Source organism: Leptonychotes weddellii, chromosome 9, assembly GCF_054177405.1.
Source record: "Leptonychotes weddellii isolate Sample4059 chromosome 9, ASM5417740v2, whole genome shotgun sequence".
NCBI classification, from domain to species: domain Eukaryota; kingdom Metazoa; phylum Chordata; class Mammalia; order Carnivora; family Phocidae; genus Leptonychotes; species Leptonychotes weddellii.
In genome coordinates this window covers 110,446,857-110,517,384 of record NC_138377.1, presented here as the reverse complement: position 1 = coordinate 110,517,384, position 70,528 = coordinate 110,446,857, and the positions used below count along the sequence as shown (strand labels likewise).

At 50.3% G+C, this 70,528-nt stretch overlaps 1 protein-coding gene across 3 annotated transcripts; it reads left to right on the top strand.

The window, feature by feature from the left end:
• The first annotated feature begins 26,568 nt into the window (after nt 1-26,568).
• ALDH1A3 (aldehyde dehydrogenase 1 family member A3) lies at nt 26,569-64,087 on the top strand. 3 transcript variants are annotated; one of them, XM_081831549.1, is made up of 13 exons: nt 26,570-26,760; nt 32,373-32,477; nt 34,699-34,839; nt 39,265-39,394; nt 39,720-39,781; nt 42,426-42,554; nt 44,145-44,258; nt 46,522-46,624; nt 49,013-49,197; nt 54,141-54,305; nt 55,478-55,635; nt 56,470-56,544; nt 62,210-64,087. In XM_081831549.1, exons 1-13 carry the CDS (start codon nt 26,662-26,664, stop codon nt 62,280-62,282), a joined length of 1,539 nt encoding a protein of 512 aa, XP_081687675.1. In that variant the 5' UTR covers nt 26,570-26,661; the 3' UTR covers nt 62,283-64,087. The 3 variants fall into 3 exon arrangements, with proteins under 3 accessions (XP_081687676.1, XP_081687675.1, XP_081687677.1); XM_081831550.1 differs by lacking the exon at nt 42,426-42,554 and having other exon boundaries at nt 26,569-26,760; XM_081831551.1 differs by lacking the exons at nt 26,570-26,760; nt 32,373-32,477 and adding an exon at nt 34,140-34,382.
• The last annotated feature ends 6,441 nt before the right edge of the window (nt 64,088-70,528 follow it).

The window sequence follows — 70,528 nt, the reverse complement described above, 5'->3', positions numbered from 1 at the left end:
TACTGTATTGTGTCATGCAGAAGAATGCACTTATTTCTAGGAAATGCATGCTGAGGTCTTTAGGCGTAAAGCATCATGAGGTCTGCAACTTAGTTTTTTTTTTTTTTTTTAAGATTTTATTTATTTATTTGAGAGAGAGAATGAGAGAGAGAGAGCACATGAGAGGGGGGAGGGTCAGAGGGAGAAGCAGACTCCCTGCCGAGCAGGGAGCCCGATGCGGGACTCGATCCCGGGACTCCAGGATCATGACCTGAACCGAAGGCAGTCGCTTAACCGACTGAGCCACCCAGGCGCCCTGCAACTTAGTTTCAAATGGTTTACAAGGACACATGGACACAGAGACAAGGCAGATAAGGCAAACATTAATAACCGTGGGATCCAGGTGGTGAGTACACAGTTACTCATCGTACTGCTCTATCACCCTGTCCGCGTATTTAAAACTTTTCATAATTTAAGTTGGAAAAAAATAGCCACAGCCAAAATCTTAGAACATAAAATTACAGGGAAGAAGGAACCTGAGATATCACTGAGCTCCTCCCATTTTAAAGATGAGAAAGGCGAGCACATTTAATAGTTAGAAGCTATTTAAAATATAGTGTTATCAATATTTCCATCAAGTGTTTATTTATCCTTTTAACCATTTTCACATTCTTGAAGTTGGAAAAAATTAAAATGTAAATAAACATTGCTAATTTTGCTAATTATTTTTTGCTAATTATTTTTAAAATGTTTAACATTTTAATAAGTTAATATTGCTGGATAATCACGCAGCATGAACGTCAGTGACTTGCATATTTGGCTCATGTTGTAAGAGTAAAGGACAGAAAGATCCGGGACTTGACCAGAAGAGGGAGTGGGGCAGGCAGACCCGGGTTTGGTTCCAAACAAGCAGAATGGAGGAAAAATGAACATACTAAAACCTAGGAGAAGGGGTGAAGAGAGGGTGTAATGTGATAATTTTACCAAGTACTTCTACTTTATTTATACTAACCAGGCAACACGTGGTACAATAAATAACTCTAGGAAGCCAGGTCCAACATGAAGGGACCCAAGCACATCTCAGGAGTCATAAGCCAGGTATTTCCAGATGACAACTTTGTGATGGGACTATCGCTCCCTAACCGGACCACTGCAGTACGCATCTGCATCCAGTATGGAGTGTGCCCAGCTGGAGGTCCAGGGTAGAGGTGGGAGGACAGCAGCATGGGTCTGGAAGTTATCAATAACTCAAAGTCCCCACATTCATGGTGTTCACCCTCCTCCTCTGCCCCTGTGTCCACCATCCCCAACCTCAACTGTCCTCTTCCATCCCCCAAATCAGTGACTGCAAGTCACTGGGAAGGTCCACCACTCATCTTCTCTCGGTCCCCAACACATGTACTCGAAAAAAAAAAAAGAGAGAAACAAACACATAATCATTGGAACTGTTGGTTTACTGGAATACCTGTCACCCAGGTATTTAAAAATTCTCCAGATGTTGTCCTTGCTCTGCACCTGAGAAACTGGCCATGGGTACCTCTTGGAATCGGGAGCAAGGATGAACCTGAGGGCTTGTAGAGCTGCTCCAGAAAGGTTTCCCCTCCTTAGGATTTTGCTGCCTGGCCCTGGACAGCAAGAACCAATTTTTTAAGCACGCTTAAATAAATCCATCATCAGATCTGGGAATGGATCAAAATCTTCATCTAATTTGAGTCACATTATATGCATGTATTTCTTCATGCTCTTGATCTTAGATAAAATATGTTCCAATAAATTAGATTTTAAGCTATTCATACATGTCATAAATTAAATATCTATTTCAATTTCATCTTTGTTAATTGATATGACTTTTTAAATTTATACTAACTTACAGATTTATTTAATTGATACAGTGATTCTATACATAAAAATTCCTGGAAAAATACGCACTCATATAACAGGTTTAGAAAAATCTGTAGGTATTGTTTCAAGTCACCTTGGGTACTTGATAAAATTATGTTCTCTGGGTACCAAATACTAGAGCACCCCAACAAATTTGTAGCAATTGACTTTTGACACGTCTACCTGTTGGATTTAGTTTGGTGGCATAATGCTATTTGCTTGGGCTATATGAAGATGAAGTCAGATGGAATAATGTGGGTCATGGAAACTGTTTGGGGTGTTGTACTTAGAGCAATGCCAGCAAAACTTCCCTCATGACCCTGACCTCGAAAGGTGGCTGGGGACCTGGCAGCCTATTGTACAAGGTTCAGCTCCAAGGGCGAAACGCTGACCCCACTGAACGCTGCATTAATGAGCTTGGATCTCCATTCCCCCCAGCTCCCAGCTCCCCACTTAGAGTTTTCCCAGTTACTACATGAATCAAATTACGGGCACCTCTGCTGGGTTTCTTGTGAAATAACAGATCTTACTGTAACCAAATATTACCATCTCGGAAAAACTTTATGCAACTAGCGAGGACTCTTCATTCTCAGGCAACAGAGAAAAGCTTCTTTGTTTTGAGCTTGAACACCTGGAAGAAGTTATCCCCGGTGGTGTGGGGGGGTGCTCCCCGGGCCCACAGTGGAGAGGGGGCTCCCAGGACCCAATCACATCCCTGCCTGCCGAAGGCCAGCCGCTCGAGAATCTTCCTCCCGGCTCCGGCTCCGTGTGGCCCAATTTCAATGGAACTTGCAGTTGGCTGGGGCCACATGGCAGAGGGAGCCCTGCATCCAAGTGGGAGGATGACACTGTTAAGGACCACAGAACTCCGAGGCAACATTCCACAAGACAGAGAGGAGAAAGAGCTCAGGATTCAGAGATGGGAAGCGTGGAACCTTTCCTCCTGCCCCCAGGCCACTCTGCGCACCCCCACCACCACCCCGCAAAGCAATTGCCAACTAAGAACACCGGCTGTGTCTCGGAGAGAGCAGGCAGACATCTGGCACGGGATCAGTCAGCGTGCGCATCTGTGCGTGGCTTCCCTTGGAAACCCACGAAACCCCACGTTTCCACCTTGGCCTCCAAACATTTACTTTCCAGAAGAAAACCTGGTGTTGCCTCTTTTCTCTTTACACCATGGCTGATCCAGCAGCCGCAGAAAGGAATCCGACTGGGGCCAGTGCAGGGACAGGAAGCAGGGCTGGTGTGGTAGGGGTCAGGATGTAAAGCCGTGACCTCACCTGTTGAGAGGAGAATGGGGCCGCTCCTCAGTGTGGAGAACCCGGGCGACTGTAAGGCAAACACCCATCCACACACTAACGCTAACTTTTTGAAGATAATATCCCATCTTTGTTCACACCTTTTAGTCTTAATAAAATATCAGGTCCTTGCTGGAAGGTACTCGCTCTTACTCATCTTGGGGGCCCCTCACTGAAGACGCTTGGATGAGGTGTGTAGTCATCAATACACATGACTAGACCTAATCTTTCAAACCCTTATGGGCACAGCAGTGCCCTGGGCGCTGGGGCGATGCAGATGCTGAGTCATTGACAGAGGCAGGCCTGACTTGGCAAATTTTCTAGCAAGTTCCCATGAGATGCTGGGGCTGCTGGTTTCAGGTCACACTGAGTTAAGAGACGTCCTAATGACAGTTATTTGCCTACTGAACAGGCAATTTCCCACATCCGGTGAAATTGCCATCTTTGACCGAGTATCTAAGATAGTTGTATGAACATAGCTCCCCCCCCCCACCAACCAAATAACAACAACGTGTAATTGTGTCTCTGTATTAATTCTTGTGTCATTAATTCAGCCATTTACATGTGAATGGCGAGAACAAATCTAAGCAACTCATCAACAACCTAACTCACAACACTTTATTTATTTCTTTATTTTTTGGGGTGGGGGAGAGGGAGAGAGAGAGAGAGAATCTTAAGCAGGCTTCATGCCCAGTGCAGACCCCAACACGCGGCTCAATCTCACGACCCTGAGATCATGCCCCGAGCAGAAATCAAGAGTCGGATGCCCAACCAACTGAGCTACCCAGGAGCCCCCTAACTCGCAACAATTTACATGAGGATTCAGGAAAACAAAGCTGAGACTTTTTTACGGAACGGTGGGAACTGTATTTGCCATTGAGCTATTGCTATTTTTAATAATTTTAAATAAGTTTTAATAAAAACCATTAACTCTTGCTAAAGACACAGGTGTGTTTTGACAGAGACAGAAAACCAGTTAAAGCCTCTCTGAAGGCTTTATCCTCTGCACAAAAGTCATTGGGAGTCTATACCTGGTTGACACTTTAAAAAGTGTTGCATTCTTTTACTTCTGAATTGTTGATAAAGGGCTCTATCAGTTAGCAGACTGTTTCCCTTAAAATGGTAGGGCGACTATTAATTATTTCCCTCCCAGGGTTCCGTTTCAAGGGACCTGGTATATTTTCACTCATCTAAGCTGGTCTCTTCAGCAAAATGCAATTCGGCTGCTACTTCTTGTTTTAAAACAAGTTTAATTTACTCGATTAAAAGTACGCCTACGTTCATCGTGTCTCCAAACAGCCAGGGAGAGACATTCATGAAGACTTTCCCTTTGAAATAAAATATACAGATTTTGTTTCCCGTTGTTTCCATGTCGATCTTCCTTGCTTTGTTAGTTTTCATGTAGTATCCAATATCACAGAGGCTGGGAGCAAAATGACATGGAAAGGCTTCTGATGAGGGCCCATTCTCTGGGCTTGTAGGCATAACATATATTTTACAAGAACAATGAGAAATCAGTGAGGGATCCGCTTTGCACGTCCCCATAGAAGGAATGCTCTCTGAGCTAGAGGTGGGGGTGGTGGGTAAGCAGCTCTGAACTAAAGCCCTCACCAGAAAGACAAGCACACCCCCCCCCCGCCATTTCTTGAGATTTTCTATCACTACATTCTCTGTCACAAAGTTCCTCTGCCTAGACTGTTCACATAAACTATAAAAATTCATGAAGAAAAAGGAACCCTATTGACCAGAATGCATTACACAATTTTTTTTAAAAAATTGAGTGTTTTATATTTATTTGTATATTTTTATCTTTCAGAGGAAAATATGTGACATATTTTATTTTTACCACGATGTGCAGAAATTCCTTAAGCAAATATGTGATTAGGCCATTTAAAATGGAAAGCGTATTTATTTATAGCTCACACCCACACATTTATTTTTATTTATCCAAAAGATTGAAACTGCGCTTTCCTGGCCCTTTCTTTGGTTTCTTGTTAAAATATATAATTAGGCAGATTTTTAATGTACCTAATAGCCCTGAGGAGACTAAGCAGCGATCTTTTTTGAAACTTTAAAAATATTGGTAGGAAGCGGTTCCCTTTTCTTTTTCCCCCAAGTTCAATAGCTCAGCTATCCGTTTCCTGTTTCCAATAGCCCAGGTAATTAGACCATAATGAGAACTCTTTGCTTGGAAGATGACATCTGAAAATTGAAACTATTTGCCGTGCCAACCTCGACACAAGGGGGAGGGGGCAGGCATCGCCTCCTTAGAGAGAGAAAATTCTACCACTTGAATGTCATTCCTCCAAAATTATTTCTTCCTGGAAAGACTCTGAAGTCTGGGAGGGAAAGTGACATTTGTACTGTGTTTTGTTTGTTTGTTTTCTATGGAGTGATCAATTCTTCATTGTTAAGGAAACATCCCTAAAAGCTTCAGAAAGAGCCAGAACATGCAGGAAACCTACTCACCACATTAACTGTTTTCCTTTCTAGGCACAGCACCCATATAGTAAAGTGCATGGGTCTTGAAAGGATATCTTGACGGCACAGCAGAGGGAATATAGTCAGTGGTTTTATAATAGTTGTAATAGTTTTGTAATAGTTGTAACAGTTGAATAGTGTTGTAATAGTGGATGATGTATGGTGACACGTGATAGTTACACTTGTGAGCATAGACTTGTCCAATTACTACACTGTACACCTAAAACTAAGGTACCAGTGTGTGTCAACTATATTTCAATTAAAAAAAGGTGTATCTTGATGAATTTTTTTCATTTTCCATGATACACCTGAGTAACTACCACCACGGTCAACAATTGGAACATATCCAGCCCCTGAAGGCTCTCAACCCCTTCCTGTCAATACCCATCCCCCAAGGGAGCCCCCATTCATTCTGATTCCTATCCCCCAGAATGGTTTTGCCTATCCCTGGATTTCACATAAGTGGAGCCGTGAAGCATAGACCCTTTCTGTCTGGTTTCTTTCCTTCCGTTATGTATCAGATTCAGCCACATGGTTCTGTATACGTTGGCTTTGTGCATTTTCATTGCAGGGTGGTGCTTTCTTCGTGTGGATATGCACACGTTATTGATTCTACCTTTCACAGACATTTGGGGGGTGTCCCGGTTCCCAGCAAGAAAACTGCTATGAACATTGGCCATGGCTTTGAGTGAGGATAAACACTTGTTTCCCTTGGGGAGGAGCGGAAATCCTGGGGCTTCGAGGATGTACAACGTCGGCAGATTGTGCCCAACCGCTTTCCAAGGAGGTTTTATCAGTCATCCCTCCCACCGGGTGCCCGCTGAGCCCTTTTGGAATGGCAACAGGGGTAAGGTCTCACCATGGAAATCAAAGTCCCAAGTGGTCTCTGAAGGGAAGTCCTAAAGGGAGTCCACTGGGAGTGAGCAACAAGAGAGAAGGAAAAAACAATTCACAAAATGAAAGCTACTCCCCAGGGAGGACGTTGGCCCGGGCGACATGGGCTCTGGCCTGGGTCCTAGGGCCTCTCTGGGTGAACCATTTCCCACCCACGCTGGTGGGACAGTGGGGTCCTGTGGCACTAGTCAGGCAGCTCACATCCTCAGGGCTTTTGGCCACATGCACACGGCCAAGGCTCTTCCTGGACAAATAAGACTCTCTCAGTATGAGGCTGCCTGTAGCCCCAGCCAGCCTGGTTCCCAGCCCTGAAGAGGGACACTCACGCCAGATGCCTACTCAACCCTGTGAGTTACCTGAGTCTTTCTCATCTGGACCAAATTCCTTGTGTTCTCTTTCTCCAGTACTCTTTCTAATGACTGACCAAAGAGGGAATGGACTATCTAAGGAAGAGTCCTTGAGGCCAGTAATACCCCAACCCACAGGGGCCCTGCTGCCTTCTGTGGGTCCCATCTGCCTTCTGGGGACAACACCTCATCGTCTCCACTTACACACAGACCCTCCCCAGAAGGGTGACTTCAGGCTCTGAGCTCTGAGTAGCCCAGAATCCCAGGGGAGGTGAGAATCCTAACCACCACCCCCAAGCGATTCTAGAAATAAAGGAGATGGAGGTTCACAAGAGGCCATTGCCCCTACTGACAACTTTTCCAAACAGGCACCATGATGTCATTTTTTTTTTTTTTTAAGATTTTATTTTTTATTTGACAGAGAGGGAGAGAGAGAGAGCACAAGCAGGGTGAGCGGCCACAGAGGGAGAGAGAGAGAAGCAGGCTCCCTGCTGAGCAGGGAGCCCGATGCGGGGCTCGATCCCAGGACCCTGGGATCACGACCCGAGTCGAAGGCAGACACCTAACCGTCTGAGCCACCCAGGCGCCCCCGTGATGTCATTTTAAAAGTTTAATACTCCTGCCATTCCCTCTCCAAATTGAGAATCCCCCTCTGACAGGAGCTGTGTGGGTTGTCAAAGGGTGACTTGCGAGGCCCTCCTACCACTGGAGGTCAGGGTCTCTGGGTCTAGGCCCGTAGCTGGGCACATCTTGCCCGCCTCACTCCCCGCCTCCATCGCTCTGTTTGCTGACTTCCCACTGGGTTTCCTCTCAAAGCTTCTGCTCTTTCCTCTTGTCTGGAGCCCTGATTGGTTGAAATCTCCGCTGGGAGTTTCACAGGGGCCTGGATGTTCCACAGGCCCTGGGCCTTGAAGTTGCACTCATAACTCAAAGGGTTACACACACAGTGGTCTGTCATTTCTCTGTAGCACAGACTTGAACCCAGGCCCTGGGAAGCTTATGTACCTAGTATATACTTAGCTAGTGAGGGGGTCCAGCTGTCTGTTCACCTTCTGCACAAGGAGCATCTCAGTCTGCCTGGACAGAGACCCCTGACTCCAACAGGCCATACCCACCAGTGGCAGAGCAGAGATGGCGTCAGCCAGGGAACTGGTTAGGGCAACTTCAGGGACTTAAGTATTTCCTTTCTTTCTCTCTCTTTGTCAGTCTTCACCAGGAGACCCTTGAAAGGCTTGCACTCCTCTCCTCTCACCCTCCTCCCAGTTGGAGAGGGACAGGGTTAGATGGAGAGGCCCCGGCTACAAGTGAGGGGGGCTGAACTGGGGCCAGATGGACTCACAGCTAAGCTCTTCCCAGATTCCTGAGTAAGAAAATAAATATCTGTTGGTTGAAGCCACTAAGCTTTGGAGTAATCTGTTACACAGCAGTACATAACTAAAATAGAAGGTTATTGGTACTCCCAACCAAATATTTCTGGTCTACCTTCTAGAACCATAACAAAAAGGACATGTCTCCTCTCCTTGGAAGTTAGATATGTATGTGTCACTTTCTTTGGTAATGAAATGTCAACAACTGATGTGGTCACCTCTGTGAAGGCACCTCAAGAACCAGGGCCCTGTCATCATCTCTTTCTCCCTCTACCAAACCAATGGGCGGTTTTGCTCCTAAAGGTACAATGCTTCATCAGCTTAGGGCCCAGAGTGGGGGTGATGGGGTGCAGAGCTTTGAGCCAACTCACCATGGACATGAACATGGTAGCAGATGAAGAAAAAAAATATTCACAGATTTTAAGCACCTCCATTTTGGGTGTTTGTTACCGCAGCAAGACCGGAACTATACTAACACAGGCAAGGATACACAGGGATCCCCTATCCCTCCACCCTCCATTTCTTCCTGCCAACACCTCCATCGAGGTCAGCAGGATTGTACCCTCAGTGTGGGATTCCTACCATCTGCACTGGAAACAGCACTCTCTCCCCTGTGGGAGCCTGGTTCAGGAGTGGGTTGGGACGCTGGGCACAGTCACCGTGACTCCCGTAGTTCAGAAGCCAGCGAATGGGAAAAGCTTGTGTGTGAGTTAGAGGAGTTTAAGGTGTTAAAGGCCCATGTGATCCAGTTCTGAAAGTCACAAAGTCAACACTGATTGATCCTTTGCTTTCTTTTCCGGAACCATGGAGAATTTGGGGGAAGTTACTGTCTGGCCACCCAGAAAACAAAGGCCAGTTAGGATTTGTTTTCTTTTCTTTTCTTCCCAGATCAATCCCCAGTTCCCCAAGGATCCAGTGTGGTTTTGAGCTTCCTCTGTGCCTGTCCTGATCTTCTCCACACACCCCCTACTCGCCCCTCCCAGCCCCCTCAACCGTTCTCTCCTTCCCCACAACCTCCTCTCCTTCCCCCCACCCCCTCAGGCTGTGGCCTCCTTGTTAGGAAGTGTTAGAAAGTTGCTGGAGTGAGAAATGAGCCTGTGAAAGCTCCTTGTCCTAATTAAACATCAACGAGCAGAGTGACAAGAGGTGATGGGGAGGAAACGGGTGCCACGGGGGTCTCGGGCGGGGTCCGGGCTGGGGAGGGACATTGTCCTGTAGAACAAAAGCTGCTGTTTGCATGTGTTAAACCCCATCAAACTTCATCAGACCCAGGTGCAAAAGCCCACATCCCAAACACCATCCCGGCTTACGCCACCTTCCAGAGCACTGCTGGGGCCCCAGCCGTCAGCCCTAATCAGGACAGGGCCCCACATCAAAGCTGGGCTCCCTCCACAGACGGCTTCTGCTCCAAGATGCATTGTTGTTACGACTTCCTACGCTCAGCCCTTGCCCCACGAATTAGGGCACAGAGCCCCCCCATGGCATGGCTGGTCCCTGCTGGCCTTGTTGTTAATGAGGTAGGAAGGGCGGTTCGTCCTAGCCTGGGACTAACATAATCACATAAAGCTGTTGCTTTGGAACAGACCGAGCTGCCCCAGAGTCAATTTCCCTGAAAGCAACGCAGAGCAGAGCTTCCTGGGAGAAGACACAATGCTGTCTATTGTCTCTGTCACTTCCTCTGCACCCGCCTGGCGTGGAAGCATCTCCTCGGGAGCCACAGCCCTTTGCAAAAGCTGTTTGCTGAGGCCCAGCCGCGGTTTCCAAAAGCCCCGTGAGAAGCAGTTTCTCTCCGCAGTCATTGTTTCCAGACTGGCCAAGCCGGCTGGGGAGGAGAAGCCAGACCCAGGGAGACTGTCTTCCCGGCCCTGGAAAGAGGCCGGGCTTGCGACACTGGACCCTGGCGGCTCAGGGCGTCTCAGGGTCTCTAGAAGCAGCCCCGGATCTGGGCAGAGGCCAAGGCCGTGCCGGGCCCGGCAAGAGCCCCGTGGAGGGGCCGGGCCCTGGGTGAGGACAGAGCAGGGATTTTCTAGAAGGTTCTCAGCATGTGGCTGGGTCTCTGGGCAGCCACCTGGGCCACCGCGTACCCACCCGGGCCACCGCGTACCCACCCGGGCCACCGCGTACCCACCCTTCCTTTCTAATTCTGGCCCATCCCGGGGGCGTGGACCCGCTCCCGGAAGTGGCCCACACTGGGCGGAAGTTCCTCTCACACCCACCGGATATCCCCACGTTTCTCGCTTCCGCCTGCTGCGTGTTCCGAAGAACCCAAGCAGGGAGAAGATGGGCCGGGGGAGCCCCAACGTGGGCTGAGGAGGACCTGGGGCAAGACTGGGGTCGGGGCGAAGTGCAAAAGTGGGGGGACCTGGGTAGGGTGTGGGTGCTGGTCTCTGCGGAGTGCTGGCCAGGAAGCCGGACATTGCAATGGAAGCTACGGCTCCCCATCTTCCCGGATGTGTTTGGGGGGGGGTGGTTCTGCCGCATTCACTGGGTCGCAGAGAACTCTGGAAGGCACCAAGATTCTAGGGTGATCAAGACAGCCCTTGATCTAGGGTCAAGACAAGCCCTTCTCTTACCAGCCGGGAGATGGACATGTGAACAGCCAAACCTAACCCAAGGCAGAGTTTACTGAGGGCTGTTTGGAAGGTGGCCTGAACCAGGAGGAAAGAGGAAGGTTTGGTGCGGGAGGAAGGGAGCCTTCCCGAGACGGCTGTCCTCGCTCAGGCCTCATGGCCCCCGCGGGATTTTGCAGAGAGTTTGTGGAGCTAGGTGAGGCTCAGTCTTTGCTGAAGCATTGCTCATAAAGGGGGCTCGGACACTAATTTCACTCTCAGCCCTGGGTTAGCCTGTTTCTCCAGCCAAGTCCTTGGCATTCCTGGAAAATGGGGACTTTGCTAGCCTGCGGCCAGCCCACCGCGTCTTCCTCGCCTCTCATTTTGCAGTCTAGCGAGTGTGGTGGGCCCTCAGCGAATACTTGCCGATCCTGGGGGTGAAGCCCTACTGTGGGGCCCCTGGAAACTGAAAGGGCCCACTTACGCAGATCGCTCTTGGATGCTGGCAAGAGTGAAGTCACTCGATAGGTATTTTGTCGTGTGTTTCTTTTTAACTATATAAAAAAAGGGTGGATGTGCAAACCCAACCCAAGAATACCTTGGCTCAGGCTCAACGAGATGAAACTTTAAAAAATGATTTAATGTTCCTAGACTGTTGCATATTAAAGCAATGTAATGCCTTCTAAGAGACGAGAATCAGATCCTAAAAGTGATGACTTGGGCACATTTGAAGAGTTATAGCTCACTTATCACAAAGGCAACAATAAACATTTTGCCCAATGTGTACAGCAGCCAGGACCTGGAAGGAAGGTACGCAAGTGTCCTTTTGTTCCCAGATGATGATGCTCCCACCTTCTACTTCCCTTCCTGAGCTGCACTTTCCCCAACAGCAACTGCGTGAGGGCCAGGAAGCTCCTGGGAGAAGGGGAGTCTGTGGGGCTGTGTGGGCCCAGGGCTGTGTGATCCCTGAGTTGCTAAGTCAGAGCTCTTCCCAGAAAACACACGTGTCCAGTGGCTCTCTGGCCGGGAAGCCTGGGGGGCAGGCGGGGGGCAGGCAGGGCGTATGTGCGTTCGGTGTATTGCACCTCCAGCCGTGCAGCTGTGGAACCTCGCTGTACAGAGGCGTTCATGGAAAATTATTGGGCACTTGGCCCACAGCAGATGTGATGGGAAATCAAGCCAGGAGGAGCCGGGGATGCGGCAGGAGAGAAGACATGGAGGGACGGCGAAGCCTTGCAAGGTGACCACAGGCGGAAAGCTAAAAAAAAATGAAGACATTCCCACCAGTGCCAGAAAACGGAGCTAACTTAAAATGCAGCTCCTTTCCTTGAAGTGGGCTTGGCGGGCCCAGTTGTTGAAAGGCAAAATAAATAAATAAATAAATAAAAATAAATTTTTAGAAAAGAAAAAAAAATCAACATGTTTTATATTTGTCTAGCCTGCAGTTCCCTCCAGGCCCCCCTCACATGCTGAAATGATGTGTGAGATCAGAGCAAAAGGAATTTAGAGAAGTGCCTGCCATAGGGTCCGGCGCTAAGGAGGCTGCAATTTTAAAATACTGTTGGATGCATTTATGATGTGAAACCATCAAACAGGTAACAGCGTGCCGGCTCCTCTTGGATGTTACCAGAGTCACACAGCTGGAACCTCGTCAGCCATTGCTTAGGAGGGTCACCTGTGCCCCTTACCCTCAGAGGCCATCTAAGCCCAGAAGCCAGAGGGAAGGGTGCATGTCCCCTTGCGTTCAGAGTTCTTCTTTTCCCATTCATGTTTCAGGACCTTAGCTCCTTGCCTCCCCCCATCCCCCAAGTCTGTTCTTCTGTAAAGAATGGAGACTTGCTTATACCCTAATGTGATGGCAACCCCAACTTTTTCTTTGGATGGATAGGAAGGCTTATGTTCTTGCAGGTCCTAAGCTAAAGTAAGCTGTTAAGCAGATGAGGGAATTATATTTAGGGGCAAAATGTCCATACTAGACTCCTGTGAGCTTTCCTTGAAGGCTCCATGAAATTTCTTACCTCTAGGCTTTATGCAGAAGTTGGTTTTCTCCATCTGCAATGCTTTCTGCGTAGTTGACTCATATTTTCTTTCTGCTTAAAGATGACACACTTCTCCAGAATGGTCTTCTGTGATTACGAGTGTGTCTGTAGCAGAAGCTGCTAGTTGCCTACCAACATCTATTCCCCTTTCTTCTTGACTAACAGACCCCTGTGTTGTTGGGAGCAGCAATGGGGCCAGCTGGAAAAAAAACCCCAAAGAAACAAACAAAAAAACCCCTGCATTTCCTATGTTTGCAGATATCTGTGGCTGAGGAGATGTAAGCAGAAGACATTGGGGGCGGAGGGAGCCTTCAGAGAAAGTTCTTCAAAGGGGGAATATTAAACCAGGAAGCCAGCTTTCTTCTTTGCCTTTCTCCTTGGAATGTGGCCATGATGGTTGGAGCTCCAGCAGCCATTTTGAGACCAACCTGAGGATGGAATTAACAAGCTAAGATGCCTGAGGTGAAAGAAAGACAGAGCTGTCAAGCTTTCTAGTGACTGAGCGTGGAGCTGTCTTATCAGCCCTTGACTTTTCATCTCTGTATTTCTTTTATGTGAAAATGAACTTCCATCTTCTTCTTCTTCTTTTTTTTTTTTTAAGATTTTATTTATTTGTTTGACAGAGAGGGACAGCGAGAGAGGGAACACAAGCAGGGGGAGTGGGAGAGGGAGAAGCAGGCTCCCCGCGGAGCCGGGAGCCTGACGCGGGGCTCGATCCCAGGACCCCGGGATCATGACCTGAGCCGAAGGCAGATGCTTAACCAACTGAGCCACTCAGGCGCCCCAACTTCCATCTTCTTTAAGTCACCATGGTTTCCAGTTTCTGTCACTAGCTGAACTAAGCCTAACTAAGTCCTCCTCTTTCCGCACTTCTTCAGATGGCTGTTTACACTTCCCAATTTCTCATTCTGAGCCTGTTTTCTCCCCAGCCTGTAAGAGCTATGAGGTCAACCATTATCTGTTCTGAACTTTCACCTGGGAGTCTGGCACATAACAGCAGCCCTATACATGTTTGTTGAATGAGAGGCCCCTGAAATATGGCTCTGCCTGTGGGTGGGCACACTTGGAGCCCCTTTCCATGGAGTTAATCAAGATTCCAAGATATTGGGAGCCGAGCCCATGAGAAGTCAGTATTTGGACTGATTTGGACTCAGAAGAGAGAAAACCAGCTATTTATATTTATTTATAACAACAAAGTGGTTATTTCTGAGCACCTGCTATATGCTCCAAATATTGACTCCCTCTGTCCCACTTCACCCCGTTCTTTTCAGATTTCCGCCTGTGCGTTGTTATTGCAGATTAAAACATATTCCCACATGCACCTTGCCTACCTCACCCTCTCCCTTCTCAGCCAGGAATTTTCCCCAAGGAATCTCTGCAGGTGCAACAGGAACCAGGGGCCTCCCGGGGTGGGGTGCTCAGGAGGTGGTGAACGGAAGCGTGACTCCGGAGCCCCTGAAGTAAGGTCCCCACAGAGCTTGAGAGTTTCCTTTGTCCACCGTGCATCTATTTTGCCCAAATGTGCTTTGGGGCAAAGAGTTACCACGGAAGAGTAGGCCAGGCCCCCTGGCCTCAGAGCTCAGCCTTCAGGGTAGGGCAGAAGAAAGAATGTAATCAGAGTTATGGCTTAATGAAGTGAACCGTGATGACCATAAACAGACAGTTTGGGATCTGGTTTGTTATTTTGTACAAGGCAGTACCTTTCAACAGTGACTGGTGTTCGGGTCGGGCTTAAACATTTTCACGTCACCCACCAAAAAACAGTAATGCCATTGTTACACTGTACTTTTCCACCTTAAAATGGGTTTGGTTTTGTGGGTTGGGAAAGTTACCAAAAATAAGTTTCTTCAATCACAGAGGTTAGCACAAAGGAAGTTGCTCGATCATTTGAAAGATGAGAGAGGACTATAGGTAAGAAAGAGCTGTTAAAGACAACAGAATGCCAGACCCCCTGCACTCTAGCTTTTTTATACTTCATGTATATAATAGATGGTAAATCCGGCATAACTGGAGGAGAAAAAGTAAGTTTGTCTACTAGTTCCTGAATATGGGGTAGAGCCCAAATAGCTAAATGGGATAGCTCCCAGCTGTGTGTGATGTTTTACGAAATAGCAATAAAAAATGTTCTCCCTCTTGAGAACCAGCATCTCAAATGCCATGAGCCCAACATGGCCACGCCAAGCAGCCTGACGATGCGGCTTCCTGAGTTCAGAATGAAGGGAGATGGATTGCGGGTGTGGGCAGCATTCCCTCCCTCTCGTTTGGAAAAAAAGCTCTGCTATAAGTTGGTGGCCTTTATTTCGTGTCCAAACGTGTTGGCACTACCTAGTAACAGCCCAAATCAGGCCTGTTTTTGGTGCTTTCTGAGTTTGCAGCCACTTGGGATGCCCTGAGCGGGTTGTTCGTCTTTAAAGCACACCCCAGAAATGCCTTTGTGTGGGTGATGCTGGGAGTCGGGCAGAAATGGCAGGCCTGAAGGATGACAGGGTGCCTAGGCCAGAAGTTGGGCCAAGGCTTGCCAGCCCCGTGGCCCCAGTGTGATCCTTACACCTTGCGCAGAGGTGAAGCTGGGGTTCTGGCACCTTCGATGCAGGTGAGCCAATGTGGCCAGCTAGTATTTTGTCAAAGTGAGGTGACGACACAAAAGCCCAAGTATAGAGTCGTGAATATTTCTCTTTTTAAAGACCTTCCCTATACCCAAGAGTACCATCTCTTACCTCTATCTCTCCGGGATGGAATATAATGCATTATTCTATGTGGACATATTTTCCCAACTAAATTAGAAACTCCTTGAAAGCAAAAACCGGGTCCCATTTTTCTGTGGTCATCATGCCCACATTTAAACAAAGCATAAAATCTTTCACTCGGGATTGACCTTTTTACTTCTTCCAAGATAAAAACCAGGAGGGTACTTTGGCATATGCAGGAGATCATGGTTTTCCACCAGGTGTAGAAGTCATCATACGGCTGGGAGGCAGGTGGCTGGGCCTTCTAGTCCTGGCTCAGTCACAACTAATGCCATGCCCCTGGACAATGCTGGCCCTCCGAGTCCAGAGCTGATTTGCCTGTGAAGTAAAGAAATAGGTTTTAGACATCTCCGTGGTCTCTATCAGGTCTACAACATAAGCTAACCATTGAGAATAGCATTTCATCTATTAACATCCCTGGAATGGGTGGGAAAACAAGCAGGACTTACTTGTATTACTCCCAACTCAAGGCATTTAATTTGTTCTAGAAAGAGAATCGATGGTGATGCATTCACTGCAGGCCGATGAATAAGTTTTCCAACTCACAGTTGATGAAAGTGTCGAATATGTAAGTGACCAATTGCATTTTGAGTATTTTGGGTCCCTTTAGAGATCTAGTACAAAGCTGTCCTGGGTCAATGACGCCCCCTGGTGGCCGATGTGGGTCGTGTCTCTGCGGTTAAGTATTGGATTCTAGAAGCAGGAGTCCAGGGGTGCCTGGGTGGCTCAGTCCGTTAAGCATCTGACTCTTGATTTTGGCTCAGGTCATGATCTCAGAGTCCTGGGATTGGGCCCCGCATTGGGCTCCCCACTCAGCAGAGAGTCTGCTTCTCCCTCTCCCTCTGTGAGTGCTCTCTCGCTCTCTCTCTCTCTAATAAATAAATAAAATCTTTTTAAAATAAATAGAAGCAGGAGTCCAGACAATAAGCCAACTTGGAAAGGGATGGTAAGTGCTATAAGGGCAATGCTGTGGGGGGAAGGGTGTTGTATGAGCTAGTCAGGGAGGCCTTTCTGAAGAGGCAGTGTTTGAGCTGAGACTGTCAGGACAGAAGAGGTCACAAAAGAGCATTCCAGGCCGAGGCGACTGCAGTTGCGAAGGCCTCGAGGTAGAAATGAGATGGATGCGTTTTCAGAACAGAAAGGCTGTGCAGCTGGTGTCGGGCGAGCACGCAGTGTGGCCTGGATGAGGCACAAGATGGAGGACAGATCAGGAGAGGCCTTGTCGGGTGTGAGGAGTTGATTCTGAGTGGGAGGGGTGGGGAACCAGAAAGGACAGTGACGTGGCACTCCTACGCTGGAGGCCTTCACTCTCTTGCCCAGTCCTCATACTTCAGTCGATTCTACTTTAGACAGTATTTCTTTCTATTCCAGCCTTTGTTTAAGTATCTCAGAAAAAATTTCTCTTCCCCTAATCAGCCTTCCATTCCATCCCATTAAGAGCAAAATGACCCTGCCCTTGGCCAATGCACGCCCTGTGGCGTTGGAGAACCCCTCGTTGAGAGGATGGAGAGCAACCACACTCCCGGCCTGACCGGGCACCCTCACCTGGAGAGGCCCATTTCCAGAACAGCCCAACACCTTAGTAGCACCCATCCACATAACCGTGTGCTGCTAAACTGTCCTACTTTACAGAGTAGGAAGCTGGAGTTTAGAGGTCACCTCAGGTCACACGGCCAACAACCGCTGTGTCAGGATGCTAGAGACTACTAACTTGGCCTAAGTCCATAGCATAAGATGGAAGCAATGCATGGGCTCAAACGCAAAATTCAGTGAGTGATTTTTTTTTTTTTTTTGCATATCCACTATGCTAGCCACTTGGCTGGACAATGGGGGGAGAAACTAGACGGCATTCCTGCCCTCAGAGTTCAGTCTCATAAAGAAGGGGTGCCTGGGTGGCTCAGTCGGTTAAGCATCTGACTCTTGATTTTGGCTCAGGTCATGATCTCGGGGTCTTGGGATGGAGCACCACGTCGGGCTTCCCGCTCAGTGGGGAGTCTGCCTCTCTCCTTCTTATTCTCCCCTTGCCCCTCCCGCTGCTCGCGCACGCACTTTCTCTGTCTCTAAAATAAATAAAATAAATCTGTAAAACAAAAGGAAGACCAATATCAAATCAATGACTACACAAATAGATGTGTAATTATAATTTTGCATATACAAAATCATACGTCTATTATAATGTAACTACCCCATGAGTCGGAATATGTACAATGGCAAATGTTACCTACAAAGACGCCTGAGGCTTGATGCCATCTCCCTGCTCTGGCCTCTCACTTCCTGCACTGACTGTCCACTGTCCACACTTGTCCCTTTGATGTCATTACTTGAACCATTCTGGGCAATCACCTTGTCATGCCCTGCCGTCCCCTGGGGGAAGGGAGGTCTCATGTCCCAAAGTGGGCCTCCTGACCTGGTAATATCCATCCCAGCCTCTCCAGTGGCACAGAACCTAACCCCTGAAGTGCCCTAAAGTTGCTCCTACCTTTCCTGAGTCTGTATCCCATTCCATTAAACCTGCCTTCCTCAAGCCCCAGAATTCGACATCAGTCTAAAGAACAATTTTTATTCCAAGTAATGAAAATATAACCTCTTCTTCATAGTATTGCCCTGGTGTTTCTGGGCTTTGATCTTGTAAAACTGTATTGATTAAAACTCTGCAAAGCCATTCCTTTGGGGGTAGATGTAGGGAGTCTCTGAAGAGTGGGGGGCAGTTGTCTCTTGGCTGGGATGGGTATCAGACTTTCCTTAGGCTTATGGTGAAATGTGAGTCTAAAGGTGAATCTCCACTCTGAAAAGAAACAGAGAACTAGAGAGAGGAAAAGGACTCATTTCAGCCATCCTGACAAGATGGGCTTCAGGTTGGGGTGGGGGAAGGAGGGGCCTTTCGTAAGAGGCCGGGTACTGGCCAAGCAGACACCAGAGCTTGGTGGCCCTTCTCATGCCATGCTATGCATACAAAACTCCTGGGGCTCTGGTTAACATGCAGATTCTATCTCTGCAGGTCTAGAGCAGGACCTGGCAGTTGGCATTTCTAAAAAGCTCCCAGGAGATGCTGACGCTGTCAATCTAGAGAGCACACTTCTTAGATACTTGTTAGTAGCTTGTACGTAGTGCAGAATCCTGAGCCCACCTCAGACCTGTGAATCGAGTCCGTACATTAACAAGACCCCAAGTGATTCCTGTGCCTGGTACAGTGTGAGAAGGCTGGTTTCTAGAGCTTCTGTGTATGCTGTGCCCACGGCAGACATGGCTAATCAATCACCACACTGATGATGAGTTGAGATCATTCTCTGCACAGTGCTGCAAATGCACTTCTAATGCCTGAAAGTCAGCCTGGGAAAGAAACCTTGGGGCCAGAATGCACTAGAAAGATTGGGAAGAATCAGCCCTCACATATGACTGATGAAACAGGGGAGAGAAAAACAAGTTAGGGGAAAGTTAGGCTTTTCAAACCCAAATGTTTCTAGAAGGAGCCCAGGAAGCGGCTGCAATGTCAGGATGAAGCATAAATATATGTGAAGGGGATGTGTTTCAGGGGGAGCAGACCTGGAGTCAGCCAGAGAAGGGTCTCTGTCCACTGGTGTCTGGAGCCGCTGAAAGCTACCTATGACATCCATCATAGAGAAAACTAGGAAGAAGGTTCTAGAAGGGCTGGAAATCTGCCCACCCGGCTGGGTGTTTCTTGGCCAGGGCTGAAGGAAGGGACTGGGGTCTGTCCCACTAGCATGAGGGTCTCAGGTGGCATACATGCAGCATTCACCATACACCAAGCAGAGACTGACGCTGCCACATCTTTGTGATGTCACTTAGGTTTCTCTACCAGTATGGGAGGTCCCACCATCCCCTTCTGACAGACGAGGACAGTGAAATCCAGGAAGTTTCAAGATGCTGCTTAATAAGTGCCTTAGTGGGAATCCTACCCAGTCTGTCTCTCTGCAAGGCCAACCTCTTAGGCTTATATGTATTTATCTGTTGGCATTAAAAAAAAAAAAACAACCTATTTCCTACAGTCTCTTGGCCAATTTCCATTAGAGGGTCCTTGGCTGTCTTGCCTGTGTGAGGGGCAGGAAAGGCTGAGGATCAGGGAGCACCCAGAAGGGAGTGATGCCTGGGAGCTGAGGGCAGGCAGGACAGGGCTCTGGTGTGAAGTCAATTCCGAAGTGGGCAGCAGTGATGTCTTCCTGTCTGTTTTACCACCCGTGTGCTTGGCGTGTCACACCTGCTCTCTTGTTTATTCCCATGACCTTGCTGGGAAGGAATTGTTACTCTCGCTTTCAGAAGAGGAAGTGGACAAAGAGGTGCCAAGCGCTTTGCTCATGTGCCAGGTCCAAAGTGCTCCCTGGACAGAGAGTCACACCCACCCACACGTGTCTGATCTCAAAGCTGGGACCCCTTTTCAGGCTCATGAAGAAGTGAGTGGGATTTTGTGGGCTCCCCTGGGCACGAATCCCCATTTCTAGCATCGTGTCTGTGATGCAGGTGAAGTTTTGGGTACTATCAATAAGCTTTTGCAACACCATTTATTTGTAAGTTGGGGAATTCCTGTTTCTCACAGTGGAAAAAACGTTATATGGCAACTTCCTACTGAACTTGGTCCCATGACATCTAGTGGCCACCCGGAGGAGTGCAGTGGAACCACACTGGACATTGGCTAGCAGGTGCAAATGCTGGTACTTCCCGGGATAAAAGAGGGGCTGAAATTCACAACAATCGAAATATCCATGGAATTTATAAAATGCACATTTAAGCCATGTGGAATTTGTAATTCTTGTTTTTGTTCCTAATATTTATGCTTGCTTACCGTCACTGGTGGAAAATACACCTTATCCAACCCATTGTCTTTTAACTGATAAACTATGTTTAATGATTATAATTATATAGTATGGTATACTAAAATATAATATAATAAATATAACTCAATTCTTGCATTATGCTCAATAATGAAAAGCATTATAAAGTTGAAAATGCTGTAGGTGGCTAATTAGTCTATTCCCCTGGGTGTGGAGTGATTTAGGATCACCATAATGCCCTATCAAGAAAACTACATGGAAATATACATAAACAGGCTTCCCATCTGTTATGCCTAAACGTATTATAAGACCTGATGTGCTTTACAGAGACTTCCTGATTATAGGGGAACCTCCAGAGTACTGCTTGAGTAACTTTCACACCACAAAGGCACAACAGGATCCCCAGGCTATTTCTTGAGAACACAGACTTTAACAGCTCTTCCACTCTCCACCCCATCTCTACCCCAGGATTCAAATAATGGCAAACATCCAAAGGAAGATTCTTCCGTAATTGATGCTCCTTTATAGGGAGTACGGCCGAAAGGCAAGAGGAAAATCTTGTCACTGTGGGGCTAGGATAGATGAGTCCGAGAGTGATTCGCCAAACTGACACACTCAAATTAGTTTTCAAACATTTCAGGTTTGGCAAACCGCATCTTGCTAAGCCCCCTTTCCCAACATTTTTATACCCATGTGGATTTCAGGGGAAATTTAATATGTATGTTTCTGATTCACTGAGGCTTAACTCAGCACAATTGTTTAGCAAAAGCCACTTTTTGTCCAAGAATCTTCCAGATCCCTTTTATAAGCCCCTTAAATACCTTTCCTTCTAACCAGGAAGTGTGTTTTTCCAGAATAAATTGATCTCACCCCCCGAATAATTCAAATTTGGTTCAAAACTCAGAATCCCTGAATTTCGAAGAGGGTTGCAAATTTGGCGAACAACAAACTTTCTTCGTGTCACTGAGAAAGTCCGGTGGCAACGTTGAGACGTGTGGAATGTTATGAGGGAGATGCAATGATTACATGTAGTGACATTTTGTGTACTTTAAAACCGGAAGTCTGACTTCTTGCTGCCTGGATTGAGTGCTGGCCTGGCCAAGCATCTTCCAGATCTGGGTGGCCCAGGGACCTGTTCAGTCACATTCGTTCTCTAGCCATTGGTACCTTACTCACTCAGTAGGCTGGAGGATGCAGGTCCAACAGCTAATCCCCATGGGCACCATAGGATGGTGGGCTACCTGCCCGGCCTTATAAAGATTCTCTTCCCTGGGAAGGACATCAGCATCCAATTTAGGTTATCAAAACTGTGGATGAGTGGGTGAGTTAGCTTCATTTATTCCATCCCAGGGTTAGTTTCACCTTTGTTTTTTAATTTACTATAAACCCGAGCACAGGTATTCAGAACATTCAATTAAAGCCAGAAAAGGTAGAGATGGTGATAAGATTTCAAATGTGCTGCTTATTGCATATAAAGAAAACATAATTATTCCACCAGGGTTTAGAAGTTTGTTTCTTTTAGTCTTGCTGATATAGCATGATTTAAGTAGCCAGTTGCATCACTTAGGATTAGATTCAACCACATATAACAGAAAGCCCAAAAAGCAGGCTGAAATAGGACAGGGATCTACCCTGTGCTCACGTGAAAGAGATCCAAGGGAGGAAATCCCAGGCACAAAGCCTGGTTCTTGGGTCATAGACTCTTCTTGTGTGTCTGCTCCAAGTTCCTTATCATATAACTTCCATTCTCAGAATTGCTTTATGGTCATAAGATAGCTGCAAGAGCCCCAGCCCTCACATCTATGTTCCAGGCAGCAGGAAAGAAGAAGAGCCTCTCAGCTGACTCAGCCCCATGAAAAGAGCTCCTTCAGGAGCCAAAACCAAAGACTTTGGCTTATATCTCATTAACCACTCCTGTCTGCAATAGAGACTGGAAAGTATGTTTTATCAAAGCACAGCGCTGTCTGCAGTAATATGAAGTTCTACTGGCAGGAAGGAAGGAAAGAATTGGGTGATCAACCAGCTGTCTCTGCTTTACCTGCCATGCCCTCTCCTGGCCCTGTCACAACTCTTAATCCCTGGCGTTACTGGTGGAAGATGGACCCTCAGGGGGAAAGTTCCAGCACCCGTAAACTGTCAAACTGAGTGTGTGTAGGGCCTAACCAAAGGCCTGACCCACAAATATTTTGATGGATCCTCTGCTTTTATGTAGTTGCTTCTCTGCTTCTTCGTGGTCTGAACCTGATTTACCTCAGACCAATATTGTGTGTGAAGATTTTCCCTCAGGTCTAGAAAGGACCTGAGAAGGAAGTGGCTGAGACAGTGGTGCTGTGGCCCTTTCCACTTTGACGTGGTTGGGTGTCCACTAGCTCTTCTTCTTCAGGCCTGGATGCTCCTGTCTCTGGCGTAATCACTGATGACAACTCACAGGAAACCAGCTCGGTTCGCATGTTCCCTGAGGACAGAATGATGGAGAACCACAGAGTGGTCTTCATGGACCTTGACTTACAGTGAGTGTGAAAGCCAAGAAGCTCCCTACTCAAGTCAAGTTTAGGCCACATTGAACAAGTCACATGAAAGGTGGAATCTACCTCATTGACACCAGGGGGGAGATGCTTGCAGAAAAGTTCATCTTCCCTCATTTCGAGGGCACCTCTCAGCCCATCTTATAGCCAAGAAAACTGAGGTTAAGTCGCCTGCCCTGAGGCACCCTGCTTCCCAACTTCAGAGAACCACCCTCCCCATGAGGAGCCTGGCTTTCCATGAAAGTGTTCTGAACACCCAGGGGCCCCAGAGCCTGGCCCTGACTTCTAGATGCTGGGTGAGGTGAGTGGTCTTAGAGAGGCAGTTCTGCAGCTGGCCACCAGCTGTGGGGATGCTGAGGACCTTCCGGAGATCTCTGGGCACCCTGTTGAGGCTTAGGTACCAGACTTGAAATAAAGTATAACAAATGCGGGATCCATGACTATCGCCATCGTCATTAATTACATTGGCTACAGACTCTCCGTATCTCCCACAATGTTTTATGAGTTAACAATGGAATTAGGAGGGGCTTTCAATGCCGGGGGAGGGGTGGAGAGGTAATCTAACTTTGATTTTATCTTAGTTTTTTCTTCATGATTACTTTTACTGAGTGTTCATCAAACAAACACGCCCTCACCATGCAATGTCCCGGACCCCTAATTAGACATGCCAAGAAGCCAGATAATAGCAGCACCATAGAGCTGAATACAAAATAAAAAGAATATTTTCACAATGACATTAGCAGAGTGACTGCCGATCAGAGAAGTTTCCACAAGTCAGAGAAGCCAGGGGAGCTCACTGATGTCCCAGAAGAAAAGTCTGCTGAGAGGAAATCAGTCTCCAAGAAGAATGGCGAAATGAAGAACCGGGCATCTAGACAGCACTTTACAGTTTATAAGGCATTCCGTTGCACCATTCTCTCGCTTGAGCTTTCCCAATCACTGAAGTGGGAAGGAGATTATTTTATCGAAAAAGAAAGCGAAGCTCAGAGTGATGAAGTGTCCGGCCCAAGAACACACAGCTGGACTCTAGACCGGGGATGTGGGCAGAAGGGGCTGGGCCTCTGGTGCCTTGGTGTTCCGGCACTCTCTCTGGCCCCCAGACACCCAGCGGCAGCCTGTGGGAGGAAAGGGTCCTTCCTCCTCCCTTAGCAACGGCGGTGACCACCTCGGAGGCCAGGACCTCAGGTCTGGTCCCTAAGAAAGGCACAGTCTCCAGGGACGCTTCACTCTTCACTCCGCTCTGTGCTGCTCCAGAGACATGCGGCCACGGGACACAGGCGCTCACCTTGCTGACAGCAGAAGGCGAGAGAAATCCCTCCTCCACAGTCTGCCCCACCCACCCCCACACAGTCTGGCCTTGCTTCCTCCACAGCTGCTGCCGTCTGGGGCAAGTAGCTGCATGCCTCTGTTTACTCACCTGTAAAATGGGGAGAAGAGCATCTTGCCTTCATCCCTCCCACTGGGTGGCCAGACATGGCAGCAGCGGTAGCCTGCTGGTCTAGACAAGTCTGGCACCCGGCTCATCCTCCTGACCTGTTCTCTGGGAGCTCCCTGCTATGGCCGAGGGCCCTGCTCCCATCCCAGGCTCCCAGGACCATGCGGGTGGCTGTCAGCAGGAGGATTTGCAGGTGACTTGGTCGGTGTCATTGCCGCTGGCCCCCAAGCCCCGATGCTGCAGGTCACAAGCGTGTCTTTGGGTGTGAGCTGAGGCGGCCTCTGTTCCTTACTTCATGATGAGCAAGGTGGCAGCTGTCTACCTTCGAGCAAACAGGCTCCGCTCTCTAGGAGAGCAGGGTTCTAAGTCCCCGCCCTGTTTGCCTCTCCCCATCCATCCAGCAGCTGGTAACAGAATTTCCTCCGCAAATCTTCAGACTTGTTTTTACGCCTGGCACAAGTGACGTAAGTTCAACCATCCAGGATCCCCCAGAAACTCTTGGAATAGGAGTTCAGCTGAGAAAGCTTGTCCAGTTACAGCCTGTTCATGCTTGGTGCCCCCGCCAGGCTTGGGGCCCTGCGCTCAGGGCAGGGAGAATCTGCTGCAGGACCCCGCAGGCCTTCCTGGGCCCAGACACCCAGACGCTGGGGCTCAGCATCCAGCCAGGGGCCCTGACATGAGACATGCGCCCACGTGTTTCCAAGAGAGCTGAATGGGGGCCACAGGGCCGGACAGGCGGGGCAGGGAGCCCAGGCACTGGTAAGAGCAGCGGAAGAAAGAGGCAGCATTGCTCTGTTAGTGAGCCTGGCATGGAAGGCAGACTCACTGAGGCGGGTCAGTCCCTAACCGAAGGAGGGCACCCATTATCCCCTTTCCCTGCCTCACTTGTGCATTCCTACCCATACAGCATAGGACCCTTTCACCCCCAGCGGGCAGGTGATCTGATGAAGGGTTTGCACAAGCTTAACAGCGTACTTACTCCACTCTCTAGAAGGACACCCAGTAGCACTGCAGTGAGGAGGGAGAGAGGAGACAGAGATGGACACCGGGACGGCACCTGGACGGCAAAACCAACAGAAAGATCAGCGGGACAGTAAGGAGTGCCTCCGTTTCCCGGCTCGCTATTGAGATTACTCACAGAAGGAAATAGGCTGAGGGGCTGAGCCTAACTGGGGATTAAACCCCTGCTTTTGTTGCGGAGTTCATGCCCCACATCCTTGTTCCAGAAACCTGAGGTATGACAAGCATGAGAAGCCACTTCCATGTCTCAGATGGGACCCGGGGCAAGTCCCTGGGGTTGGCGTAGCGTTTCCCAAAGGGCAAAAGGAGAGGCGCTGGACAGGCCTCTGCTTCCCTGGGAAATGATGAGCAACCTACCGGAGGGACAAAAGCGTCAACTCTTAAAGCACAAAGCTGCAAAGATCCCACGTGCTTTCTTTGTTTTTTTCATTCGGTTAAATTGAGGTGTAATTTATGCGTTTTAAAAAGTCAAAATAATTGCACCCAGGGCCCCGGCAGCAGGGCGGGCTGCGGCTGCTGAGGTCAGAGGCCCAGCGCGGCACAGGAAGGGCCAAACGCTTTTCCCGGCCTTTGGGCCCTCGGCGTGTGAAGCCCCAGGGCCACGGGGAAAGTCGGGCCATCTGGGCCAGGCGCGCCCAGGCGGCCGTCCCAGCAGGGGCCGAGTGGGGCGCTCGGCGGGCGTCTGTCTTGAGAGCTGGGACCGGGCGGCGGGACTCTAGGCCCCCAGGCACGTGGGCTGCGGAGCGGGGGCCGCCCAGCGGGGCGCCCCGACCCCTGACGCGGCTCGGGGGGGGGGGGGGCCCGGCGGGGGGGGGGGGAGGAGCGCATTCCCGGAGCGCGGCGCGCCGACCGAAGTCAGACGAGAGCGCGGAGCGGCGGCGGGCAGGGGGCGGCAGGTGCGGCGGGGCGAGCTCGCCGGACTTCGGGGAGAGAGCCGGGCGCTGTGGGCCCCGGCGCCCCCGCTCCCTACCCTGGCCCGCTGCCCGAGCCCTGGCACTTCCGGGGCCCGGCGGCGCTTCGGGGGAGCTCCTCCAAGGGCAGCCTCCGGGGGGCGGGGGAGCGCGCGGCGCGGTGGCCGGGCTCCCGCAGGGGCGGCGGGCGGGGTGGGGTGAGGCAGGCCGGCCCCCTCCCCTCCCGCCCGCCCTCCCTTCCTCCGGTCCTGCAGCCAATTAGACGGCCCCCTTGGGCGGGAGGCGTGGGTCGCTCCATAAAGCGGCGCGGAGCTGTCACCCCGCGAGCAGGCTGCGCACCATCCGGGCGGGAGCCAGCGCCACAGACTCGGGCGCCTCGGGCCGGGGAGCGCAGAAGAGCCATGGCCACCACCAACGGGGCCGTGGAGAACGGGCAGCCGGACAGGAAGCCGCCCGCCCTGCCGCGCCCTGTCCGAAACCTGGAGGTCAAGTTCACCAAGGTGAGGCGGGCGCCCATCCCACCCGACGGTCGCCTGGCTCCGCCCTGGGCTCGTCCGGCCGGGGTGGCGGGGACGAGGAGCCAGCAGGCGGGGAAGCCGCTCCGCTCCGAGGGTGCGGGGCGCTGCGGGCGGCGCGCCCTCAGCCGAGTTCGCCCGGCGCTCCCATGACCGGAGCCTCTCCGCCTGGGTCCGGCCCTCTCGAAGCCGCGTCCGGCGGCGCAGGACCTGCCCGGCGGGAGCGCGTCCACCCGCACCCCGAAGGGGACTCCGCGATCCGCACTCCGGGACGGGCTCTCGGGCGGCGGGGCTCAGCGCTCTAAGCCTCCAAGCCTGGAGAGGGACGCTGCGCAGCGCCCGCGCCGCGGCCCCGACGTGCCCTTGCAGGGCCCGCTTGGAAGGCGAGCCGAGGTGCGGGCCGCCGTACCCCTGGTCTCCCCGCAGGCCCTGCGGCACGGTTTCGGGGGCTCAGCGGGTCGGGCTTCGGGAGGGTCAGAGGGTGCCCGAGAACACCGAGAGTTGGTCTGAGAGCTCGGTCTGCACTGGGGAGCTGCGACTTGGAGACTCCAGAACCGTGTCATCGGGAGCACGGGGCGAGACGTCGTACCTTCGGTGCTTGGCCTACCTAGCTTTCCAGTAGAGCCCGGGGGAGTAGGAAGGGGAGCACTGCTGAAACAGCCCTGGAGGCCCGCGGCCCTGGTGTTGACCGACAGAGAATGCTTCCCGATGGTGTCCGAACCCGGCCTGGGAAGCCGCGGGTGGCCAGGCCCCACTGCACCACGGCCCCGTGGAGTCTCTGCTGTTTTGCGCTGGGCTGGGAGGCTGGAGCGTTGGCAAAGCGGTGAGATCACCTGCCTAGGGCAGAAAGGAAGATGGCGAGGCCTGGAGCCCAGGCTCAGGAGGGCTGCGGGCAGCGCGTCCCGTGGGAGGACACTCGGAGCCTGTGGACTGGGGCGGGGAGGGCCGCGGGGTCGCAGGCCGAGAGTCTCGGCTGGCTTCTCTTTCCCCAACTTTCCCTCCTTTTAATTTTTTTTAAATTTGCATCTTATCCGTACCCTCCCCCCAACTCCAGCTGACACAGCACTGAGAAAATTTCCCCATCAATTTTACTTTCAAAAGTAGCAATTATGTCTCTCAAATAGTTTTAATCAAGCGGAGAAAGTTGCAGGCCACTATGTGTGGCCTTCAGATCTTGGTCTCTTGGCACTTCATGTCGGCTCTGCCTCTGATCACATGACATTTAAATTAACTGTTTTCAGAGGGCTCCCTAATCAACAGAGACACTTCACCAGAAACGCTGGAGATTATTTTTAACGTAGTTTCTAGTGGTATCCGCGTCAGAGCGAAAATTCCATCACCCATTCTGGGAACATTCAGAAGAGTACCTACCTCTTTTCAGATCGCTAGGCTGTTGGTGCTGGCCTCGTGGTGGTGGTGCCGTTTGGTTTTATTTTTGTTTTGTAAGGTTTTTGTTTTTTAATGCTACAGAAGCCGGAAATTGCTATGTTATTGTCCTTTGCCTTTCTACCTTTCTGAGTCCTATCAGAGCAATGCAGCCACCTATGGATAGTTTCCTTCTTTCTCTGCAATTCTTTACGGCCCTTCACGAGTGGATAGAGAGGAGGATCTTAGCAGATTCACAGAGTGACCAGTGTCTGTTGTCTTGCTGGGTGCCCCCTCTTCCTGGTGGAGCAGAACCGGCTGTGTGATTAAGGCTGGGGAGAGGCGTTGAGATGCTCAGGGGCTCCCAGGCCAGGAAGGCTACTAGGGCCTGACACCAGGCCACTGTACCCTCCTTCCCTGTGGAGGGTGAGGCCTCCAGCTGCTCTGTCCTTGCTCCCGGCCCGCAGGCTGACCACCGCAGAGGCCTACCCCAGCAGCTGTGGGGCCCAGGCAGCCAGCGGGGTGGTGGCCGAGGGACAGCAAGCCCGGCCAGCAATGCTAGGGAGCCTCTGGCTGGAGCGGCGACAGACAGGGCCTAGGAAAGAAGCAGGAGAGCCAGAACCGCAGAACCGAGGCCCGGGGCCCGCAGTGGGGCAGGCAGTGCGGAGGGGTGGAGTGTGAGAGCCCCTTAAAGTCCTGTTAGTTTTCAAACCTGACTCATGGAGCTTCTTGCTAACGGAGGACATGCCGGAAATGGTGGGTCTGAGCCCCAGCCTTGGGGATAACATTTCCCAGCAAAAGTCCAGTTTCCAGAAGGATGACTTTGTCATAACTTCCTCATTTGTTCTCACATTTTTAAAAGATTTTATTTATTGGGTGCCTGGGTGGCTCAGTCGTTAAGCATCTGCCTTCGGCTCAGGTCATGATCCCAGGGTCCTGGGATCGAGTCCCACATCGGGCTTCCTGCTCAGTGGGAAGCCTGCTTCTCCCTCTCCCACTCCCCCTGCTTGTGCTCCTGCTCTCGCTGTCTCTCCCTCTGTCAAATAAATAAATAAAATCTTAAAAAAAAAAAAAGATTTTATTTATTTATGAGCGAGAGAGCAAGCAAGCATGGCGGGGGGCAGAGGGAGAGGGAGAAGCAGGCTCCCCACTGAGCAGGGAGCCCAAAGCGGGGCTGGATCCCAGGACCCCAAGATCATGACCTGAGCCAAAGGCAGACACTTAACTGACTGAGCCACCCAGGTGCCCCTATTCTCACATTTGCATATTGGGCTCTGCTATGGGACTCTGATAGGGGGTGGAGAGGGGGAATCCCCTTCGGCATCCCCCTTCCACCAGATCTCAGAGGATAGCAGTCTCTTTCACTTTAGGAGGGGGGTCCTTTCCTTTCTTTAGAAAATGCCTTCCAGTAACAGAGATTCTCTTTAAGAGTTTCTGGTTCACTCAAACACCCGATTTTCTGATCTCTTTTATAAAAGCTACAATTCGCTCCGATCTCCTGTTCTGAAAACATAACTCCTTTGGGTTTAGCTGAAGTCCAGTGGAGGTTACTGTAAATGGCATCAACAGACCTCACTTGCGTGGCCACCATCTTCACCTTCACCCTGGGGCACCCGGCTCCTCAGAGCCGCTGTGGTTTCCAGCTCAGCCCGGATGACATGCCATTCCACTCCTTCAGTAAAATGTGAATCCCGGAACCTAATTTTTATACCTCCATAAGGTTTATCTGATACCAATTCACAAGTTGAGGAGAACAGTTTTGTTTTGTTTTTTTTTCTGGACATGTTAACCTGATTTGGGGCTAAAAACAGTATAGACAACATAATTGGTAGACCACACTTACTGACCCCTACTTTATTTGTGTTTTTGTCTTCTTTTTAGCGGCGAGAAAATCAACAGTAGAAACCACTTACAAGATTACTTACTAGCGTAGTATATAGAAAAAAATTTTTGCTAAATTGGCAACCTCGCGATGGGAAAATATGGTCAGAGTTGAGGAGTCTGACGGTTTTTTTTAAGTCGCTCATTAGGAGGGACTACGGATCAATGTCATGACCGACCAAGTAATTTTTTTTTTTTTTGGAAGACCATGCTTGGAGGTGAAGTGTAACAGACATCTGATCGTTGCAATCTGTTTCCATCCTCCTTATTTATATTCTCTTCTACCATCTTCTCACTTTCCCTCCCCCTTGGAATTGATACCAGGAAGGATCTAGAATCAGCAGTTTTCACTGATGGTCTGTATTTTCTAACCCACGAAATTTCATCTTCCGACAAATGGGCCTCTCTCTCTGGCTGCACTTCCCTCCCCATGCTAACTGAACCTCTCTTCTCCACTTATTAATTTCTCGCTGTTACCGAGTGATTGCTTGCTGGATGGCAAGAGTGAACTCTTGGATTTGGTTTCAGCTGGAAGAATAAACCTGTAATTGTAGCCTGGCCGATTCCACGTGCTTCCCTGGGGGCCTGGCCTCCTGTTGAAGGCACTGAGCTTCCAGAAGTCGGATGGGCACATCCTACAGGCAAGGGATGCTCTCAGCGCTGGATTCCACACGCGGGACAGGGTGCCTTTGCCCACCGGCCCCACAAGATCTGGCCATCTGTGCTTTGTCCCCACCCTACTGAGCCTTCCCTGCTTTCTGGGGAGAGTGATCAAAACGGTCTCCCCCAGCAGCTTCCCAGAGCGAGTTTCTCTCCCAGTGAGCTTTGGAGTTTTTACAGGAGAGCCCAGGGCAGAGACCGTAACCAAGCCGCACTCTGGATGAGATGTCTCCCCTCTTGTCTATCATCACTGGGGAGTCAAGTGTTCTAAATGAATAAAATTCACAGTAATTGAAATTAGCCCTCGGAGGGACACGATTCTTTTACATGACTCAAAGAGAGATAAAAGATATGCCTATAGATACAGAAATGGAATTCGATGAGCTAGGTGTGTACTTAGAAATTATTGGTGGCATTTTGTTTGATGGAAATGCTTCTAAAGTGTCTTCCTTGTGTCTGTGACTGGGGTCTCTGTGACACCATGAAGGGCTGTGATGATCAGCCTGTCCCATGCCGGTTCAGCAGCAGATCATCTGGATAGCCGGGACCTCCACGTTGTCAGAACGTGTTTTGTGTGTTATCTGTCACCTCTGTTCCTGGTTCTTTTCTGAAGGCCCTCTCTTTGCGGTACTTTTTTAAGGCAGTTAGCAGTTAGAGTAAACTAAGAGTAAATAGTACACACCTTTCAGCGTGGGAACTCTGTGAATTTTTTTTAGTTTGCTCATGATGTCTTTTTATTTTTAACGTCCTTGTTCTCAGCTGTGTTCTAGATAATTGAGGCTCCGAAGTGATTTTTGTAGGTTCTTTGGTTCTAGATATAAACGGTTATTTGCTACATCTGTTCATACAACCAGAACACTTCCCAGCCCAAATATCTATCTTTATATTCCAACACGGGCTTTTATTAAAGCCAGCATGAAAATAGGCATTTTAAATAGACTGTGGGAGGAGTACCGATATACACCAACAAAGATTAAGGAATATAGGAAGATCCTGGTAGAAAGCCAGTTCCTTGGCAATCTGGCTGGGGGTTTCTTCAACAGGGAGGAGACAGAAGGGAGTGCTCACTGCTGACCTACCCTTCAAGGGCAGGAAGATCCCTTGGCACTTTATATGTATAAACCTATTTGGTCTTCCTCCCAATGAGGATGTAGGATTTAACTTATACTCTTTAACTATTTAACTCGGCTCTTCCTTCTTGAGTCCATGTTAATGATTTAAATGGCTCAGTCGGTTAGGCATCTGCCTTCGGCTCAAGTCATGATCCCAGAGTCCTGGGATCGAGTCTGGCTCGAGGAACCTGCTTCTCCCTCTCCCTCTGCCCCTCCCCCCTGCTTGTGCGCTGGCGCTCTCTCTCTCTGTGTCAAGTGAATAAATAAAATCTTTAAAATAAATAAATAAAAAGAGGACACGATGTTTAGAAAAATTCTAAATGACTTTAGTTTCATTAGGATGAAAAGTAGTTCTCTGTAAATGTATTAGAACTCAGGAGCCTTGGATTCTAATTCTGAGTGTGTTCCTGGTTAGGCATGTGATTCCATCTCCCCTCCAGGTCCCATCTGTAAAAGAGTGTGAGGGAGGGGGAGGAGGAGGGTGGGGGAGGACAAGACGTTACCTAAGGTCCTCAGCATGTTGGAATGATATGATTTTGATTTAAGCCCTAATGCATTACAACTTCCTTTCCTGGTTAGATATTCATCAACAATGAATGGCACGAATCCAAGAGTGGAAAAAAGTTTGCCACATATAATCCTTCAACTCTAGAAAAAATATGTGAAGTAGAAGAAGGAGATAAGGTGAGTGCTGCCCCGAACTCCCACCCCCACCCCCCAAGTAATTAAATTAGAGATAACTAGAGGATAAGGAGGCCGTTTGGCTTAGCTGTAAGACAGACCTGGCCCATACTCAGGGTAGGACCTGAGTTAGCTGCTTCTCACACACACGGCCCAGAATGGGATCAATTAGGGGCGATCCACTGCAGAGAGTCACTCTCCTTTGATAGATGTTTCCCCATCTATAAGGATGACCTCAGCTATCCTCGTCACATGGCTAAAGGAAAGGTTTTTATCAATGATTCGAACCTGGAGGCATGAAACCCTCTTTCCAGAAAGCATTTCCGGCTGGTATGTTTCACCAAATGCAGCATTCTGGCAGGAGACACTTGAAAGAGAAAGGCTCGCAGGGAAAAAGACTTGCTAACCAAGTCATGCAGGGGTAATAATATCATGCAATCACCAGATTTCCTTTCTACCAGAACCTGAAATGATCACGGAAAGCTATAGTCTTTATAACTATATATGTAGTTATATATATATAATGGACTTCTGATTGTGTCCTTGATACATTTCAAAGCCGGAAAGTATCTTTTATTTTTTTTTTAAAGATTTTATTTATTTATTTGACAGAGAGAGACACAGCGAGAGAGGGAACACAAGCAGGGTGAGTGGGAGAGGGAGAAGCAGTCTTCCTGCCGAGCAGGGAGACCGATGCGGGGCTCGATCCCAGGACCGTGGGATCATGACCTGAGCCGAAGGCAGACGCTTTTAAATATACGTGGTATTAGAGGAAAGTTTGAAGGTAAAGCTTTTCTAAGGAGAGAAGGGAAATCTAAACCTCTTCTCCACCACTAGAGTAATCATCTGATGTTCTTGTACATGTAGGGGTAATGTTGAATGTGGACAGGGTGGAAGACATGTCTAAAATAGGCTTGAATTGGATCCCACAAGTGAGAGTTCTCTGACAGGCAGGAAACACACAGTGGTTCTACCCATCCAGAACCTCCCGTGCGCATGTGCCTCAAGCTAAGCTCTGTTTACAAAGGTAATAGCATCGAGGAGCTCATCTTTCTATGACGTGAGGACGTGGGGCATCTGGGGCGTGGGGGACATGATGTGGAGCAGGATTCTCAGTGGGTGATTCCCAGGTGCAGGACCCAGGTATCAAAGAGGAGAATGAGATCCCTGCCCCAGGCTCTGGTTTTTCCCTTGGTCTGAGGAACTGCTCTGAGCACCCGGAAACAGACGCTGTCCTGTCCCCTGCAGCTGGAGAGCCTGGGACAAGGAATTCAAAGTGCTAATATCTCCCTTGCCAAAGCTTTCACTTGCCTCCAAGCTTTGGAGACACAGAATCTTGGTGGAGTGTCCCTCTTGACTGCATCGGGCAGCTCTTGCCTGTTGTACTCTCCTAGGGAAGTGAGGCTCAGAGGGGTCTGGGGGATGACCCGTTGCTCATCAGCAACCAGAGCCTCGAACTCAAGTTCCTGCAGTAAGAATGGGTGACATTAAACAGCTCTAAAAAGCTCGAACTTCTTGCCTTTTAAGAAGAAGGTTCCATTGTAATTCTTCTATGGGTGCACAGAAAATCCAGTTCCTTGCCCATGGAATGGTGCCACACTTCTGCCCCCCCGGGCAGGGAGTGGGGTGGGTGGAGGTGGGGGGTGGGGTTGGAGGTGAGGCTGAAGACAGAGAAAAAGTTCCAGATCCTCCCTGTCTGTGGACTTTTCCGATGCGGTCAGTTCCGAGATCCCGAGAAGCACTCCTGCCCCATTCTCACTATGGGACCACAGTCCTCAGCTTGAATAAAATGCCAAGACAGACATTTCCCACCTAACTGATGAACTGTGGAAGTGTGTGTGTGTGTCCAAACTGAGCGAGCAAATGGAAAATCTTTTCCTGCTCGGGTCACCAAGAAAAATAATTAAGGTTGGTACTCTTATAAACTATTTTAAAACGCTTTTATAATCAGAAGGAAAGCTCATACTTGGCCATTGTAGAAATCTTGGAAAAGACTCAAGATGTAAAGAAGGAAAAAGTCACTTGAAAGCCCCAGACAGGGGGTGGGGGGGGGTGGTCCAGCCGTCTCGAACCTAGCTGCCACCTTCCAACTGACCGCCACCAACCCCCCTTCCCCTGCTGCGTGCTGGACGCAGCTCTCTGCTGTTCTCTGTAACTGACGGCTGAGCTCTCCCAAAACGCAGTCGCGACAAAAGGTGACACTCTCTGGTTTTTGGCCTCTCAGCCCGACGTGGACAAGGCAGTGGAGGCCGCACACGCTGCCTTCCAGAGGGGCTCGCCCTGGCGCCGCCTGGATGCCCTGGGCCGTGGCTGGCTCCTGCATCAGTTGGCTGACCTTGTGGAGAGGGACCGCGCCATCCTGGCTGTGAGTACACGCCCATGGGCGGGCACGTGTGGGACCGCCTGGCCCCTGCGGGGCTTGGAAGGCCCAGGGCGCTGGTTTTGTGTGGAGGTGTATGTGTCAGGTCCTTTGAGGCTAGGCCATATCCTGGTCCTACCTGTACTATGAAATTAACCTTTTTTTTTTTTTTTTTTAACATGAAATCTCTTTTACTGTTAAATTGCACTTCACCCTAAGTGACAAGATCCATGAAATTACAGGTTTAATGTGCTGGTATATTTTTTTCGAATTCTTATTAAAATAGATGCCACCCCTTAACATAGAAAACACTGTTCCCATAGAACTTAAAAATCACCCCTGTTTCACCCTTCAACTGGGCAGTGGTGAGCATGCGCGGACTGATGGTGAGGGCAGGGTAACCTGGTTATGGGGCACCTCAGGCTATGAAAGACCTCAGTTCAAATCCCAGCTCTGCCCCTTACTAGCTGTGTGACTTTGGACAAGTTGCTTTACTTCTCTGAGCATATATTTCTTTATGGGAGATACCAATAATAATGATACTTAAATGGTGTGAGGATGATCCACTTAAAATCCTTAGCAGAGTCCCTGGCATGCTGTAAGCACTAAGTAGATGATAGCTATTATTAGGAACAGCAATCCTCGTAACAATGCTGCACGCCCAGCTGCATGCTGTCCTGGCCAGTAATTTCTAGGCATCTTAGTTCCTCTGCGGCAAAATAGGCGTGTGAATTCAGCCTGCTCCATGACATGGGGTCGCTCCCGTCAGACCGGGCTGTGAAGACATTTATAGGTTGTAAATGCATGATTTACAGGGATGCTAAGACCTTCCTCTGGTCTTGCAGTGAGTGAGCAGAGGAAATCTCAGGGCCACCTCCTGCCTTGAGGTCCTTCCCAACCTACACACGCCGCCCTCCCACGGCTCTCTGACTCCTGTTTAGAAGTTGCTCCAAACCTTGAGGCCCGGTTGGTAGGGGACTAAATCTCCTTTTCAGCCTCCTATTTGAACAAATGGTTCTTTCCCCTCTTGATCTGATGTCTGGACCGAGCAGTAGAGTAGCTACCTTCGTGGAGACCACATCATCCAGGATGCCGAAATTGTTTTTGTGCTTGAATGTGTGTTTTGGGGCTGGAGAGTGGGGGAACCCTGTGTCTGGGGTGCCACTCTTCGCTGCATCGCCCTGAGGGTGCGTTTGCACAGAGAGCTCAGCCCTCCTTCCTTCCCACTCCGCCAGCCAGGTCCGGCATGTTTGCCCCCCAGCCCGGGCAAGGGTGGTTCCCTCTCGGGGTCAGCGTTTCTGTCCTCGGAGCCTCTGGTTTCTTCCCGCAACGAAAGCCAGCCTCAACTCTCAAGCTGCCAGACTGGCTTTTTCAAAAACATTTCTGTTTTCACCCAGCATGAGCTCATCAGTCTGCAATGTCCGTGGGGACTAATAGCAGGCGGGAGAGGATGTGCCCTGGGCACCCCTCCCCACCCTGTCCTCAAGTGTCAGTATCATCTGCATCTGCGGGAGCCCGCCCCGTGGTCCTGGCGGGGCTGTGTTGCGATCGCAGATGGAGCGAGTTGCCTCTCGCCATCAGGACCTTGCTGCCCACAAGAAATAAGATCCGGCTCTTTGCCACATCATGAAAGGAACAAGAGAATTACTGGCAAATATGGTTTTTCAAACCAGGACCACATGATAGGAAAGCACCCTCACCCTCCACCTTGATACGGTTTTCCTGCATTTTCCTGCAGCGAAGTGCTTCTTTCCATCATGTTCTCTTGCCAGCTCAGTGGTTTTGACAGAGCTAGGTCTTTACTTCTGTATTCGATGTTTAGAAACAGATGTGGGGGATCCGGCAGCCCCAGCTTTCTCCCCCTTCCTGAGGCACCTGGGGTCCAGACTCTAGCTCTGTGGGTGCTCTTTCTGGAAGCCCCCAAATTGGGGCCCTCCCTGTTTACTCTCTTTCCAACCCAAGCCCTATTTCTGGGCCTTCTCGTTTTAAGCTTTTGGCACACTCACTGAGTCTCGGGGCAGGTTCCCTCAGCCCTTTTCTTCACTCTTTCCTATCTGAAGGTTACAGTGTGTTAATTTTTCAGAAGGCCTATTTTTTCTCGTAAAATGTCAAGGGAAGTAAACTGGGGAGCAGCTGTGGTTTACTCCCGGTCCAGCCCCAATAACTGTTTAAAAGTCCCCATCAGTAGCTAACACTTGATTTCTCACGTCCAGCCCTGTCCGCTCATCTGTGAATCTTTTTGTGTGTGTTTAAAAAGAATTTCCTGCCTAAATCTAGTAAGACCCCAGTTTTGCTTGGATAGCTTTCCATGGAACCAACCTGGCAAATTCATGTTGTCATTCTGGGAGGCAAACTTGCCCAAGTTAATAATGAAAGATAGCCAACGCTTGCTGAATACTCACCATGGACCAGGCTTATCGTAGGCACATTTATTATCCCATTTCAGAGATGAGGACACTGAGGCCCAGAGAGGTTAAGTAACCTAAGGCTATCCAGCCAGGACTGGAGGCAGGACTGCCCCACAATGCTATGCCAAGGTCCTCTGCCTTTCTCTTCCTGTCCCATCCCAGAAAAGGGCCAAGAATAAACTGGTCCCACTGAGAGATCTGCAGATGCTGTCCAGCGTAGCCCAGTCCGGGACCTTTCGGCATGATTTGCAACGGTTGGGTTTCCCATGGAAAAACAAAAGTTTCAGCTTGGAATGTAACTCAACAGGAGCCAAAGTACAGTGTACTGGATGTTACCTTGGCCTGACTTGGTCCCTGAGCAGCATCCTCTAGGGGTGGGATCCATCCCAGACCCAGATCGGCCCTGTCCTCTTCAGCAACTCACACTCCTGTCTCCTCAGTGTCCCCAAATAAGGATTGCCAAAAAGGAAGCTGCCAAAAAGAGAGATGATCATAGTCATCCCGGTTATTAATGTCATCATGAAGCAGTTAGCATGGCACTTCCCGTGGGCAGGCCCCGTCCTAGCCCTCACTCCAGCCCCAGGAGGCAAGTACCACTCTTATTATTATTATTCTCATTTTACAGATGAGGAAACTGAGTCAGAGAGGGATCTGGGGGCTTGCCGCTCAGTGAAGGAAGTGGTCACTCCTGTTCAGGAATGCTCGGCTCCTCCCTGAAGCAAAGTTCTGAGAGTCGCCCTGAGCACCCTGTGTAGCCATTCTACAGTCTTCCCAGATGCAAATGTCCTGGGGCAGCAGCCTAAGGAGTGGTCACTGTGCTGGCTGGAAGTCAGATGCCCCGAATTCAGTGCCCCGCTGGGTGACCTTAGGTGTCACCCAGCTCTGTTAGCCTTGGTGTGGGCACCTTGACGTGACAACAGAGGTGTCAAGGTCAGAGATGAGGCCGATGCAGGTGCACGCGGAGGGGCCTCTCTTCCCCAGTGGGTCACCATCTCACTACATGGACTCTAAAAGGAGAATCCAGCCCCAGGCTACATGTCCGGGTGGCCACTTCCTGCAGAGATGGATGACAGGCGGTTTCAGCGCCAGACTCCACTGGGGCCGCTTGTCTGAGGGACAAAGGGGTCCTCTTAAACCCCGGGCTGGAAATAGAAAAGAATCCCTGCCATTGAGTGGCTGCCCACTCGCCCTGGGTAATCACCTCCCTCACCACCAAGGGCGAGCCTGCTCCCTTCCCACTGTGCATCCGGCTTGGGCAGCCCGGTTGGGGAGGACGGTGCCTTTTGTGCTGGTGGCTCTCCCCTTCGGGGCTCCGTCGCTCTTTCCGCAGCCATGCTGGTCAGCCTGTGCAGGAAGGAGGAGCCCGCAGCGTCCCTTTGGTTAGAGGACGCGAGCCCTCTCTCCAGCCTCCCTGAAGGCAGCTAACCTCCCGAGACCTTCCCCAGAGGGCACACACCCTCATGGCCAGGTCACCCAGCTGTGCTCCGGACAGAAGACCGAATGCCACCGTGTCTTCCTTCCCAGGGAGACTCCACATCAGACTTCCATCTGCTGTCCTTCACGGGGACTCTTGCCCATGCCCTGGCCAACGCCCCCCCCTCCGCCCCGACTGAGCTGTTTTTTTTTTTTTTTTAAAAGATTTTTATTTATTTAACAGAGATAGAGAGCACAAGTAGGCAGAGCAGCAGACAGAGGGAGAGGGAGAAGCAGGCTCTCCGCTGAGCAGGGAGCCCATTGCGGGGCTCGATCCCAGTACCCTGGGATCATGACCTGAGCTGAAGGCAGCCGCTTAACCGACTGAGCCACCCAGGTGCCCCTGAGCTGTTTTGAAAGCAGAGTAATCCTTGACAGTCTGAGCCAGGTCTGATGGGAAACGCAGTGGCTTGCTTTCTGAAGGGACACATGGAACAAGGCACATGCAGTGTCCTAGGACTGGGCTCTCTACCCCCTGCCCCCTGGCTTTAACCCCCTGATGTCGAAGAAGGAAACTGCGTCTGACACAGATGTTGTCTTTTTCCTGCAGACCCTAGAAACAATGGACACGGGGAAGCCGTTCCTTCACGCCTTTTTCATCGACCTGGAGGGCTGTATTAAGACCCTCAGATACTTTGCAGGGTGGGCTGACAAAATACAGGGCAGGACCATCCCCACAGGTGAGCCAACGCAGCCTCATCAGGGTGGGGGGGCAGCTTTCGGGGGCTCTGTCTTCTCGTTGTTCCAGGTAGCCTCTCCACAGCACCCCTGCCCCCCCTCCCCAGGGCCCCCTTCCTTGTTGCAAAAGGAAGTGGCCCTGTGCTGATTTCTCCTAAGGAATTTTGCTTTTAACATTGAGCTAAAGATCTCTTCTTTGTGGACTAGATGAGACTTGGAGCTGACACTTTTGTGGGCTTCTGGGTTTCTTTCTTGTGTTTTTGCGACATAAAACCCTCAGCCGAGATTAATCCCACTGTGTTCTTCTCCACGTAACCTCTCTTCCAGATGACAACGTGGTGTGCTTCACGAGGCATGAGCCCATAGGTGTGTGTGGGGCCATCACTCCTGTAAGTATGGTGACTTTTCTAGATAGATCCGTGTGAATCCTGCCCCGCTCCCCTGTGGCCTCTAGAACCAGTTTCTGGTGTGTTTTGATTCGATCACACCGGCATTAACAGAGCATTTGCTCTGTGGCCTGGGGCTGGGTGCTTGAGAGTCACCGGGATGGCTTGGCTCCCATGCCTGCTCTCAGGGGGCCAACTCCTGGAGCACAGCAGAAGGCACCGTGGATTCCAGCCAGAGGGCTCAGGAATGCCCAGTTTCTCTAGGGCAGGGGTCTTTTAAGAGGGCCTTAAAGGATGAGGAAGGATCCTTCAATAGGAAAATGGGTCTTCTAAGCAGTAGGAATGACCCCAGTGAGGGTGTCGAGGTGCCTGGGCTAACTGGGGTGGGGGGAGGGGCGCAACAGCAGGACAGCTGGTGAGGCCACACTTAGATGGGGACAAAGTGAGGAAGAGGACGAGTGCATGTCCGGTGGTCCAGGCTGGGCACCCGGTGAGCCATGGCAGCCTGGACTTTATTCACTGGACAGTGGGGAGCCCGGCAGGTGCCAGGGAATGCGTTGATGCTGCCCATCTGTTGGAGAAAGCCCCAGGCCACTGCAACACCGGGGTGGGAGGCTGGGCAGACAGGCGGCAGCGTGGGGAGAGGATTGGAAGTGCGCTCCGTGGAGACAAGGAAGGTGTGTCCCTTCCACCAACTGCTGAGAGCCCGCTGTGTGGCAGGCATGACGCCAGGGTCCCAGGTACTGAAGACATGCCCAGGTTTTGCCCCTGAGGAACTTGCAGGTCAGTTAAAAGGCTGAGGAAGGAAGCCCCGCGAAGAAAAATGCTAGGACAGGAACTGTTTGAAGACCAAGGAGAAGCATGGATTTGAAAGCTCCTAAGGAGGTCGAGTTGGTGGAGTTTAGTGTCTAATCAGAGGTTGGGGGTGAGTCCTGGCTGGAACTGGGTGGAGGGTGGTGCTGGGGGATTTGAGGAAGACTGGGAGAGAAGTGGGTTAGGGTGGAGTGCCGTGAAACATGAAGGTCATTCTGGGCAGATGTCATAGAGGGGCCAGTGGACAAGCCAAGCAAAGCGTCCCCATCAGGCATTTGCATATTTGGGTGGGGGGCTCGAGAGAGGCGAGGGCTGGAGCTACCCACGGGCAGTGGTCAGGACAGAGGTGTTTCTGCCCATCAAGTTGAGAGGGGGGCCATCCAGAGAGGGGTGCAGAGTGAGAGAAGAAGAGGGCCTGGGCCAAATCCCATACACTATCAGGGGATCCCACTGAGAAGTCTGAGCAGCTAGGATCGGGGGCATCCCAGGAATGGAATACATTTCCAGAAAAAGACTATGGTCAATAGGGTCCTCTCCTTCATAGGAGTTAAAAAAGACAGAAACACAGCTGTTAGATTTGCTCACCAACAGTGGTGTGGGAGGCTTGGGGTGAAAACCCCAAGTGGAAACCCCTTTGCTGGGGCTTACAGAAGGGGACCTAGGCATATGGGCACCGCACTTCCAAGAAGCTTCAAGGGAAGTGGCAGAAGCTAAGGCAAGGTGCCGATTTGCTTGTCAGAGGGAGAGATGATGGTATTTGTGTGCTAAGGAGTGGGGGTCCAGGAAGAAGAGGGGATCCCAATCATTAGGGGGCACCCCAAAACAATGCCTGCCATAATTTAGCCGAGCATATTGGCCCTTGGGAACTGGGATCTTAGGTTTGTTGTCTAGTGGTAGGAATTCCAGGCAGAGCTGGGAGAGAAGTCATAGTGGCCAGACCACAAGGTGGCCACCTTTGGCCAGCCCCGCGGGTATAGCTTTGCAGAGAGCTCTTCTGTTTGGCGTCCTTGGAACATAAGGAGCCAAAGGGACTCCTTTGGGATGGGGGTGGTTGAGGGACAGCTAGAATCAAGCTACCTGCTCTCTTGGAGATGCTTGGTTTCATTTTGCCTCATCAGAGATGATACTCGGAGGGGCAGGGTAGTAGAGGACACGAGGCTGGCTATGAATCCCGGCCTTTACCTGCTAGTTTGTGACCTTGGGCAAGTGACCTCTCCCTTCTGTGCCCCATCTGTAAATGGAGGTGATAACAGGACTATCTCATATGGGTTGGTAGGGATCAAATGAGTTAAGTTTTTGTGAAGTGCCTGGAACAGCACCTGGAACGGAGTGAACGCTCAGTGGCTGTTACCTCTTGTTAGGCTTCTTGTCACAGTGATTTTGAATCCTTGCCTCTGTAGTTGAAAGATGACAAGAAACGCCATTTCCCAACATGAATTTCACCAAACGGCAATTCAGTGGGGGCTTAGGATGTATTTTGTAAGAAGAGAAGAAGATCCTGTGACATCTGAGTTTAGGAGAGGCGGGCCTCATTCCTGCAGTATTTTTCAGGTCCTTTAACATGTTGATGGCATTATAAACCTCCAAGAGAAGGTAGTGCGCCTACAGCAGAATCCTCTTTGCAAAGACTACTTATTAACATCTCCCAGAATGCAGTTCATTAAGCACAGGGCAGGAATGCAGGTCTGAACTTTGCACACTCCTGTATTACCTCTGACGGCCCAAATCCAGACCATGCAAAGCAAATATCCTCCTTGGAGACATTGCTGGGCCTCTGGGACAGGGTGGCGGGGTGGCTCGGGGTCCCCCAAGCTCCTCCGTGTTCTGTCCCTAGTGGAACTTCCCTCTGCTGATGCTGGTGTGGAAACTGGCGCCTGCTCTCTGCTGTGGGAACACCATTGTCATGAAGCCGGCCGAGCAGACCCCCCTCACTGCCCTTTATCTGGGCTCTCTGATCAAAGAGGTAAGGCATCCGAGAAAGAAAGAAAATATTACGTGTCATTGATAACTCCCCACTCCTAGGAACCAGGCCACCATCACCAGATAAAGTGCCCTGTCGAGCTGAGCCGTGCGTGACAGGGCCAGCCTGCTCACAGCTGAGTGGGAAGGGAATGGCTTCCTGGGTTTCACTTGGCAAGTGCGCTCTCTTTCTCCAGCTTGTGGTCACTGAGCTAGAAGAACCTCCATTCCTCCCACTGATCCTAATGAGAGACTTAACTCTTATTATGGGTTCAAACCCATGGTTTAGGAGCAAATGTTTTGTCTGGAGAATTTGCAGGAAGGTCACTTGAGAGGGAGCCAAGTATTTGGAGGTTCTCTGGGCCTTGCATTTGTGGCGTAGGAAATGGCCCCGTTGTTCTCTTAGAGGGGACATCTTGCAAGCTCCCACTGAGGGGGCTGCAGCAAGCCGGGCTCACTCACCCGAGCCTCCTCACCAGTGTTCCACGCTCGGGCCATTGTCCTGTCCCCACCCCCCCGCCCCACAGCCACCGTGCTGGGAAACCAGTGGCCCAAAGAAACACCTCCTTCCAGACACACCTGGCAATGTGCTTCAGCCCTGCTGAGTCCAGCTTGTGTGTTGCAAAAGAGGTTAAAAAAGAAACAGGAAGGAAAGAGGGATGGGAGGAAAGATCCATTCATTTCACTTCTCAGCTGGGCTAATACGATCGGGAAACAGGACCCTTACTGCTTAGAAGTCAAGCTGAAGCCGCCAGGAATTGGCCCGTTTCCCACTTTCCTTTGACTGGGGAGGTAGGACATGATTACATCATATTAATGAGACTGACAGATTCTAAAATCACAACCATGAACGCACAGCACCGAGGAAACCTAAAGACTCGAACGCCGTGTCCTAAAATCCTGCCTTTCTTAAAATAATGTGTTTTAATCGCATGAGATGGTAAATTTATTAATTGTTGACTAAATAGCATCCCGCCACCGCCTTCATTTGTGGTGTTCTTGGTGAATAAAGAAGCACTCATAGGTGCAAAGCAGGAGGCGTGAATGTGAGAGAGGTGACTGTCCCCAACCTTCAGGATATGCCAGCTCTGGGTGTGGCCCACGTTCAACAGGTGGAGCTTTGAGGGAGCGATACCGCGTTGCCATTTGGAACATTGATGGGAGGGGTTTAAAATATGGGAGCTGAAGCTCAGGGAGAGGATATTTTGCAGGGGCCTCTGAGCCTTGGAGGATGTAACCAAGGTATCTCTCTTCTCCCTGAGAATACATTTGTGTAGATAGATCCACACAGACACGCTCATGCACATGCACACACATGCTCACGCACACGCATGCGCAGAATGGAGCTGGGCTGTGAAGCTTCACCGCCATTTTGCTCAGAGGCTTTGGGTTATGAGGTGCTGCCTGGAAGGAAGCTGGGCCTCACCCTGGCCCAGCCTGCATCCTGGGCCCTGGTTTCCCAATGACCCTGGCCCTGGCTTCCCAATGAGGGGGACATCCTACAGCCCTGGCTCTATCGGCCTGAGTGTGGTCTGTGGTAGACATCTGTGTGATCCCTTCTCCTCCTCTGAAAGCCACCTCGATTTCCATCCAGGTTGGATTCCCTCCAGGAGTGGTCAACATCGTGCCAGGATTTGGGCCCACGGTGGGAGCAGCAATTTCTTCTCACCCTCAGATCAGCAAGATCGCCTTTACGGGGTCCACAGAGGTAACCCTCCTCACGGCTGTCGGCCAATGTGGCAGCCACTGTATGATCCGAGACCTGGGAACTTTTCCTTTGAGCAGCTAAACTATGATTTATTTATCCTAAGTATGGCCACGCTTCAGTGCAAAACAATCAGTAAAAAAAAAAAAAAGTAAATAAAGTCACTGGTCCAGTTTCCAAACTAAATAAATATCTAGCAGAACTCAGAAGCCTTAGAAGAAAAGATTGGTAGGTAAGATAAAATAAAAATGTAAAACATCCATAGGACAAACAACATCATAATCGAAGTTAAAGGATACATAGCAAGCTGGGAGAAAAACAGTCAGAATTTATGCAGCTCTCCAAGGCTTAAAATCCGTAATATCCCAAAATTGAAGGAAAAAAGAAAAAAAACAAAAACAAAAACGAGCACACGGAATGGTGGGACAGTGGGTAATTCAGAGAAGAGAAACACCCAATGTCCAGTAAGCCTGACCTAGCTCATTGGTCATCAGGGAAATGCAAATTCAAATGAAAGTTGGAGTCTTCTTTTGTCCGCCAGATTGGTAAAACTTGATAGCTGGTATAATGGAAGCTGTGGGAAACCAACGGGCCACTCATCCACAGCAGTCCCAAGGTGCAGGGCCATATTGTATTATTGATCCCAAATTTGAAAGTGTCAAACTTCTGATTCAGAAATTCCATCTCAAAGCAACTAGTCAGAGAGAGGTTCTCACGAGCCCTCCAGGACCCGTCTTCCAGTATACAGTATCCATTCTATACGGGGTGTTATATCCATTACAATAAGGAAAATGCCCACTGTCTGTGGTTGAAGCACACAAAAAAAGTAAGCTGCGGGAAAGTAGCTACAGAATGATCCCACGAGGAAAAGTGTGTGTGGAGAGAAATAGAAATGGTCTGTAAGGATGCCCAAGAAATTCTTCCCGTGGCCACCTCTGTGCAGGTCCTGGGGCACAGGGGGAAGGGAGATGAACACTTTCCCCCTCTGCCCTGACACACAGCTCTGTGTGGAATTATTTCTAATCTTCTTCTGTGCTTGAGAAAGAAATGAATAAATGCTTCCCAAGCAGCAAGTGTCCCCATCTCCCCACAAATTTAGTCCCTCCAGGAGCCCGAGCTGCCTTCTCCCCCAACAGCCGACTCATCCCGTCTCTGCAGACTCCTGAATCCCCTTCTCTGGGTGTCCACAGGGCTGCCCATGGGTCCAGGGGGGTGGTGCTCTCACTGGGCAGCCAACCTCAGGGACAAGAAAGTGGCCTCTGTGGTCCCAGGGATTGCTCAGCCGGCAGGCATCTCCAGAAGGGGATGGGGTGCTTTCCCACCCTAGGTCCCCCGGCTGCGTCCAGCCCTGAGAGCACACCTCGGCCCCACAAGGAATCGCCAGCTCGTGGCAGACTGGTGTTGCTTCTGTTGCTCTCTGGGGACAATCCCTGTCACGGTGGAACTATTCCAAAGGTCATTCAGTCCATCACCCGGGAGCTGGCCAATTGTTAAAATGCGCTCGCACCTTAGTTTTGGGGTAACAGCCTCAGCCCGAGAAGAGCCCGGCCCTGCCTCTGGCTAGATGTCTGCTCTAAGCGTCCATGTGCACGTTGGTCTCTTGAGAGTCTCTCCCCAGCTCTGAGTCTGTGGGGCCCGCTGTGTGATGGGCCAGGCCTCGCCTCTGGCAGTGCATGGAATGATAGGAGAGACCCTCCAGGTACGCGAAGGAGGTTGGTGAGGGGTCCTGTTCCCGCACTGTGTAGCGGTCCTCTCCCTTCGCCCTGGGGATGCCTCAGTCTTGAGTCTGTTACGGGAGAATTGGCTCCTTCTCCTCCTGAAAGTCAGCTCCCCTATTACCATAACTTTTGGAGGTTCCCTCAGCCATACCAAAGAGCCATGCGAAACCATGTCCCCCAAGCCGCCCCTGGATCCCCTTGAGCCCTTTACCAGACTAGCTGGGCCAGCCTGCCTCCAGGAGGGGCAGGCACCGGGACCAGTGAGGAGCAGTCTCTGCCACTAGCCAGCTGTGTGGCTATGGGCACATTGCTGAGCCTTCCAGGGCTCCCACTCTGCCCCTGTAAGTGGAGCAGCGTGGACCAAGGATTCCAGTGATGTCCAGGTCCGATCCATGAGGAGACGCAGGAGAGGCCGGGGGGTGGGGAGGCAGCCTTAGAGGCCTAAGGCACCTAGGCAGAGAGGCAGGGGAGCCCTAGGCTTGTCCAGAACGTCCCGGCCAGGTCTGGCCCCACCTGAGGTTTCATCTGGTCTGTTTTTTATCCTGAAGGTTGGAAAGCTGGTTAAAGAAGCCGCCTCTCGGAGCAATCTGAAGAGGGTGACACTGGAGCTTGGGGGGAAGAACCCCTGTATCGTGTGTGCTGATGCTGACCGTGAGTCTCTCCCCTTCTGGGCGTTGCTGGGGCTCAGACAGTCCATAAATCTCTCCCTGCTGCCTTGAGCAAGCTCAGAACCAACTGACACACACACACACACACACACACACATACACACACACACAAAATGACGATGATTTTCCCACCTTGGGTTGTCCAGCCGTAAGTAGGCAGATGGAGAGCAAGACACCAGCCTTACTGCTCATAGAAAGCTGCCTTGGAGATAAACGCGTCCTGTGTGGGGGCCGAGAGGCTGCCTGTCTCTGCCCTTCAAGATTAAGTCTGCGTTCCCTGTCCGTGCAGAGCTGGGGCCATGAGGAGCAGATCCAGACCTTCCCCAGAGTCCCCCATGCAGGGAGACGGCCAGGAGAGGGAGGAGCAGGGCGAGTGCTCCCCACTCACAAGCATTAATCATTCCCCCCTCCCAGTCAGTATTTCCTAGAGTGCTTTTTGCCTCTCTGAAACTCGAGATGTTCCTTCCTTCCTGACAAATGAGAGGACGGTGGCAGCGGACCCTTAAACATACCCCCCTAGTCTGGGTCCTGTCTCTCTCTCCACCACCTCTTCCCTGGGCAAGCAACCCCCGCCCAGTGGCTTGGGGGCAGTTTGTGTCTTGTTAGAGCTTCATGAAACTGTATGCTATTCGTGGCTGCCATGTCCAGAAGAAGGAAGAAGGGGCCACATCGGGCATTCATTCACCTGCGGACAGGGTCAGCCGCCAAAAGGCGTGACTTCCCAGGTACCCTGAAGCACCTTCTAGAACAGCCTCCCCACCTGTCCCCTGGTGCCAGAAATCCCTTTCGTGGAGAACAAAGCTTTCCATTCCACACTCAGATAAGGCGGGCGCTGCAAATATCCCTGAGAAAAACAACCCTACACAATTTCTTGCTAAGGTGTAAAGGACTGATATCACTTCCTGTCTCTGAAGCTGGCTTTCCACGGGAGAGTGAGTGGCCTGGGTGAGGAAGCCAGCTTCAGGGAAGGAGAAGGAAGCTGGGCAGAAGACAGACTGCTCCTTTGTCGCCTGGGCTGGTGCTCCCTTGTAGAAGCTTCGATGGTGTCGCCACTGGTTTCTGGAACCACATAGAGCAGTTCTGGGCGTTGCCACATTTGGGGTCCTGAACTCCAGTCCTAAAGAGCCAGCACCCGTTTCCCATTCTTGTGCCACCATGTCTGGGTGCCCGGTCTCCACCTCAGCTCATCCTCTCCCCCCACCAGTGAAAAAAACTGCAGCTAAACCCCAAAACTCCCTCCTGTTTGGGGGCTGGTTTTTATAAGGCTCACAGACGCCCTGCGGAGCCGTGTCCTGCTTCTCCTGTGGGCAGTGCCAGTCCACAGAATCCAATTCTGACAAAACTGGCATCCATGCGTGATGTCAGTGATAACGTGCCCCCAGCCCCCGACCCACCACTGCAGCCACCACCGCTGGCCCCCATCAGGGCACAGGAAACAAGTTAGTTCTTTTGGAGAAGGGGCAGTGTTAAGTTGGCACAGAGAAGGGGGGCAGGTGCAGGGCGGGCAAGAGCCTTATGACGCGATCGGCTACTACAGGGACTTTCTATGGGAGACCCAGCTCGAAAGCAATGTCTCCGTCCTCCAAGCGGAGGGCAGCATTCCTCCGAGGTGCTCAAAAGCGATGCTGGGTGTCTGGATCGCCTGCCCATGCCCCCCTAGGGATGCTTTTTGCCCCGTGCAAAGGAAAGCTGCATTTCTTAAGCTGCCGTGTGCGTGTAGGAGGGCGGTGGGGGTGCAGGAAAAGCAGCTCACCGCGGAGCACTAGAAACCACACTGTGAGCTGTCGGCGATAGCCCACTGAGCATTCTTCGCTGCGAAGCACAGCCCCCAAGGTTTTCCTTACTAAGCACCCTTCTAGTTTTAACTCGATGCCCACTGTCTAGTTCAGATCCAGACCTCCTCGGGCAGAATCGGTGCTTCCTTTTTAACCACATCCTACGTGGAGTTAATGTTACTTAATAAGACTTAATAAGCAAAAGAAGCTGACTTAATAGGGCTTGATAGTGAAGGAAACTCAAGGTGGAATAGCTCTCACCAGTTGGCCTCATCAGTGCTTACAGAAGGTTTATTCTATAGAACGTTGGTCCTCCAGAAAGGGAGAGGGGAGGGCTCCAGGAGCAGGTGAACCGGGAATGCAACTCTGTGCTCCTCAGCAGAGTAAAGAAGTCCTGCACTGGGGGGGCACTGATTTCACCCTACACTGCTTTTTCCCACCCTCTCTGTTGGGAAATGCCGGGAATAAAACGAACTTCTGAAACGCGGCCATTCCAGGGCCTGTTTGCTGGTGCGGGCAGTTAGAATTTGGGCCGTCACCAGTCCTGCCCTAACGACTTCATGCTTCCTCTTGCCCCCGCCGCCCCCTCCCTCCAGTGGACTTGGCAGTGGAGTGCGCCCATCAGGGGGTGTTCTTCAACCAAGGTCAGTGCTGCACGGCTGCCTCCAGGGTATTCGTGGAGGAGCAGATCTACGCCGAGTTTGTCAGGCGGAGCGTGGAGTACGCCAAGAAGCGTCCCGTCGGAGACCCCTTCGACGTCAGAACGGAACAGGGGCCGCAGGTAACCTACTGATGTGTCAGAACCCGCAGGGGGCTGAACCAGGCAGCCCCTCTGGCCCTGGCCCCTTGCAGCTCTGCTGCTTTTCGATCGATTTCGGGGTCCCTCTCAAAGCAGAGGGGAGGCTGCCTCGCCTTGCCCCTTGCTTTGGTTTAGACACCATCAACGGTACGGGTCCCACTGGGTCTCGATGGGGTTATAAAGCGGGAGTGGACACAGAGGCTTTGCTCTTTGCGGCTGATAATGCCAAGCTCGGGGCCTCGGCAGGAGGGAGGCATTCCCAGTTCCTAAGGCCCTATGCCTGCACCCTCCAGCCAAGAGGACCGTCCAGTCTCTGAGCCACTAGGATCCCCAGAAGAGAGACTCAGGCAGAGGCTGTCTTACCTGGCCAGTCTCCTTGCAGAAGAGGGGTTGTAACCTTGGCCGAAAGGCAGCGAAGTAAAGGCGGAGGCTAAGTACCTCGAGCCCACAGTCTCAGCCTTCAGGCCCTCCCTGGAGCTCACGTGCGCTATAGGACAAGGTGACCGTCAGAAACCAAAGAATCCCAGTGGAGAGGGAGTGGAGAGGGCTCAGGGAACAGGGCTGCATCTCTGGGCAGGAGGAACACGTCTCCAGAGGCCTGGTTTTCGAAACTAATGACGGGATGAAAATGATTATAACCGCGGGGTTTAATAACCTCTTTAAAAGGGCACATCCTGTATCACTTTCTTACTAATTATGCAGTGCAGCGGATGGATAAATATTTAAAAGAGGGCAGCCTGACCATCCCACGCATTATTGAAATGGAGCTCGACAGCAACCCACTTTGCTTGGAGCCGAAGTCCTGCCCCAGCCACGAAGTTGCAAATCACATGTCCAGACTCACCTACTTGTGTCCATCCCGGGAGCTCGCTGCTTCCCCGCTGCATTGGCACCACATGTTTACACGGGAAGCCACGCAAGTTTGGCTCTGTGACTTTGTGAAAGTCCCAAGCTCCTGCCAAACCTCACTTTCCTCCTCTGGAAAATGGGAGTGATGGATGAATATTGTGAATATTTCAAGGCACCTAATAAGTCTTTATTTTTTAAAGGCGGGGGAGGGGGGAGCATTCAATGACAGGCTCCCCGATCCAGGTGGCCAAAAATGTGCATGACTTCAGGCCATGTCGATCAGGTCTTGCTTAACCATCCCATGGGGATGTCCTGGCTGGGGAAGGGGGAGGACCACGTGGAAAAGGTGCATTTCTGGCCGCCGTGCCCCTCCTTGCCTTGCCCCAGCCCACATGCACTGCGGCTCCGATGCCATGTGACCCTGGTGGAGAGAAGCATCCCCTCTTGTGGCCAAAACTCCCCACCCTGCCAGACCTCAACTCCAAACCCAGTGGCCAGTGACACGAAGTTGTCTAGTGGCCTTGGTTGGATTTCCGGTCTGAATGCAAACATGGCCACAAGCCATTATCAAATCCACCGTGATTGTAAAGCTAATCCAGACTCCGTGGGAAATATGCGAGCTGATCCCATACTAAGGAAATCTTTCACCCCATCATTATTCATAAGTTTCTTTCCAAGGCTCCAGGCTTGACTTTTGAAGCCAGATACAGAAATCTCTTCCAAGAGAGCAGATCCAAGCAGAATGGGTGTTGATTTCATCGGTGCTTTTGATGCTGCAGCTAAAAGTCCTTTTGAAAGCTCACTTAAGCCGCCTAACCTCAGCATATTATTTTAGGACGCTGTTGGGTCTTTTTCTCCCAAAGTGCTTTTTCATCTACGGTAATAAGATTTTTACTCAGAGAGGATTTACAGCTGTCTAAATAGTCCTGTCTGTCTCCTGCCTGTATAACAGCTCGCTGACCTAGATCGGTGTCCACTGCAGGCAGTCGCCAGCCGAATGCTCCAGAATCTTTCAGGTTTATTTGGCAACTGAGCAATGAGGCGCATAAACGTTGCGCAAGCCACCTGGTGGGGGCAGGATCCGATGCCCTCTTCAGCAGAGCCAAGTGCAGCTTCCGACCTGTCCTTTGGAGTCTGTCTGACCCTGTCCCTGGTGGTGTGCCCAGCCGTGTCCTTCACTTCTGGAAGGTTCTCCTTCCAGCACTGGAAGGCACCAGCTGACTTTTCTTGGGGGATTATTAGATTGAGACAATCTGTTCACATGGACTCATCAGGAAGAGTGGAGTCTGGATATGCAGGCTTTCCACGGGGACCCAGCACTGCCCCCAGGACAGACAGGTAGAAAATGGTCACAGCCACTCAGGACCTATTTGGTGAAGCCCTACGAGCCCTCTTGGCCTCCGGGGAGGAGGAAAGGGCAGTCCTGGAACTTTTAACCCAAGACTTGGTTCACCCAGAGAGAAGTTGAGAGAACCTTGAGATATTACTAGAATCTGTGGTGTTGTTTGAATTACCTTTTTAGGTGGGAGTACATTCACAGGGGTTAAAACCCAGAACACATAGAAAGGTCAGTCGAGAAAAGGCTTTCTTCCATCCTCCCCCCTCCATTCATAAGCCTGGTTCTTAACCTTCCCTCCATGGGTATCCACGGTCGTAGTTTCTCATGTATCCCTCCAAACTTCTTTATGGATATATAATCAAATATGAATATGTATTCTCATTTCCCCTGTTTTTACCCAAAAGATAACTGTGATATCTATCCTGTTTTACACCTTGGTTTTTGTGCCCTCGTTAGAAACTTGGAAGAGCTTTCCATGCTACAGGTCATGAGAACCTGCCTCATTCTTTTTCATATGTAAATAGAGTTCAGCCCTAAGAATTCACCAGAATTCAGATAACATGTTCTGATAAACGCGTGGGTGTGTGCGGTTATGCACAATGTCTCGGAGTACATCATTTTGCACACGCGCAAGGAAATCCGTGGGACACAGTCCTCAAGTGGGATTCCTGAGTGGGAGCCCATTTGTAATTTCTCTAAGTGTTGCCAAATTACCTTACAAGAGGATCAACCAACCTATGTTCCTACCAGCTTCGTATGGGCTTGTCTGTTTCTCCAGCCATACGGACAGAGCATGGATTTTGCCCATCTGATGCCCATCTGATGCCCATCCGATCACTTGGTTTTAATATGCATGTATGTCTTGGGGCGCCTGGATGGCTCAGTCGTTAAGCGTCTTTCTTCGGCTCGGGTCATGATCCCAGGGTCCTGGGATCGAGCCCCGCGTCGGGCTCCCTGCTCGGCGGGAAGCCTGCTTCTCCCTCTCCCACTCCCCCTGCTTGTGTTCCCTCTCTCGCTGTCTCTCTCTCTGTCAAATAAATTAAAAAAAAAAAATATGCATGTATGTCTTATGATGACTAAGGCAAAACATCGTATCACGTTTAAAAGCCACTGGTAGTTTCTTGTCTATCAACTGCGCATGTGCTGTGCCTATTTTTCTCTTGTATCGCTGGTCATTTTTCTTACACTTCCAAGAACTCTTGAAACGTGAGGGAGATTAGCTCCCTTTCTATGATATGACTCGTCAGGTTTTCTCCAGTTTGTGCTTTTGCCTTTGACTTTGTTTACACGACGCCTTTGCCTTTTTCTTTACAACACACTCAAATTTATCAATCTTTTCTTTTTGGTTTCCGGATTTCACGTCATAAAAAGACCACCAGCACCCCATGTTTAGAGAGGCTTTTTCCCCACATGAGAGAATTTGAAAACTTCTATTTTTCACAGTTAAAGTTTTGATCTGTTTGGAATTTATGCTGGTACAGGTGTGAGGTATGGATCCAACTTGGAATTTCAACACTGGATCCACACGTCAGGAGATGACTGGTCCAGTGACTTGTATGGTTTGTGCCCACCGGTTCTGAGAAAGCTAGCCTGCCCCTCAGGAACAGACAGGCATCCAAATACACCACTGGGTTTGCTTGGTTGTTTGTTTGTTTTTTTTTTAATTTTATTTAAAGTTGTTTTAATGAAACCAGTTTTTTCTTTTTATCTAAAAAGCTCAGCTATAGCAAACCTATCAAAACTCTGTCTCTCTCAGCCAAAGGGAGGGGACTAGCAACAGGGTCATGGTCAAGAACAGGGCACTCATGGATTCAGGAAGAAGGACCATTGGGGATGGGGAGAGCACTTCTTCCCTTGAGTACAGTCTCCCCAAAAGGGTGCCCTTTGACAGCTGGTTGAGTGCCTTGTCTATAAGCAGAGTATTAGGCAGGGGGAGGGGGGTTACAGGGTGCACTCTGGCTCAGGAGATCCCTAGACAAGATGGCAGAAGGCAGAGCCTTCCTGATGATCTGGCTCCTCACCAACAAGGAAAGCTCATCCATCTCACCTTCAATCTCATGCCACTCTATTTCCAGGGCAGCTGGGTAAGATGGTCAGCTTTCCTTCTCCCTTCTCCTCTGCACCATGGATGGACAATTCCAGTAACTAGCACCCTCATCCATCGTGCCCTATGAGAAGGGAGCAGGGTTTCCAGATAACCTTTGTGACACTCAGTAGATTGGAATTCAAATAAGCAAAGAAGATTTTTTTAGCATAAGCATATCCCAAATAAGGAAAGACTTTTTAGCATAAGCGTATCCCAAACACTATGCTTATGCTAAAAAAGTCTTTCATTGTCTTTCAAAAATGCAAATTTAACTGGGTGCCCTGTGGTTTTATTTGCTAAATCTGGCAACCCTGGAAGGATGCAAAGAGTTGGGAGAGCAAAGTGACCACTTCAGATCTTGTTTCATTCATGGATTTGCTTAACAGCATGGAAGAGGGCAGTGGTATGAACAGACCGTACACCTGGAGAGGAGGAGGAGAGCCTATCTCCCCATCTCTCCCCTGCTCCAAAGAGCCTAGACTTGTGCATCGGAGGAATATTTGCATGCAAGGCACATCTGTCCCATGAATTACGAGTTGGCAAGAACACTTAGGGGTGGGACAGCTGATCATGGGAAAGCCCACTGGACCCATCAGATGGCAGCCACTGCCCCGAAGGAACCCAAGCTGTACTTCTCCTTGTGTTTTGCAGATTGACCAAAAGCAGTTCGACAAAATCCTTGATCTGATCGAGAGTGGGAAGAAGGAGGGAGCCAAGCTAGAATGTGGGGGTTCAGCCATGGAAGACAGGGGGCTCTTCATCAAACCCACTGTCTTCTCAGAAGTTACTGACACCATGCGCATTGCCAAAGAGGAGGTACTGGGGGCTGCAGGAAAAGCTTCATCCCAAGGGGACTCTTGTGGGGTGTGGGGGGTGAGAGGAGTGGGTGTTACAAACAGAAGTCTTCTCTAGGGCTCAGGGACCCCAGAAGTCTTTGTGAGGGGAGTGTTTTCCTTTCTCCTATGGCCTTCTTCCTCTCCTTTGGGGTCCTGAGAGAAGCCATCTTGCCTACCTGCCTTTGGGAACCCCAAGCACTGTATAGCAGAGTTTGTCCTAAACCCCCCATTTTCCATGCATCTCTGAGGAGCGACAGTCCCTCTTCTGTCTTCTAACACATTCTTGGGGTGGCCCATCGTGGAGGCTTCTTGCCACCAGTGGGTTATACCAGTGGATTCACGGCCCAAGGCTGCCTTCACGGCCCCTAGACTGAACTAAAACAACGGGTGTGTTCATTCAAAGAACACATTGTGGCTGGAATTCTCTTTGAAGTTCTCCATCAGGAGCATCCTTGAAAATGGTGGAAATTGAGGAGACCCCCATAAGAGTGGGATTCTAACTTTGTCTTTCAATCTCACCGTTAATCCGGATGGACACTTGTTCCCACCTAGGGTCCCGGGTGGTTGGACGCTGGGCTGTGGTCTTTTGGGACTCGAGAGAAAGTGAATCACTGCTGAGTACTTCCTGTGTGGGTATTTTATAGACTTTCTCCTAGAGACTTTTATGGGGTTTTTATTTTTGTTTTACATAGCAAGGAACAGTGTCTCCCTCCCTCCCTCCCCTGGGAGTTATTAGGGAGACAGTTTAAGGCATCCTCGTTGATGGAAAACGTCCCACCAAGAGGTCGGGGCACACGGTCCTACAGCTGTGCCGCTCAAACACCCTCAGCAATAACTTTCCAAGGAAAGCTTGCAAAGTTTTGTCTCGTGTGCACGTCAGAGGGCTGGGGCTTCTCAGAAGCCCTGATGACACTAAGAGAGAGAAGCCTGAAACGTGCTTTCAGTTGGTATTTTAAGTTTGGTTTAATCGTAATCCTTCCCTTCAGATGTCAACCGTCGAGTAGCTTAAAAGATCTCTGGAGGTTCTTTTGTCCCCAGTCCTCATTCCTCACGCGTGTGAGCACTCTGGGTAAAACGAAGTCGGTGCTGGCTCAGAGCGGATGCCCCTCCTTCAGACGCACCTCTCACTGCCCTTCTTGCAATTCTTCGTAGATTTTTGGACCGGTGCAGCCAATACTAAAGTTCAAAAATATCGAAGAAGTGATAAAAAGGGCAAATAGCCTTGAATATGGACTCACGGCAGCCGTGTTCACAAAAAACCTCGACAAAGCCCTGAAGCTGGCTTCTGCCTTGGAGTCCGGAACTGTCTGGTGAGTAGCAGATGTGTGTGTTTCGGCTCTCCTGAGCTGCTGGCTTGCTAGCCTCACGGCCCTTCTACGGACAGCTTCCAGTCACATCATCTGTGCCAAGGGCTGCCTTAGAGCTGTGCTCCGTCCTCATGACCACCTCTGAGATAAGCACCATCATTGTGTCTATTTTACAGGGGAGGACATGGGGACACAGAGAGACTGGGTGATTGGCTTAGGGTCACACAGCTAGTACGTGGCAGAGCAGAGCCCAGAGCCAGCCAGCCAGCTCTGGTACCCCTGCTCCGGACCAGAGAGTTGTGCTGCCCCTTGGACTCCACTCCCTCCACCTTTATTTTTTATTCTGACTCTAAAAGCAGTGCCTGGTCTTGTTCAAAGTGAGGACCCAAGTCCCTGCTTCACCAGGCATCCTGCAGATGACATTATCCTCCCTGGAAAGATGATAATGCTGATAAATATAAATCGGGGCTCAGAGAGGCTGAATAGCAAGCCCAGAATCCTTAGAGCCAAGAAGCAGGAGAGCTTTGAGGTCAGGTCTGGTGCATTTCAAAGCTAAATCTTATTCCCCAGTGCCGCAGTTTCCCTTTCCTTTCTTCTCACCTTGACATTCCCTCCTATCCCAGCGAAAAGTTTTATGCTTAGGAATATTCAAATTTTAGCTTCTGGTGGGAAGAATGAGAAGGCAGAAGTTGAAAACGCACTGTTTCCATTATTAAAACTTTGACGAAAAGTCATTCTCTAGGCAAGGGTCTGCTTCAAGCCCCTGCGAGCCGGGACACCCATGACCCGGGTGGGTCTTCCCCAGGTAATCGTGAGCATCTGTCGTTCTTCCTCTAGGATCAACTGCTATAATGCCATCTACGCACAAGCACCCTTTGGTGGCTTTAAAATGTCAGGAAACGGCAGAGAACTGTAAGTATCTGTTACCGCATGCCTGCCGGCAGGTGAACAAAACACACACTACGTTCGCAGGGTGGGCGGGGGGGGGGCGGGGGGCATTCACGCCAGGCCACTGACCTTGCCCCGTGCCCCTGTGTTGTCAGGCCAGATCGGCCATGAGAGGAAGGCGGGTGGCCCTTTCCCTCTGGGGCTGCGAGGGATCCCTCTCATCCCGTCTCCCTCCCGCCTTCCCACTCCTGCCGCCCTCCACCCTCATCCTCACACCGCGCTCCTTCCGGCCCCAGGACCAACTTCTAGCCTCAGCTTCCGTGTCCTCCCCAGCAGCTACCACACATGGGGGTGTTCAGTAGACATTTGGCACAGGCTTCCCACATGAGGACAGGGGCGGAACTGGAAAAGTGCACTTTTTGCTAGACTCACACAAACCCCAGCCCTCCGCAAGGAAAATGGGCTCTCTCCCAGGTCGGGCTCTGGCCCTGGCTGCCCCACTAGCAGAAGCTCTACGGACAGACTCGGGGTTACTCTGACTCCTTCTCGGTGCCTCTGTGGGAGACATACTGCCATGTCCTCTGTGGCCCCATCAAATCCACCGCGTACTCCTAAAGGGTCGCTTTCTATCTTGCCCGCTGGGAAGATGAACTCCGTAGGCGTAGACTCATGGACAGGGCTTCTTGTGTCTGGCCCAAGATAAAAGGTCCAGGCACAGAGCTGGACAGAGCGTTCCGGGAGTGGACACACTGTAGTTTCCAGCTGGACGAGGCCTTCTCTCCCACGTCCTTCTTGGTGGTGCTTGGCGTTTTATTAGCCTTTGTGGCAAACAGCTTGTGGGATCCATCTTCCCAGGAGGACCGTCTGTGACAACTGCAGACTGCTCCTGGAACATCTCAGAGGGCCCCGAGCTCTTACTCTTAGTTAAACAGTTTGTGTTATTTATATACAAATGCATTACCTCGTTCTTGTTTGTATGTCGTCCAGTGGGAGCACTCAGATGCTTCCCCTCGGCTTGGGCAGCTCCCCTTCCAGATTCTTCATAAAGATGTTATGAGAGAATGGGGCTGGCTTCCCTCCCTGAACAAATGCTTTTGACCCGTCTCCACGGAACTGGGGTCCCTTCCCCCATCTTGGTCTTTCTTTCTAATCCATTCCTGAGTCATGGCAAATATGCTAGAAACATCTGAACATCTGAGTAAAATATGTCCATTGGTGTCCCTCTAATTCCTATGACTCGTTTCCCTTTCAGGGAACCTCAGTAAATTCTCAGCCATGAAAACCCTTTGCAGAAATCATGTTTCATCCCCAGATGGCTTGTTTGTGTTCTGTTCTAGGAGCCTCTGCTTCATTTTCTTTTTACATCCTCCTGCTTGAGAGAGACATGAGGCCTGGGCTGGGGTCACCTGGGTCCCTGTCAGAGCCTCCCCACAGCTGTAGTACTCATGACCACTGGCACGTGCTGGGCACAGACCCTGCCAGGCTCTGTGTGAGCACTTTGCATGTGTCCATTCATGCCACGCTCACGACAGTCCACGAGACGGTGTCTTACTTTGTTCTGCTTGCTCCACCAGAATACCACAGACGGGGTGGCTTAAACAAGAGACACTGGTTCCTCACAATTCTGGAGGCTGGAAGCCTGAGGTCAAGGTGCCAGCAGATGTGGGGTCTGGCGAGGGCTCCCCTCCTAGTTCACAGAAGGCTGTTCTCACCATGTCCTCGCATGGTGGAGGGGCTGAGGGAGCTCTCTGGGGGTTTCCTTTATAAGGACGCTTATCCTTTTCATGAGGGCTTCCAACTCTCCTAACCTAACCACTTCCCAAAGGCCTTGCCTCTTAATACCTTCCCATTGAGATTGCAGGGCTTCAGTGCATGAATTTTTGGTGGACACAAACATTCGGTCCATAGTAGATGGCTACTACCACTAACTGCCCTTGTTTCTGGGTGAGGAAACCCAGGGGTGCCGGGGAGGTTCCATGCCTTTCCCGGGTCACACTGCCAGTAAGTGACAGAGGTGGGGTTGAATCCTTGGACCCACCACACCATAACACCTTGCCAAACGGGGGTGTCACCTCTGTAAGCCACGTGGACTGAAGCCAGCCAGGGCATACATGGTCATTTGTCTCTCCTGATCAGCTGCCTTCAACCAGGCAGGTCATGACCGCTCGAGGGGGACCCAGAACCCCACACGGTCCTCCTCCCAGAGGCCAGGCGTGGCCTCCTGCTGCAGCAAGAATTTTGGCCCGCACACAGACGGCCTTGGATGTCCATGCTGCAGGAAGGGTGCTTGGGGCCCGCCTGACTTCCAGTGTGTACTGACTCACACCACCTATGGTTTATTGCTTTCCTCACCTGTGTCATTCTGTCTCCCTTCCCCCCCCACCCCCGACCGCCCTTCCAGGGCCTCAGCACCCCCACCTGGCGCAGAGCACAGCCTGGGTCTCATCCCCACAGCCGGGACTTTTTTCAATGTGTTTTTTGTTTTTTACCCTTGGCATATATTTCCCCAAGGCTTTTGATAAAGCACTTTAACATAATTCACACGGAGCCTGGAAACTGACTTGAAAACCAATTTCCATTTTCACTGGTCTCTGATTAATGCCTTCATGTCGCATCCAGTTCTCCTTTTGTATGCTGGAGCACGGTGCGGGGGATTCCGTGGTTTTCCCCAGCCCAGGCCGCCTGGACCCGGCTGGCTCTCTGCCGCCCACCCACAGGCCCCTCCGGGCATCTGCTCCTGCGCACGTCTCGGGCGGAAGCCTCCAAGTTCTCTTCCTCCTGGACACTTTTCTTGCTGGTTTTGCGGTAACAACGACAACAAACAACAACAAAAATCCACACAATCCACACAAGATGTGTGGGAAGTGAGGCCTCCCTTCACGGATCCTCAATCCCGTTTGTTAGAGATAACCACTGTTCCATCACCCATTTTGTTCATTTGTTCACTTAGCCAATATTTAATGAGGACCTTTAGGGCACATGCTGGGTTCTGAGCCCAGAGCAGTGATCACCCCTCCCCCTTCCAACATTCTGGTGAGGTCGAATGGAGAAGGGCTGGGCTCATGGATGGCCTTGAGCGCCAAGACCGTCATGACTGGGCAAGAAACCCATTAGGAGACACCGCAGTGGGTCGAGTAAGAGCAGCAAGAACTTGAACTTTGGCAGTGATTGCAAGAATAGGAAGAATAAGGTGATTCGTGTACTTCATCTTACAGGAATGGTTTAAGACTGGACTGTGTTAGTTAATGGGCTAATTCGCCGAACATGCTTTCATCATTTGGTTTACTTTTCTTTAGGAAGTTGATAAATCATTAGCTACCTTGAATTTTTAACAGCGCAACACTAGATGCTCACTTTTAGAATTACTGTGCATTTTCTTTGCATACAATGGATGCACGTATGTGCATTCTTTTCTGTTTCAAATGAAATGGGAGCAAACTACTTTGTGGTCTTGAGAATGGGCTTTGGATATGCCTCTATTCTTTTTATTAAGGGTCTCCCGTGATGGACTTTTGTGTTATTTCCAAGGGCTTTTGCTATTACAAACCATGATTCTTCCTTGTGCATAAATCTTTATGCACTAGTGGGAGATTGTTTTCAGAATAAATTCCTAAAATTGGGTAATCTGCCGCATGAAAAATGAGCTCCCGCTCCTTTGGTTTGCAAGTCTTTTATTGTGAGGCTGTTGAGCATATTTTTCACACTTACTGGTAATCTGTGTTTGTTTTTCTGTGAACTGACTATTCCTGCCCTTTGCTGATTTTTCCTTTTGATTGTGGGGTTTTTTACTTGGTTTTTAAGAGCTCTTTGTATATGAAGGAATACGGCACTGTTTCTCACACAGTGTTGTGAATGTAATTTTTTTCTAGTTTCTCATTTGTTTTGGGGGGGTTTTGAAATGGATTTTCTGCTCTACAGAAGTTGAATTCACCATTCTGCATATGGCTTTTATATTTTGTGTTATGTTTAGAAAAGATTACAAAATACTTCACTCATTCTCACGGGTTCTTGAACTATTTGTTTTAAGGAACTACCAAAAAAAATCCCAGTGACATATTAATTAAGAGATAATAAAATTACTTTCTACTCTTTATTTTTTACCTGTACACACAGCTCTATAATAAATCATCTCCAATCGTTATAACGACAAGGAGGCGATGGTACGCCCATTTTAAAGATCATGAGTTGGAGGCTTAGGGAAGGCTAAGGACCTGCCTACATAGGTCTAAGCCAGTGGTTCTCCAATTTGAGCTGTATCAGAATCCTCTGGCTTGTTAAAACACAGATTTCTGGGCCCCACTGCAATAGGTGTATTAGTTTTTTATAAAACAACATGAATGTATTACCTAATACAGTTCTGTAGGCTAAAAATCTGATGGTCTCACTAAGTTGAAATCAAGGCATGCGCAGGGCTACAGTCCTTTCTGGGGACTCCAGGGAGGGAATATGTTTCCTTGCCTTTTCCAGCTTCTAGAGGCTTCCCACATTCCTTGGCTGGTGGTCCCTTCCTCTATGCTCAAAGGCAACACTGTTCCAGCTCTCCGAACCTGCTTCTGTAGTCTAATTTCCCTCTGACTCTCTTCTTCTGCCTCCCTTTTACCCTCTTAAGGATCCTTATGATACTTCAGGCCCACCCAGATAATCCAGAATAACCTCCGTATTTTAAAGCCAGTTAATTGGCAACTTTAATCCCATCTGCAACCTTAATCCCCCTTTGCCGTGTAACCTAACCGGTTCGGAGGATTGACGAGGGGGCATTATTCTGGCAACCCCAGTACCTCAGGGGCAGGGTAGGGGGCCTGAGAATCTGCATTTTGTGCAAGGTCTGAGATGTTGCTGAGGCTCTGAGACCACACTTGAGAACCACGGACCGAAGGGATGACATGGGACTCTACAGACCCTCCAGTGGCCACCTCAATTTCTACCTCTTTTCCCCAACAAGGACACATTTTTATTTACTTAACAGCAGAGCACGTGTTGTGGAGGCATTTATTTATTTTATTTTATTTTTTTCCCACGATATGGAGGCATTTAAACATACCCAAAGCCATATCTCAGTTCTGGGAAGGGGAGCTGCCCTGACGATGGCCCATGACACCTGAGAAGGGTCACCGGGCTCTGCAAGATGTAAAGAAGGGACAGATACCAAAGAGGAGAACTCAAAGGTCGTGGTCCCCCACTTGTGTCCGGTCTGTGCTAATGTCTGCCCCCCTCGCTGCTCTGGGCTGGCTTACTCCTTTTACAACTGGTCGCCAGCTGTGGGCTCTGAGGTCAACTCCAGGCCCTCCGTGTCCCTGTTCCTTGTGGATCCTCTGGCCACATCCCCTGCTCCCCTCCTTGTTCACCCACGTGGGCCCTCTTCTCACTCTCTACTCCCCACCCAGGGAATCCACCTCTTTTTTTCGCCCCCCTCATCCCTTTCATCCATTAAAGGCAAACACTTAGTCCTTCTGAATATTTCCAAAGCATCACACATCAAAACACTTGATATTTAAACTGAAGTTACTTAAATGCACTAACGGTGTGATGCTCCTGGCTATTCCCCTATTAAGTCATCACATTCTGACTCTTTGCACCGACTCCAAACTGCCCAACAGAGTAATTGACCAATCAAGCGTTAGACCACAGCTGGCAACGAAAGGCGAGGTGACATGCCCGTTTTACGTTCTCCTCTTTCCTGTGATCGCAGTGGTGAATATGCGCTGGCTGAATACACAGAAGTGAAAACTGTCACCATCAAACTCGATGACAAGAGCCCCTGAAGGAAAGGTGGGCTCCTTCCTCAAACCTTTGACAGCTGAATGTGGCAGATGGAACTTTGCCGAAGAACACCTGCATTTCCCGCCTCCCCGGGTTACTCTGCTCTGGAGACTTTAAATCTACTGGATTTGAACGATTTCAGTTTTCCTCTCACACTCCTGTTTCATTGACCAATATGTTGTGTATGTGGCATTGAAGTCCTGCCTGGGGATGGAGCGAGGGGCCATTTCCGTTTTTCCCTTCCAACCAGGTCCCCCAGGGACAGTGAAGAGGCTCAGGGCGAGGCCAACAGGAAGTGGTATTTGAAGTCTCCAGCGGTCACTTAAAGATGTTTTGCCGACTCTGACTCCAATAAGAACTTGGAAAAACACCCGGCTTATTCTGCAAACAGGGCCCTGCACCTGTGGCCTCCTCGGGGTTACCTGCCCACAGAACAAGCCCCTCCTACCAGTTAGTGGGAAAGAAACAGGACTAAGTTGAAAACAAAACAAAAACAGGATTGTGAGGATCCAGTGTGGGGAGCTTTGGGGAAGCAAGTACCATGGAAAGGTACCGAAGGACTTGGGTGTGAAGGGGCGTGGGTCTTCAAGGACTGCTTCTTGACATTGACCACAGGACTCAGCTTAAAACCAAAACTCCTTTTGGAATATGAACGAATCAACGGCCAGCTTGCTTATCTAAAACTATGTCACGGTCTGCCTTAACCAAGGCACTTTCTCAGGCAGAGAACATCCCTAGTGTTTCCATCACTGCTGAGGACCCAGTACTCTGACGTGACAACAGCTTGGCAACTGCGTTTTACAAACCAGAGCCATAATTCGCTTTTACAAATTATGAATTTCTACCACTTGCATTAATGGTTTCTGATCAGCCTGTGTAGCTCTCTTTGTCTCCAGTTTGGTTATCTATTTTAGATTAGCAAAACATACGCAACTGGAAAGGTTGTTGTTTTAATACAGCTTGGTTTTTTAAAGTCCTATTTTGATGTTAATGATTAATTAACAAATAACACCCAGACTCCATGGAAGAACTGGGTCTCCTACTAAAGTGGCCTGAGTACTGCACTAACATGTTGTGAATTTTTCTTTTCCTCTTTATATGTGCAAACGCTGTGCAATCCCAAGTTTTAAAGTGTTCCCCTGATCACGCTTTTAAAAAACAAAACCAAACGTAATTGCGTTATTTGGATACTTTCATTGTTATTAACTAGTTACTTTTCTGATGGTGCTTATATTTGGGAATTAAATTATGTTTATAGGATTAAATTGGGGGAGGGCAATAATAAAATAAACATCAAAACCAGTGTATGGATGAAAGAAAGTCCTACATGGAATGGGGTTGTCATTCTTGTCAGAAATAGGCAATATGCAATTCACCTTCTCTACATCAGTTAACACTTATCACTTAAACTGTCGGCTAAGTCAGGAGTTGACTTCATACACTGAATTTTCGGGATTTTATCTCAAGCAACTATAGACATTAACCTTGATAGTAATACATTAGAGGGGTCTCATTCTCTCATTGTACAATGCTGCCTTTAATATGAAATGCTACATTATTTATAACTGGTATAGTTAATGTATCTTTTTATAGTTGTAAGTAAACAGAGGTGGTATATTTAACCTTCTGTAATATACTGTATTTAGAAATGGAAATCTATATAGTATTAGATTTCACTTCTTTTAAGGTTTATTCCTGTGGTATGGTTTCAAAAAAAAAATCTATTGGCCTCGGAATTCTGACCCCAACTACAGATCGCGTCTGGCAATACAACAATGATAAAATAAAATCGGATATTTGACAAACATTACGTTTTTTCACTTAACGACGAAACTCGTTGTCATTCTGTGGCTGACCTTTCTCTTTCTCAGAGCTTCTGTACAAAATGGCTTGTAATAAAGCAGTATTGATAGCTGAGGATTCAAATTCAGCATTTAGTCTGAGCGTGAAACCCACTGGTTTGAAGGTTGAGCAGGCAGGGAGCTCGGCCTCAGAGGCTCCGCATCTTAGTTGGTGAAGTGTAAGCTGTCACCTAAGCTGCCCGAGTGTCCTTTTACTAGTGAGCGGGTGAGTCCGGAAAATGGTGGGGAGGACTGTACAGGGTTTTAGGGAAAATATTGCATCCTGCTATTGTGTGCACACATTTCCATTTTTGTCACAGGGATCTAGGTGTTTGGGTTTAGCCTACCTTAAGTTTCTAAGAAGCCTCAATCACCAAGCCGTGAGCTGACGCTGAGGTTGGATCAAGAATATCCCTTGTACTTGGTTAGGTTCATCGAGTTGCACCTGTGTATTTGATGTTAATCATCCATGATCACTCTGACTATGGGGCAGCGAGGTGCCATCTTTTAAGAGAACACGTAAAGGAGGCTTGGATCAGATCTCTCTTAATGTATGCACTTACGTATGTACTTATTTATTTAGAAAACTTTCATTTCTCAATCTAAATGTGAGCAGAACATTCTAGGAAAATGGCCTTTTCCTTCAATTGGTTTACTCTCTGAAGGGTACCATTCTGGGGACACAGACTGGCTGTCATGCATGTGCATGTGCACGCGTGCACCTGTGTGCTTGTGGTGGTGGGGGGCACAGGAGGTGGGCACATTCTCTAAAAGTGGACCTTTTTGAATGCCTTAGCTTTTCCCGATAATGGACAAAGAATTTTTACTGTCCTTGCTCCTACATATATCTGACTTGAGCTGAAACGTGGATGATAAGGGATTTTTTAATAAAGTGTCAGGGAAGAATGTCTGAGGAAACTAAGTTCCCAGCTGAAGAAATGACTAGAAGGCAGTGGGCGTGGGGTGGGAGGGTAGCAATCAGCCACTAGGCCTTCAGAAGGCAGAAATGTTAGGTTGAGGAGGTAGCTTCCAGTTGATTCCACCTTAGAAGGGGTCATTCCAATATGAGATGCTGAGAACCTGCGTACGCAGAGCAAAAGCTAGAGGACCAAGGGTCGGGGAGGCCGGGTGGGGGGGGCGAGTGGGGGGCAAGAAGCAGCAGGAAGAGATCTTAACTGACCTGTAATAACCTTCCCATGCAAACCTGTGATTAACTAATGCCTAATGAATAGAGTTAAATGTTGGGATGTAACCAGCTCAAAACAGTCCACTCGGCTGTTTTTTTACATTGGAGACATTCCCTAGCCTATTCCCAAACTCATTTAAAAGGGAAGCTGAGTTGCCCCAGCCTCATTGGCCACAGGAGCTCCAGTGTCCGCCCGGGCACTGGGTTGCTGTTCCTCACGGTGCCGCTAGATGGCGCGGCCGCGCTCCCTGGAGGCGCCGCGCCGCGCCGCGATTGCCCGGCTCACTGAGCACTGCGACGCCACGCCCTGCGAATTATTAGGGACTTTTCGGTAGCAATCACACTGCTGCCTTTTGAGTACTGGAATTAGGGCCGAAGTATTGAGGACAGGATTGCAAAACCGCACCCACCCTTTTGCAAGGGCGTTCCGTGGCGGGAGAGCTGGAGGCCTCTTGGGAGCAAAGCAAAGCCGCCCGGTGGTGCCCTCGCCGAGGGGCCACTGCTCAGAGCGCCCGCGAGGTCGTGCGGGGGTCGTGCGGGGGACCTGCGTCTGCCGGGCCTTTGTGAGATGGCAGTGAGGGTGGTGGGCATTTGTCTCCGTCTTGCGCTAAATCTGGGAAGGTTCCAGTCCTAACATTACGTGAGAAGAGTCCAGTGCGCGGGTCCTGCCAGGCTGCAGAACCATCTGCTTTTTTCTGAGCAGGCTTCTCTTCTGGGGTTGGCACGCGGAGCCAGGTCTGATGGCTGCCCGCGGCATGGACGTGCGTCCCTATGATCTGCCTTCGGATAATGGCCTCAATGGCGTGATGAACGTACTTACCTTAAGTCGAAACATGATCAATTGCCAACATTCCGCCCTGGGTTATCTACTCCCCCGCCCAAAACACCCGACACAATTTAAAATGATTCACCAAATAGTGACATCTCTCTATATACATCCATAATTAAATAACTTCATGTGACGGGAGGGGCACAGTTTGCAAAATACGAAAGCTTTACAAATATCTGTTTCTATACTGCCCTATACGGAATCGTACATAAATGAATATTCCCTGATTTTTAAATATTTACTGCGAGTCTACGCCTAATACGAGTCAGAGGTTAATCGTTGGGTTTTGCCCGCCGAGCAGAGCCCAGGGGCAGTGAAAGCTGGGCTGAGCTGAGAACCGACCAATCTTGTCGCCGCGCCTGCCCCGCGGGGACAGAGCAGGGTACCCAAACCTGGAGGAGACCTCGCGCTACAAGGGCTCACGGGCCCCGGCTTCCCCGAGGCGGGAGCGGTGCATCTGGGCACCTCCGGCTTTCGGCTAGGGAAACTGAGGCGGGCCACCACAGGGATCCCCGCCCCCCTCCCCGCGCCCGTCGCGGGCCGGAGCAGCCGCGGCCGATCCTCGCCCTGCGCGCTCTCCGCGCCGCCCGCCCGCGGGCCGCAGGATTGAGGAAGTGAGTCTGGGCCCGGCCCGGCCCCGGCGCGCGCGGCCGGAGGCGCAGGGGTCGGAGGGCAGGGGGACGGCCAGGCCCCGGCCCGCTGGTGTCCGCCGCGCCCGGCCCCGCGCGCCCAGCCCCGCGTCCCAGGCGCCCCGGGCCCTGCCCCGCCGCCGCCGCAGGTAAGCGCCCGTCCGGTCCGGCCCGCGCCCCGCCTGGGGGCCTGGCTGCCTCCAGCGCCAGTTCTCGGGGAGCCCCGGCCCCCCCCCGCAGCCCACGCCCGCGCTCCGGGCGGCCGCGTGCTCCCCCGAGGTGGCCCTTGCCCGGTGGGGTGGGGGGAGCACCGAGGGCGCGGGCGGCCCCCGTCTCGCGGCCCCGCGGCCTCCCCGGCCCGCCGAGTGGGGGAGGGTGCGGGGCCCCAGAGGGCCACCCCCGAAACCCCGCGCGGGCCGGGGTCGGAGCCGGGGGAGCAGGGGAGAAAAACAAAAGTCGGGAAGATCCACCAGGGCGTCTACAGGTTTCCTTCAGCCCGGCGGGGGCCGAGTGTGAGCGCGCCAGTGTGCGGGTGAGTGTGAGTGCGTGTGTGCCTGGGGAGGTACTGCCCGGGATCTCTGGCCTCCGCGGGGGTGGGGGGGCGCCTGCACACCCCACCCCACCCCCGCAAAGCCTGGACCGGGCTTCTGCCCACCGGCCGCGGCTCTGGCCAGGTCCCGGTAAAGCCCGCCATCTCTGCCACCTTGCCTGGCAGGGGTGCAGAGATGAGTGAGGTCCGGGACGGGGCAAGGAGGGGAGCCTGGGAAGGCTGGAGGCCAAAGGGAGATGGTGAGGGAGAATTGGGGGACCTCTGGCCAGCCCAGCCTGTCCCTGCACACTTGGAGGCCAGGAAGTTTTCTCCCCAGACACATCAGCCGGGGTCAGAGAGGTAGAGAAAACAGGAGCCTGCGGTTAAGTTTTTAGCAAGGCTCTCACTGAATACCCTCTTTTTAGAGTTTGCAAGCCACTCAGCATTGTGACAAAGTGCCCAGACATTAAAGGGACACCTAGAAATAGGCATGATTTTGGAAAACATTAACATTAAATGCCTCTTGTCATTTGACTACTTATTTTTGCTTCTGTCCCTGAAGAATAAAAAAAGTTAAAAACATACAAACCTCACACCTGACTTGTCCCTAAAGGAGGTTTTGGGGTCAGCGAAACGTTCCTTCCCCCAAGCTTCCACATCTCAGGGAATAGGCCCATGGTCAACTCAGTTGCTGGGAATTTTCCTCTATCCCATACCCTCATCCCTTGAATTCAGTCTGTTAGCAAGTTCTGTTGGGCTTACCAGTGTGTCTGGGTCCAACCCTTCTTTCTCACAGTCTCCATCCTAGTCCAAGGTACCAGCATCCATTTCCGGTATGATTACAGTCCTTCCCTCTCCACTCTCCAGTTCTTTATTTGACAGCCGGAGTGATTTTTTTTTAAATAGGTAAATCAGAATGGGTCAGTCCTCTGCTTAGAACTCTGCAATAATTTCTCCTTGTGATTGGCATGAAATCCAGGACACCTCCTTTCCCTCGGTTGATATGGGTCTGGCATCATCAACCAGCTGGCCAGTGCCCCTGCCACCCCCACCCCCCGCCACTGGCCACTCTGGCCCATCTTGCTCTCCAGCATGTGGTCTCTGCAGTGTTGACCCCCTGATTCTTCACATGGCCAGCCACCCCCCCTCTAAGCCCAGCCTCTTTCTCACATCCCTCGCTCACTGTCCTTCTGGAGTCTCCAATGGTATTATGGTCCCTCTTCATTGATTTGCTCTCTCCTTTAATTGCCTGGCAGTCTCGACTGGAGCTCCAGGGTCCAGAGACCATTCCTAGGCACCAGCATTGCTCACTGCTGCATCTTCACTCCCAGAACTAAGAGGTGCCTAGTACACACTGGCACAGGGATAGAATGGCTAATGGACAGTCGTAACTTGTTTCTGGTTTCAGACTCGTGAAGGGCTTCTGTTCCCAAACCCCTGGGTGTTCATCTGGGACTGAGACCTACACATCTCTCTTGTCTGCAGCTCCTCGATATTTTGATGTCCATGAATCCATTAAACACATTTTGTAGACAAGCCAGTACCTGATCAGGGGAGGCTAGTAGTGCCAAAGGGATATCGAGGACTGTGGATCAACCATCTCTACCATGCTTTTCATTCAAAAAATTACTGGAGAAGATGAGCGTTGCTAACATGCTTCATTTGCAAGCGTCTTCCAGCCCTTTGGTACCGGCAATCCCTTCCAAGCCTCTTGAAAAGAGAGGTGAGCAGATACTGGGTCTCCTATATTTCTCCTCTGTCAGAAACTTTGTAGCAAGCACTTACTTAACTGTGCCTTCCCCACCAGCTGTAAGTTTCATGAACTTGTGGAGTTCAGTCCTCATAGGAGGGGCCCAATAGAAACATTTGCGAGTGAATGTCAGGTTCCCCTTTTTTTTATTTTTCATTAAGTATTCAGGTTTATTCATTAATGCAAGTATACAGAGTTGGCAAACGAAAAATGGGTGAGGTTTTAAAAGGTATTAAAATAATCATGACAGAAAACCTCTTGAAGCCCTCTTAAGGATGTATCCACCGTAATGAAAACAAGACATGTAACTTGCAACCAGGATTTGTTGCATTGGTCTGAACCCAAAAGAAGCCTGAGGAAGCAAAGATCCGTTGGAGGGCAAAGATTAAGCAAAAGTTGAGGCACCTCATTTTAAAACTTCTACCTTAGAGTCTCAGCCAACATACAAATTACAATTGAAAAACTGCGCCAGTCGTAAAATCCTCCATTGGTAAAAGAGATTTTCAAAAGGAAACTGAAAATGAAAAGGGGAACAAAAGTGCTGGGCAAGGGTTGGCCTAAAATATTTTAAAGATTTTTTTTTTTTTAACTTAAAAGCATTCTATGGTAAGACACTTCTGTTTTCAGAAGGAACGTCTACTAGCATTTGGATTTTTTTAAGGGGTTGTTAGGTAGATGTGGTAGCTGATTTTAGGAGGTGTTTTAAAGCAGATGGCCACCGTGCTCCTTGGTTTCTGAATGTTACTGTAGGATTTGGAGCCTTTAGTTTAAAACAGAGATGGTTTTGCTGCTTTTCCGTGTTCTTGTTTCAAGCTGGTTTTCCTAATCAGATTTTACAATTTAGAGAGCTTTGATGGTCTCCTAAATTTTGTCCAGATTGATCATTCCTCCTTGGATTGTTCAGGCTCCCATATTCCAAACACAGGTTTTCCTATGTATGGTTTACTGAAACCTCTCACTCTTTAGTTCAGAAAGGTGGGGGGTCGTAATGGACATGGCCTCTGGGGGAGGGGGTTTCCTAGCTCCTTGATCTTCCCCTGCCTATAGGAGTACAGCCTACCTGGGCCTGATTTCCAGGATCTAAGATGAGAAAGTTCCAGTGCTCTCCCAGCCTTATTCTGTAGCTTGCTCAGTGCCCACACTGTTCAGGGCACCTTCTAAAACCTGCTCGGTGGGGAGACAGTGTGTCTGCCCTCCAGCATTGATACTCTGAGCTTGTTAATCAGTCTCCCAGGCCTCCCACTGGTACCGTAGGTGAGAACCACCTCTGGCCCTATTATAGAAAGTGACTGCGGAAAATTTACCTTATTTCAAATCACACAGCAACCCTGCGAGGTCGTCTGGGTGAGAGGGTGCATGTCTATTTTTAACAGATGGGAAAACTGAGACACACGTAAGTTTCGGCTTGAGGTCACACTGCTGACATGTGATAGAGACAGGCCAAGCCTTTGATGTCCAGATTGTGCTTTTTTCCTTTCCGTGTT

What these genes read in the sequence shown, in the direction of transcription:
- ALDH1A3 (XM_081831549.1), top strand. Translation starts at nt 26,662, where the DNA reads ATGGCCACCACCAACGGGGCCGTGGAGAACGGGCAGCCGGACAGGAAG. An exon ending in TGGAGGTCAAGTTCACCAAG is followed by an intron (nt 26,761 to 32,372) that starts GTGAGGCGGGCG and finishes TTTCCTGGTTAG; the next exon opens with ATATTCATCAACAATGAATG. An exon ending in TCAGGAAACGGCAGAGAACT is followed by an intron (nt 56,545 to 62,209) that starts GTAAGTATCTGT and finishes CTGTGATCGCAG; the next exon opens with TGGTGAATATGCGCTGGCTG.